The 72,089-nt window shown below is 38.6% G+C and overlaps 1 protein-coding gene across 1 annotated transcript; it reads right to left on the reverse strand.

Moving 5' to 3' along the window:
* Positions 1-4,598: 4,598 nt before the first annotated feature.
* SPTLC1 (serine palmitoyltransferase long chain base subunit 1) lies at positions 4,599-39,763 on the reverse strand. The gene is made up of 15 exons (XM_084505146.1): positions 39,630-39,763; positions 38,481-38,588; positions 30,204-30,298; positions 29,234-29,327; positions 28,755-28,827; positions 22,697-22,829; positions 20,902-21,031; positions 19,269-19,358; positions 16,634-16,741; positions 15,737-15,832; positions 15,349-15,445; positions 14,041-14,095; positions 9,778-9,895; positions 8,818-8,891; positions 4,599-8,328 (listed from the first exon to the last, which is right to left on the reverse strand). Exons 1-15 carry the CDS (start codon positions 39,693-39,695, stop codon positions 8,235-8,237), a joined length of 1,431 nt encoding a protein of 476 aa, XP_084361272.1. The 5' UTR covers positions 39,696-39,763; the 3' UTR covers positions 4,599-8,234.
* Between the last annotated feature and the right edge of the window lie 32,326 nt (positions 39,764-72,089).

Below are 72,089 nucleotides of genomic sequence, written 5' to 3' on the forward strand. Positions count from 1 at the left end.
CAAAGACAGATGTATTTCTATTTATTTTCACTTATCAGAAAGAGGGAGATATTTTCCTTTAACAATGAAAGCATTTTGTCTGCTGCAGAGCACTTTTCCTGATCTCCTCTACTATGGGATGGATAACAAATACATCAATGTAATAACATAAATAACATAAATAACATTAATTTGTACATAATTGAGATATATCAAGTGGATGCAGCATTGATGAACATAAATAACTGTAGCTGACCACATGTATTTATGCTGGCCACCAAGAATATTGCCATTGTAATGCCTCTCAGAAGGAAACATCAATGTAATCAGTCAACAGCCGAGAAAACGGTTTATTTTCTTGTTAAGCAAGGTATTTTGTATGACTTCATGTAGCCTCTCATATATTGTGTTTCTTGATTACTGCTCAGGAACACCACACAGCTTCATGTAGGTCCTGGAGAGCTCCCATACTGAAAACTCTACAAACAGGCAGAAAATTGCAAATAACATGAATACACTGTAAGACTGTTGTGAAATGCAGCCAGATACTCCTACACTGAGAAACTTAGAACTTACTCTTGTGAGAACTACAGTAATTATCTCATAACGTCAAGGTATTTTCACAAGAAAATTGGTGACAAGAGTACAGGACCTATGCCTGAATCTTTGGAGAAAACCTTAAACCCCTTTAACTTCTGGATTCTTTTGGTAAGTACATGAGCATATGAAATAATCCATTGGTCTGGAACTTGCTGTTCTAGGGTCACCTATAATGCAGATGTTTCACAGAGCCACAGAATTGTAGGGGTTGGAAGGGACCTCAAAAGATCATTGGGTCCAACCCCCCTGCCAAAGCAGGTTCCTTAGAGCAGGCTGCCCAGGTAGATGTCCAGATGGGCCTTGAATATCTCCAGAGAAGGAGACACCACAAACTCCCTGGGCAGCCTGTCCCAGTGCTCCATCACCCTCACTGTGAAGAAGTTCTTTCTCATGTTGGTGTGGAACTTCCTGTGCACCATCTCGTGGCCATTGCCCCTTGTCCTGTCCCCACAAACCACTGAAAAGAGTTTGGCCTGTCTCTTTTTGGTAGACAGAGGTTTGCTCTGTCTCCCACACCTCAGGTATTTATACACATTGAGGAGATCCCCTCTCAGTCTTCTTTTCTCCAGGCTGAACAGACCCAGGTGTCTCAGCCTTTCCTCATAGGGAAGATTCTCCAGGCCCCGTATCATCTTTGTGGCCCTCTGCTGGACTCTTTCCAGGAGATCCCTGTCTTTTTTTGTACCGGGGAGCCCAGAACTGGACACAGTACTCCAGGTGAGGCCTGACCAGGGCAGAGTAGAGGAGGAGGATCACCTCCCTTGACCTGCTGGCCACGCTCCTTTTAATGCACACCAGGATCCCATTGGCCCTCTTGGGATCCTCAGGATCCTCATTGAAAAGTGGGGGGAAGGGGAGAAGTTAAGCAAAGTTCTCTTTGCTATTAATGCCTGGTAAATGCAATAATGCTTTAAAACAGTAAACATATATTGTGATAAATGTATTGTAAAGAGTAAATAAGCAGGATTAATCAATGGCTTTTAAAGTTTATGTTCTATTGAAGTGGCTGACAGAGCAGCTAGAACTGAGTCTGTCTGCACAGTGAGATTCTACTGCTCTACTTGTCTCCTCAAATCCATCCCTACTGCCTTAATGGATGATAAACACACCAAGGTGTACATTAACAACCGAAGACTTCTGAAGCTACTCCTGTTTTCAGGAAGTAAAGGACAGTGCCAGTCCCTTCATTCTCTGAGTAAGATGTTAAATGATTTGGATAGCATGAAACTTGTAGAAAGCCCATCAACAGTCTCATAATGAACTACCGCAAAGGCAAAGTTTGCTGTTATTTTTTCTGTGATGACAAAAACTCCTTCAACAATGGGTTAACTACACATTTCTTGCCCCATTGGCTGCACAAAGAATATCTGTAGACAAAGCAGTACAATATTCTGAACCCTTTCTTTTTTAATGCTAAAGATTGAAATAGCCCAAACTTATTTGAACCTTGCCATTTAATACCAATTCTTAGCTCTACTCAAGAACGTTTACAGGTCCATTTTCTTTCTAGCCTAGCTGTTTTCAACATTTTTAGTCCAGCATAGCAAATGTATTCACAGAAAGATGTATAGATACATAATATATTCCCTTTGTCATCACACATTATACTCTGGTTCCACATCGCCAACAATATATATAATTTTATTCATTTTTCAGTTTCTGTAAGATTTCACAGTTGCAAATAATTTGGTGTGAGGTCAGTCACTTCCTGACACTAGGTCAGCCACAATAAGCCACTATCACACACATAGAATTCTTTCCTTATGAACGCAATTTCTGATATACAGCAATTTCCAGTATTCAGAATCAAGCATAACATTCTCCAAGGTGCATTGTTACTCCCTAGACTCAGGTGGACAAACAATGGGTGGGCAACAATTCTGGTGATAATTAACTTTTGAAACCCAGTAACATTATTAATGATAGGTAGGACCCTGCTGTTCATTTTTTTTTTTTTTCCATTGCAGCACTTAATATTCTTACATCTTCTACTACTCTTAACAAGCACTTAATGAGCTCTTTATGCTTCATGTATTACTGTAATTATTATTTCCATTTTAAACCTGTAGCTCCAACATACCTGATGCTGCAGCTGTGGTATCTTACCCATACTCAATTCTATGGTTTCAAAAAACAAATTACTAAGACAACAGAACTCTTTCTGTGCTTAAAAAATGTCCACTGCTAGCTGAGTAACTATATGGTTCTCCAGACTTCAACTTGCTCTTTAAACCTCAAGTAAAAATATATTGTAAATTGCACATCATTCACCAGCAGAATCCAGTGATAGTTGAGCACGACTAACATGACTGTAACTGAGTAATTCCCTTTTAATTGGAATCATCACCTAATAAATGCAATCCATTTTTAAACCCCATCATAATTAAAAACCCAATTTAAAGCAACCTTCTGCACATCCCTTGACTTACACCTGGCAACAGGAACATGTCTCTACTTTCAGGAAATGTGGACATAATCACTAAAACATGGTCTATTGTACACCAAACACCTCACTGCTTAAGTAATTTTTAAACAACTAAAAATGCATTTGGTTTTGGTGGCCATCCTGGAAAATGAGAAACTGGGAAGATGACTGGAAACCAAAGGTATGTGAAATGACAGAAGACTTGAGAAACAAGACAGCATTTTTTTTTTTTTTTTTTTTAACATGTTCACGGTTTTCACAAAGATCAAGCGTTTTTAACATCCATATTCTCAAGATAGCAATTTAGATATAAACAAAGTCTTAAAAATTTGCTTATTAGCAATAAGAAAAATAAGTATGTCTCAATAAAACAATCCTCATATACCTATTGGCTTAACTTTTTTCCTTTTTATACATGGATAGCTCAGTAGATACTGGCAACACTGGTTACTATTTACTAGTAATTCTTGATCAGGCATTGTAGCCTGTATCTGTTTTCTATTTAATGTTCATATTCACTATTTGCACAGAGGCAAAATTTCACTCAGTACAAACGTGTTAAAGACAAATGAAGTCAGATTATAAAAACATTATCCTGAACAAAATTTAAAAAAAAAGTTAATATTCAAACTTATAGCAATTGACTTTACAGAACAGCCATTTCATTTATCTTCTGTGAAATAAAAAATCCAAGCCAGTGAAAAATGATTACAGAAAGTCAAAGCAACTTCTCAGACTAGTATGAAGTGCTAGTCTTACTTCACCTTTTTTATTCTTTCATTAGCATCATTAACATGTACTTACTGTAGCACACTGAATTTAAATCACTTGCTTTTGTTAAACTTCATGCAGTTGGCGATCACCCAGCTCTCCAATCTGTCCAGGTCTCTCTGCAAGGCCTTACCACCCTCATCCGAGTCCACAGCGTGTTCTTTCCTCCCAGATCTTAAGTCTGCACAGCTATACTGTTTTCACTTTGGCTCTGCATCAAACGTATAATCTACTGGTTAACTATATTTCCAATGCTAATTAATGTTTTACTTCTGACTCCAGTACTTACTCACTGTAGCCAACACTGGCTTGCTCCCCTATTGGAAAATACAGCTCAGTTACCCCAAGAATATCCAAAGTGAAGTGATAATTCCTTTAATATCAGGGGTAAAGACAAACATTATCCATGTAACACAACAGGCAAAGCTTCAGTATTCTCTTCTGTAAAGGTCCTTCAGAGCTGGGCATATTTCAGCTGGACTTAAGGGTTTGCCGATACATCAGATATTTCATACACAGCTTTCATCACAGCTGAACTGTATCTGGGCCAATGTCTAGTTTCCTTAAGTACCTGCTACCTAAGAACTAAAAAGTGGTTGTGTATAGATCAGTCCTTCCCTGATAGGTACTTCCACCTTCCAGCAATCTACAGCTCAGCTGATTTATTGCGTATGTGACTTTTATTACGCTTACTCTGGAATGACCTAGCACACACGGGACAGGAAACGAACATCTGAACAATCCATCACCAGCAAGACAGACTAAGTCCATTATCTTATTAGCATGGAAACTGCCAAAGAACATAAAAACACAACAAGAAACATTATCCAGACACTTCCTTTTATTGGGACAATGAAACAGTTTAATGCACAAACGTTTTGTGTTAGTTGTAAATATTTCCTCTGTTTAAGCAGCATTTACAGCTCATGTACAGTTCTCAAGTCATCTCAAGATGCAAGACACTTTTGCGGTAGCAACTTCATAGATCAGTGAATGCCAACACTCCACAGCCCTGTTTAAAATAATAAAGTCCAGATGGAGTGACAGAAAGGAGACAGTACACCATTCTGTGCAGTGACTGGGATTATATTTCAAAAGTGGAAAAAAAATCAAAATTATCCAGCCATACCTCTACTTCCTTCTTAATACTTTCCTTATGCATTTCACCTCCTATCCAAAAATTACAATTACTATAATAAACAGAAAAAGGCATCTGTAGGTTTTCCTATAAAAAACAATGAACCTATACAAATAACAACCAACTATTTTTTAAATATGCATGAAAAACAGATCACTTGGTTAAAAAAAATCACAGATATGTTTCCTCAAGCAAAAATACCTTCAAAGTATAAATTCTTTCCAGCCTATCCCAGTTCCTTTATATTGCAAATAATTGCTTTCAACAGAACAATTTCAATAAATGACCACCTTATTAGTTATAATGCATTCCTTCTCAACTACCACATATATATATATATATTTTTTTTTTAAACTAAAGACAAGTAATATGAACCCCATTTATCATCCTGACGCTTCCACTCAGCTTAAACTCTGTTCCAAATACTTAGCAGGGTAAAATAAAAATCATTGAAAAGTTGACTTAAAATTAAGAATCCATATTTTTTTTTTCCCCCAATAGAAATGTTGATGTTCAGGGTCAGGCCCTTATGCTTTGGATTCACTTCACAGTATCCTGCTGAACAGGTTTCCAGCTAGCTTCTAAGACCCTAACCTCACTCCAGTGTCTGAAGAAATGGGTGAAGAAGTCCCACTTCATCTAAGCAAAATCACAAAGCAACTAAAACAGGCTTGGTCATACATTTATCAGCCTAGAGCATGGAGAATTTAAGCACCTTAGCAGGCTTCCACTCTGATTTTTGAATGTCATAAGTTTAACCAGAATTACCTGCTGTCTCCCTAACCCCAAACAACTTTTTTTCCCCAGCCATTGTTCCCTTCATCTGTTTGCCATATCAAACAGGGACATTTATCAGAAGAGTGAAAATGAAGAGGGCCAGAATTGCTTAAACTGACAAGGGATATCTCTCTCCACCAGCTACATTGCATAAGCCTGTTAATTTCTCCCAGAGTCCAAGTATATAACCTCTTAGTAAAAAGCACATTAATAACAATACTTCAACTGCTATTAACAATAAGATATTCGCTTTAGTGTAGTCTAAGTGCTGATTTCCTATATAGTTATTAAAAACTGTCATTTCCTATATAATTATTAAGCTGTCAAAGGCAGTTTAACCAATGCTCTAATGCCGAGTATGTGTTTGCTAAATGAATCAGTGATATCTTTTATCAATATACTTCAGCTTTTGCCTCATCAGAACAACTTAGTTATGGCTTTGAAATTGCCAGAAGTTCCACTCTGCTTCCTGCCAATTTAAGTGTTATCACTTCATTAAAAAAAATCATATATCTAAAGCGTATTGCTAGTTCTCAAGAGAACAACAAAAAAATTCCCCCTATTTCCAGACAACCTAATAGAAAATGCAAGCAGTACAGATTCTGCAATCTCCTATTTTAATGCTAATCATTTACATATTTACCTTTATAGATTTACCTTACACTCCAAAACAATTATGCTGCACTAGAATACAAGCACCTACGTTGTTCCCAGCCTGTAAGTCACAGGCTTGAGTTTATTTGAAAATTATATTTTGTATTATTAAACCAAAAATGGCTCAAAAGCTCAAAGTATAGTTGTAAGTTTTAATTTCCATCTCCCAAAATCTCTGAAGGCCCTGAGAAGGGTGATTGTTCTTGAGAAGGCACTTCAGTTCCAGCCTGTAAAATGCAAACCAGCTTCCATTCTCACATTTTTGTTTTTTTAAGTTGTTGGCTTTTACTCACCATGAGAGAAAAACATAAATGTCAATGTAATAATAATATTCTTTCACATTGAAATGAAGATTACTCTACATTACATTGATAATGATTTGAATATTTCTAGTGCCAGCAGCACCAGTGACAAAAGTGCCCAACCAAGTTTAGCATTTTCATCTAAATGTACAGAATTCAGTTCATTGCAAAGATGGAGTCACTATCAACTGAAAGAGACAAAGACTATAATTATCCAATGGAGAATATTCAACAAAATACAGTTGAATCATGCTAATTATGTGGTACAGAACAATTTGAATCAAATATACAGTGTTTTATTTAAACAATGATCTCTCTTTTAAAATAGTACTCTATTCCTTATAGCAGCAACCAAAAAGGCACATAAGTATAAAACAACCCAAACGCAGATCAGGCAGAACACAAAGTTGTTTTTTTAAACAGGCATTCTTAAAAAAATGCTGAAATACATAGCTGTAGTTTTATTTTATAAAAAGATACAGCTTACTATCATCCTTCCTTAAGAGTTTCCTCTGCTTCATGTTATGTTTCTATCCATTTGTGCTTACTGAAAATCCCAACAGCATAAATATCTAAATATTACTATTGAATTATGTGGGGATTCTATGTGCACATATTGATTGTATTTCAGTAGTACTTGTACCATCTACTCTCTTACTAGCTGTCAGTGTTCCCTTCTAACACATAGCAGCTGTTTAGAGATATAACTTAGCACACACCATTTTTGTGCTTCAAAGTTGTTTGAATAAGCTAGACTTCGGTGGCCATTTCAAAACTTTGGTTCATACTCCTTGTTGTTTATGCCTCCTCTTCAAGACTGGTGCAAAGTCTGACTGAACACGCTGCAGTTGATTTGTTATCAGTTTCACAACTTAGAAGTTTCAGTTTAGGTGTTTAAGCTAGTAACAAGAAAAATCTCACCCATAATATCAAAAATGCGTACATTAACATATGAAATACAGTAAGCAAACAAGTGTTTGATATGAATTTACCTTTTAGATAAATGAATATCTGGCCAGGCATTTTGAAAAACTGCTTCCAGAAATGGTTAGACAAAGATAAAAACAAATAAAAATTGAAGTTCCCGCTACAATTCAATATAAATGACTTAATACAGCACAAAATTGTCTTGATATGTTACTCTCTCATTTTCAGCAGTACTAGGAACTTCCATTTTGAAAAAAAGTAGATTTCTTAGAAATTTATTCGAAGCTCTTACATTCTGAGAAAAATACACCTTTTAGATGTTTGGGAAAAAAACTGAATGATCTCTCCGTCTGAAAACATTTAAGGGTTTGAAGGACTTTTTAAGATGAAACTTTAAAAAAGGCCTGCATGCGACAGTCACATTCCTTTATAAGAAATTCTACTAAATGGTAATTTTTGAGTTGTAAGTACATTGTGTCATTCACCATTTCTGAAATTCAGCATTCTATACCTCACTGCATTTTTAGCATTCTGGAACTATCTTGTTAGTCAGGCTTCAATGTCATCATCAGATGAAGTTGAGTATCTAAAGTGGAGTTCACTATACAGTGTAAAACATTTATCCTTATAATCTGAGGAAAGACGAATTCAAGACCACAGGTTAATTCAGTACAGACTGCGCAGCTTCCTTAATAAGTGATGCAGCTTTGTCCAGTTCTTGTTCTGTTTGTTCCACAGTTATCACTACTCGAATACTAGAAAAAGAATACCAAAACATACACAGTATACTTTAATCCTCGTCTTCAGTTTTAGGCTTTTCTTTTACTTATTTTAACTTATTAAAATTAGTATCCCCAGGGAAAAGATTATGAATTCAAATTCAAACAGACACAAGACACAAGATTAAATGAAAATAGACTACTTTCTACCATGTCCTCCATACATACAAGCAGCACAGTAATTTTATTATCTTTTTACTTTCAGATGTGCAGTTCATGGAAATCCTGTCTGGTAAAAAGGCAAAGATAGTGCCATGCTGATTGCTAAGATTCATGTAGTTTTGATATAGTTGTTATTTCAGGGTATTAGCATCCTGTAGCAGTCACTCGAAATTCATCCTCCCCCATTCTTCACACAATCAACTATTCTATCCAGACTATTAAACAAACCCCCCAGTATGGTATGAAAAGACATAAAAGCATCACATCCCACAAAATGAAATAATATATTGACTTTCTACTAACCTGGGTGAAGGAAGACATTTTTCTTCTTTCTCCAGATAGCGGGCCTGAGTTAATGCAATACCACTATTCATGCACTTCAGAAAGAAACAGGAGAAAACACAGAAGGTTGATTGTACATAACAAAACACAGCAGTCAATCTGGGAGCTTCTGATGGTGTATATCCTTTTGATCACTGACTACATAAAACTAACGTTTATGAGCTGGATGTCAGGATAACTAACCTTTTCCAAAGGAATTTTTGAAGATTGTGCAAAAAGCATTTTTAAGTTTAATACAGCATACACATATAAAACAGGAGAGGTTAGGCATAGCTTTTTTAGCTTTCCTTTACATATTATTAGATAAAATTGCTACATTAAATAGGCTATCCAAACAAATTTAAATATATTATCAAGCAAAATCAACTTCAGAGTTTGTCTGTTGTATAGTCTTGTTTACATGCCTCCTGAAATCTAGAATACCTTTATCAACCTCAATCTCTTTATACCAGAGAAAGAAAGCCAGTGTGAAGATAGAAAAAAAATTACTATATAATGAAATTACTATATAAAAATATGGGATTTTTCACACACAGAAAAAAAGCATGTTCGCTGACTCAAACAAGCAAAACTACAGAATGCTAGGTTAAAATAAATCAGCAGAACAAATGATAATATGGATTCCTTTGAATATTATAGATGTTTCCTAAGCAACTGTTTTATTTGAAAATTTTCTTTTCTGAAATTAAAAAGAAATATACATTTTTATCAAATGTTACAAACTTGAATATCTAATGTGAGAAAAGATTAGAAGATGGTGTTAACTAGGCCTATAGTCAGTGAAGAAACTGGGTTTCTTGCAGCTTTCCTGCAAGGCATTCCAACAAAAGTTACCCAACAAGTCACTCTACCTATTTGCTTTTCAACAGGAAAAATGAATGAAATGCAACGATATATTTTAATTGCTATGGGAACACTTACATAATCCACAACTCTCTTCAGTAACTTCACATCATTTTCTCGAGATCCACTGCTGTCTTCCAACTGTAAGTGCAATGCTGGAGAAAATGATTCTCCCACTACTTTCAAGCCAGAAATCCTAAAATGAATAATGACATCTTTAATGCACATACTAGTTGAACACAAGTTCTAGGCAGTATGTGTTCCTCTTTTTGAAGTGGAGAGCGAAAAGAAAGGGATATTTCATAAAAAAATACTACATTGCTTTGTATAAGGAATAGCTGTTCATTAGCAAAAGTAACCAAGTGAGTATATGCCCTAAGGAGTTTACTAAACGTAGTTATTTGTGTAACAATAGCTAGCCCCTCCATTTGCAAAGGATTTAAAAATTGTGAAAGTATCCTTCCAAAGACATAGGAGGACTGTTAGGGTTAGAGCATTTATTTTACTAATATAAACATGCTAGTGAACTCAAGTTTTTGTTATCAAAATAAAAAACAGCAAACCGTGCTACTCACTTACATGAGATGAAGAAACAAGTTTAATTTTTGGCACAGCATTTGATTTTTATTTATTTCCTTTAGAAAAGCTTTAAAACATCTTCTGCTACTTAGTCAGAAGCTCCTCTAAAAAGTAGTTATTTAAACAGAATTGTTCCTATGTCTGTATCTGGGGACAGCTGTTAATTAGTATCTTAGACTTTGACTTCTACAGTCCTGACATACCATATAATCATCCACAGAACTGAGTTACTTCCCTTCAAAAAAAACTATCCAGTTTAAGAGAAACACAGTATTAGCTTCTAATTACATACTAGACATCATTCTCCAATTGAAATAAACTGTCCCCCTAAAGAATAAGTGAGAAAAGATGACGAGGAAGCAAGCTTTTATCACCTCCATTCAAACTCTGCGCATTTGCCCATACAACATGCTTCGTATTAGCTCCATATTTACTCATAGAGGCTTGCTTATAAGTTTCAAACTTAAGTTTAACCCAAAAACTACTTCTATCAATTACAGCTGTAGAAAACTGAACTATTCAATTGATCCTATCCAATTTTTGAAGAAATCCAAGAGTTTAGCATAAGTACCTAATGAAGGTACTTTAACATTCATGTGAAGTATTTTTTTTTTTTCCTGAATCTATGGCAAATTAAACAAATATTTGAGAATCTAATTGCATGCACACTATAACTTTTCTGAAATCAGAGTTCAATTTTCCATAAAAATACTGGAAAAGTAAAGATTTCAAAAAAGAACAATTTCCACACACAAAAAGAAAGTCTCAGTTTGAAGTAACAAAGGAACAGAAGTAGTCTCCTGAACTCCAACACTCCTTTTAAGGCTAGTTCTGTATTAGTAAATTAAATATGTCTTGGACCATTTGCTGGCCCTGAGGCCAATGGGTAGGGAATGACTCACATACATACTTTTAAAAGTCTGAGTCTCCAACTCAGGGTGGCCACATCCCAACTGCCTATTGGGAATGTTTCCTGGCTCATACTAACTCCTGAACCGCATCCAGGAGTCATTTCAAAGAGGGCTGTTCAGCCTGGGCCAAATCCATGCCACAGACCATTCTAACAATATAACGGAAAAGACAAGCATGTTCCAGTGATCAGGGATGCCTCCTGACATTAATGCACTGGTATGTATGTAACCTCAGCAAGCTCTTCCAGAGGGCGTACCTCAAGACTCTCTGCAGCTCAGCCTAATGGCAAAACTGAATGGCAAGTCCAAGCTCTGCGCTGTAGGGAAGTCTCCATGAAAAGTCTGTCCTAGAGCTGAAAGCCAAACATTTCTGTCGGTTTTGCTAAGAGAAAACTTATATTGAGTCTCACTAAAAAAAAAGTCAAGTGTCTCCAGAAGGGGAAATCTTAAAAAAAAAAAAAAAAAAAAAAAAAAAAAAAGTCTGCTTTTACCCAGTAAAATCTTGCTTCATTGAAAAATTCTCAGCCAGCTCTAAGATACACCGTAAGTAATAAACTATTTAAGGTATACTAATTACTAATGTCACACTTTTTCAACAAGCAAAAAACTCTGTCCCCATTCCATCCCAACTCCCTGCAGAGCTTCATCATTTGTTAAGACTCTAGACATTTAAAAAAAAACATGACAGAAATCCGTATTATCTAAGATTACTTAGAAAGTAAGGATTATTTCTGCTGTATGTTAGCATCCCATCTCCTACAGCACTCTCTTATGCTATACAAAACACCATAGACAATAAGAAAGTAATTCAATGAGGGATTCAGAAGAGTTCTTACATTTCTTCCACTAACAAGTACTTGGCTTACACCCACAAGAAGCAAAACCAGTCATTCTTTTAGCTTACAATACTAATGATTTTCCTCCCATTGTCCATTCAAAGACCACCATTTTTTGGAACATTAACCATGCACTGGTCCTTATACAATGAGTCCAAAATTTTAAAGGCTAGTTACACTTTGGTTAAAAAAAGTTTGCTTTTAATTTACTATTATCATTCTATTTGTTCTGTTATGAGAAAGGAGAAGAGCTACACATTCTTTTTCTCTTTTGTTGCGTACAATTCTACTGTCCCTCTGTTAAACCAACAGTTAGCTCCACGCTGTCACAGGAAGAACACAAAGAACTGGAATCAAGCAGTAGCCATGGTTAGGCAGGGGAGATGAATGTATTTAATATAACAGCTTGACAACAAAGAAGCAGAATTCCTCTCTTAAAACTTTACCTCGCCTTTGAATTGTTGCACACTTTTTCTAGCATGGTTATTAAAAAAAATATGCAAGATCCTGCAAATATTAGGTCAAGTCTTCCCTCTGATATTGTTTTACACATTTATTGTTACCTGCTGAAGGGTTGTACAAGTACCTAGTATTATTAACTCCTACAAGTTCTTTCCTAGTATGACTGAGAACTAACTTCCTTCCTCAGCTATTTTTTTTTCTGAACCTCTCTATTACCCCACTATTTTTCATAATACAAAAGTCTTATTAGCAGACACTTTGGCATTTTGCCTACTTATTATTTTTGACTATACTACTATACTGATCACTTACAGAATTTAAGTGAAAAGGTAGAATAAAACACAGGATAAAAGTGTCAGCCGTGCTTAACCGCCACTGTTTTGCAGCAGATATTCACAAGTAAAAGGTTGATAAATTCTACTTGTGTGTCTTTTCTTTCTGTATTTTAAAAATATTTACAATTACCACCTCAGAATAACAGGTAGAGAAAAACACTACAGTTACTCTCCTTTTAGCTCAGTGACAACATTCTATTACTAGCAAAGAAGAGACGCTAATAGTTCTCGAGTGCCTGCAAAATATTTCAAGCATAAGAGCACCTGGGTATCTTTGACTTCAAAGCGTAAGTATTTTAGACCCACGTTGAAACAAAACACAGCAAGAAGACTACCGGGATTATTTTATTGCAGGATTATTGCAAAGAAGTTGAACGCAAGTGAAGTTCTAACATAAAACATGGGGTGGCCAGCAAACTGCTATCAGAATAGAGATGTACAACAGGCAACTTGTACAGAATAAATGACCAACACTAAAAATAAATTAATAAAACCAGGTAGTATAATTAATAACTGATTTTTTTTTACTGCGTTTTTCTTAATTTCTGTAATACGTAAAAGAAAATTTTAAGAAAATTAATGGTTAAATACTAAATAAAGCAATGACTCTGTACATCTTTTAAAACAGATCAGTCTTAAAGATAATTTTAAAGAGAATCCTTATTTTTCAGATAAATTCTAGCAGTTTTCTGTATCCCTCCCGAATAATCAACGCTTTGCTACTGTTTAGCATTCGAGTCTTATATGTAAGAACAATATTGTATTAAAGTTGATTGCAAGGCATTTTGAGTCATCTGAAAGTGTATCTGCTAAGCTACAACACAAACTACCATCATGACAAATTCTTTTACTTAAGTTGTTCCTTCAGTATGCTTCAAAACTTTGTACTATTGAGAGCTATCTCCTAAAGACTACAAGTCTTAGGGCTTGTAAATGTCTCCACAAGAAATAAAGTATAATCTCTTTTCAATACTTGTAAATGGATTTTAAGAACTTGGAATCTTGATTTTAGTATCGTAATAGAGCTGGAAAAGGAAGACTTTCTTCCTTTAATGGACATATAATTTAAGTGTAATAATCCCAGTCTAAGCATCTGTAAAATCAGAAAATTTTGGGCAAGGAAAGATCTTTAAAATTGGCATTATAAAGGCACAAATCAACAACACTGCTCCCTCTCACTGTATCACTACTCAAACCAAAAACAAATAATACACTTACCCCTGTAAAGCCTTGTGCATATGTTCACATTTAGCCCGGAGAGTCTGAAAAATGTCTAGACAAAAAAAAAAAAGTCTTGTTTCTCCTTTACATTTCTTTAAGTCAAATATTAAAAAATAGGGAAAGAAAATTAAAATACGATTTTTATTCTCTCTCTACATACACACACTATATATGTAATGTATATACGCATGCATAAAAGTACTAATTTTCTTCACTGCTCTTCATAATGTTACTTATTCCCATTTCTGCAAGGAAGTGGCAGGCTTTTAAGACCTAACAAATGCATCACTTCCCACTACCTCATTAATTCAGATGTACTGGTTCATGATCATATGAAAAGCGTGACACAAGACCTGGTAAATGGGACTGAAATGGTAGATCTAAATTATTTATAAATTTATCTATAAAATACCTACAGCCACGAAGACTCTACTCCTTATCCTTTCATCAACTCATTGTAGACTCTTAAACAGGAAATTTTGGCTCATGGATCTATAAACCTTGTTTCTTGTCCTTGCAAGAGGCTGATCATCTACTACAGCTAACTTTCTTTTTCTTGTTTTGTTTAACTTACAAAGATTAGGTGTGGACTACACAGACTACCAAGTGGTTTTTATTTGGAACAAAATAAATACATCTCTCTGCACATCTCCTCCAACCTATTTATGGTAACAAAAGGTTAAAAATAAACACAACAAGACTTGGCCAATTTTGTCTTCATCATATATCTCACCCCCCAAAAAAATCATTCTTAGCTTCTAGGAACAAGGGCAATTCTCCAAATGCCCCATACTTCGTGCTGCCACCATCACAGGTGTTCACATGTTCCTGCTGGAGATACTTGCTTGGATGCTCACTTGGAGGAGAAAAGAAATTATGGAGTAGAAATAGAAAGGAATGGGTTATTCCGTCCTGAGGAAATACATTCCAATCCCTTTCTCTGCAACATTCCCTTTCTCCATTTGTGTTAAAGGTATTTATGTACAAGGAAGAAGCCTATTGCAAGTCCATAAGGCAGAAAATAAACTTATTTGGTCATCAGTGATTATGATCTCTTTCCCTTCTGACCACAAAAACTCACTTATTTTTAGCTGGAAGAAGGAAAGACAAAGAAACACCAAAGATGTCAGAAAGAAAAGTAGGATGGGAAATAATATAAAGTAAAAACTATTCATATAAAATGAATTATTTGTAAAGTTGAGAGGACATACAAAAGTAAAAGGGTGAGAAATCAAACTAGGAAGTATGAGTTGTGAGTTTTGGGTGAAGAAAGATTCAAGAATAAGATTTTCTTGAATTAAATACCTGGATTATCTTCCATAATATTTAGAGCCTCAATAGCAGCAGCAGCTAACAAAGGAGGCAGAGATGCAGAAAAGCAATAGCCTTGACCAGACAATCGCTATGGAAAAAAAACAAAAAAACAAAAAACACTTTCGTTTACAACAGTATAGACAATGTTTTAAAAGTTAATTTACTCATACTTAAACAACCTGTTCTCCACACATATAGGTTCATGGAAGTATTGAAAAATAGATCTTCCATGCATCTACAATGTTTCATAGAACTAGAAAGCCCCTACATGGAATCAAATGTTGCATATCATAATACTCCCTGCAAATAGATACCAACTAGTAATTCATTTTTATGTAACTGATCTTGCCACATCATATAAAAACAAGACCTGACTTACCTGATGGTCAATAATAAAAGATCTGCCACAGCAAAATCCTCCAATAGAAGCCAGTGAATTTTCCATGTTTGCACTAATAAGATCTATATCATCAATCTGCAAATTAAATTAACGAGTTATTAAGAGAAGCCTTTAATTACATCAAGACTATATGTAAGATAAAACTATCAAGTATGCATCTTGTTTTGTATTATCATGAATACTAGAAAAGGTCCATCACACACAAAAATGAAGCTTCAATTGAAATAATATTAAAGAATCATAGAATGGTTTGGGTTATAAGGGACCTGAAAGATAACCTAGTTCCAACCCCCCTGCCATAGGACTCTAAAACTTAAGTTTTATATATCTATATATAATTTACACAGGATTATTCTTTTCTAGGCATGTGCAAAACATGAACAGGAAAACAAAAAGACTATACAAAAACCAGTGACAATTCCTCAAAGCATTCTGTGTGAGATTGTCCTTTAATAATGTTAAGTAGACCCACTGCAGTCAGTAAGAGTTAAAACTCAACTGAAAAAAATCTGGTTAAATCAGAGTTTAAATATTCAAAGGTGTATGCATGATATTTTTAAGTGTATGGAGCTGGAAAATAGTGCAACCATTATCTGACCATCCAAAAAAATTATAAAATTATAAAAATTGTAGGTTTTTTTTTTTTTTTTAATATTCCTCACTAAATAAAATATTAAAAAATTACTTCAAGTAAGCAGGAGCAGGGAAAAGTACAGAGACCTGAATGCTTTAAGACCTTAATAACTTGAAAAACACAAAAGTACGTTGATGATTTTGTCATCCACTAGTAAATATTTTAAAGGAATCAGTTGTGCAATTTGTTTCTGCACAAATCTTTTTCGTAACAAGAACAGCAGACAAAAATATGGCACTTACATTTATTCCAAAGTGTTCAGTAATTCCTCTCCCATGTTCTCCAAGGACTCCAAAGGAAAGGCTCTCTTCCAAAAATATTCTAACTTTGTATTTATACTTCAATTTTATCTAAAACAGTGCAAATGATATAAAATAAAGTTCACCCCAATCAGAATTTGGTCACAAAATGGGTGGGGGAGACAAGGTAAAGAAGGACAACTACAATAACTTGGATACTGCAAAAATGTCAGCTCTAGAGTTCTGTTCTATCATTAAAGACATTTAAAGTGCCTTCAAAATCGTTTCAACATTTAACATGAATCATAGAATATCCCGAGTTGGAAGGGACCCATAAGGATCATCAAGTCCAACTCCTGGCACCACACAGGTCTACCCAAAAGTTTAGACCATGTGACTAAGTGCACAGTCCAATCGCTTTTTAAATTCACACAGGCTTGGTGTGGTGATTACTTCACTGAGGAGCCTGTTCCAGTGTGCAACCACCCTCTCAATGAAGAACCTCTTCCTGATGTCCAGCCTAAACTTCCCCTGCATCAGCTTAACACTATTTCCGTGGGTCCTATCACTGGTGTTTACAGAGAACAGGTCACCTGCCTCTCCACTCCCCCTCGCAGGGAAGTTGTAGACCGTAATGAGGTCCCCCCCTCAGCCTCTTCTCCAGGCTGAATAGGCCCAGTGCCCTCAGCCGCTCCTCATACGTCTTCCTCTCTAGGCCCTTCACCATCTTCGTCATCCTCCTCTGGACACTCCCCAACAGTTTAATGTCCTATACTAATATACTAATGTTCCTATACTGTGGTGCCCAGAACTGCACACAGTACTCGAGGTGAGGTTGCACCAGCACAGAGTAGAGTGGGACAGTCATCTCCCTCGACCAACTAGCAATGCTGTGCTTGATGCACCCCAGGATACGGTTGGCCCTCCTGGCTGCCTGGGCACACTGCTGGCTCATATTCAACTTGCTGGCAACCACAACCCCCAGATCCCTCTCTGCAGGGCTTCCCTCCAGTGTCTCGTCACCCAGTCGATACGTATAGCCAGGGTTGCCCTGTCCCAGGTGCAGGACCCAGCACTTGCTCTTGTTAAACTTCATGCAGTTGGCGATCACCCAGCTCTCCAATCTGTCCAGATCTCTCTGCAAGGCCTTTCCACCCTCATGTGAGTCCACAACTCCTCCAAGTTTGGTGTCATCAGCAAATTTGCTCAGAACACCTTCTAGTCCTACATCCAAATAATTTACGAAAACATTGAAGAGGACTGGCCCTAAAATGGAGCCTTGAGGGACCACACTAGTGACCATCCACCAGCCAGACCTGGCCTCATTTACCACAACCCTTTGAGCCCTGCCCATCAGACAATTGCTCACCCATCATATGATGTTTTTATTAAGTTGTACACTGGACACTTTGTCCAGTAGGATCCTATGGGAAACTGTGTCAAAAGCTTTGCTGAAGGCCAAAAAGATCACATCAGCTGGTTTCCCTTGATCAACTAGACGGGTGATCTTGTCATAAAAGGAAATCAGGTTTGTTAGGCAGGACCTACCCCTCATGAACCCATGTTGGCTGGGACCAATGACCACATTGTCCCCCAAGTGCACTTCAGTAACTTCAAGGACCATCTTCTCCATGATTTTCCAGGCACTGACACAAGACTGACAGGCCTGTAGTTTCAAGGGCCTTCTTTCTTATGCTTCTTGAAAATTGGCACAACATTTGCTATCTTCCAGTCTACTGGGACCTCTCCATATTCCCAAGAACATTGAAAAATAATTGAGAAAGGTCCCATGATTACATCAGCCAGCTCTTTAAGCACCCTGGGATGAATCCCATCCGGACCCATGCACTTGTATGGATCCAGGCAGAGCAACAAATCCTGCACACATTCAGGGCTGGGTGCAAGTTTGTCATTCCCACCGTCATGGTCCTCCAGCTCAGGGTACCCTGGGTCCCAAAGCCCATCATCAGTGTTGAAGATAAAGGTGAAGAAGGCATTAAACGTCTCCGCTTTGCTTATGTCATTCATTGTCTGTGAGGAGACCTTCCCCATTAAGTAGCAGACCTATGTTTTCTTTGGTTCTCCTTTTTCTGTTTACATATATAAAAAAAAACTTTTTTGTTGTCTCCCACAGACACGGCCAGCTTCAACTCTAGTTGGGCTTTGGCCACAAGAATTTTCTCCCTACAAACACAAACAGCATCCCTGTATTCCTTCCTCATTGCCTGACCCTCCTTCCAGCAGCCATATACTTTGTTTTGCCTAAATTCCTGTAGAAGATCCCTGGTCAGCCAGGCTGGCCTTCTGCCCTGCCTGCCTGACTTCCGATGTTTTGGAATTGCCTGATCCTGTGCTTTTAGGAGGCAGTGCTTAAAGACTGACCAGCACTGATGGATGCCAATGCCTTCAAAAGCCGTTTCCTGACTAGTTCCCTGAGCAGCCTGAAGTCTGCTTTCCCCATACCCAGGGCTGAAGTTTTGGTGGCAGTTTTCTTTGATTTGGAATCCACATTTCACAAACATTTCAGAAAGCAAGAAGGTAAAAAGTATGCTGGGGTCGTCAATGTTGGCATAACAATACAATATTACTATTTCATTAGTCACAGATATTCATATCCAGAGTTTAAAAGGCTACTTACTAATTCTGGAAGAGGGCAAACATCTCCTGTATTCATATACAATCCTTCCACCACAATAAACCTTCGAGTCACACGGGCCTTGCGAGGATTCTTCGGAGAAAGATATGGTTTTAGTTTGTATCAATAATTACTAGCAAGGGAAAATCTGACATTTTTTTGGTAGGAAAGGAAGGTAATGGAAAGGAAAATAAAGTCACCTTTTCAAGTAACCTTCTACTTTAAATTAAACTTAGCATTTATCATTTGCAACAAAAGCTGAAATGCCTCATTGGACTATTTTTTATTTATTTTGTAATATTTTTGAAGCTTTTAACTCATACACAAGATTTTAAAATGCCCTGTTTTGTAGCAAACCATAATCAATCCATTATGCACAAAATCAAATCTTCATGCATAAAATGCAAACCATACAACTACAGAACTAGTTCTGCAAATCTTGGTCTCTATTATACTCAGGCCAGCTAGATATGTTTCCTCATTAGTGTATTTAGAAGGCTTTTCAGCAACTGGTTTTTGCACCCGCATTCTCAAGGCGAGCACAATCCTCTTGTGTCTTTACAGAGCACAATCCAGGAGTATTCATAACATTCAAGTCAGTCTCTTAGCTTGATCTCTGGATGATATAGGCTGTAAGAACATCTTGCACTGGTTAGTTTAAACTTCAATCACTTGAGTGTTGTTGTTTTAAAATACCATTCGCCTGTTATTTGCTTTAATAGCCTTGATCAGAAGATATCATTAAGATTTAAGTCATACTTCTTTCTCTTTTCAGTTCTTGTAAAACGATTCAGAGAACAATCTATTCAACTTTTCTGAGTTGTAGGCACCAAAATGAGGCACAGTTCACTCAAAAAGTTGGACCAGCTCTAGTGGTAAGATCCACTCCTTCCTTGTCAGTATGTCTTGACTAAACACATATGGTCTACATTAAACTCTTGGCCACCAACTTTATGTTCACGCTCGGCTAACTACATTAAGAAACTTTAACCATGTAGCTAAATCAAAGCACTCTGCTCTAACAAACCAAATGTGTTACACAAACATATTACATCATTACTTCGTCAACCACAGCCATAAACTCACCTAAAGATTATCTGACAAAATACATTTTCCATAAAGGTAAGGGAAAAAGTTGACTAGTATATTATCTACAAATTCGCTATTCATCAGATCCATTCCTGACTTAAGACTGATGTTAAATTGATACATAATAATAATCCAGTTTATCTACTTGACTTTTTCTAAGTAGCACAAAATCAGCTTTATTCCAACTGTAACTTCCCAGCATTCTGTGAATGAGGTACATGATGTTGATGATTCATGTAATTCTTTTGAGTGGATCGTCTGCACTTGCTGATCCTGATTTCAGTGGCTTCTTTTGAGCATCCTTTCGTACTATGTGGCTCCACCACCAATGCTTGTGAACTCACTTCCAATCATTACACTGATAAATGCCATAATAATGTCAATCTTAATTATACAAGCAACATTAAATGCTCAGTTGAGATTTACAGAAACCAAATCATGGCCTGTAAGTATTGGGCCAAATCAGTTACATAATACTGTAAAAAAAAAAAAAAAATGTTGGCATGGAGTGGACACAATGTACAAGTATTTTTTCAAGGAACTGTACCTTTTGATCTTCAATCTCCTGCTCCTTCAAGAGTCGTTCAAGGTCAGCCATATCATTATGCTTAAATAACTTGATGTTACTACGAGATGCTTGTAAACCCTTCTGAATAGCAAAGCAGGCAGCTTCATCTCTGTAAGTACAGCAAGGTCTTCTAAGTTTACACTTGTTTTAACTCAAAAAATTGTTTTAATTCAAAGAAGGAAGGTGACAATTAGGACTGTTCTGGTCAGGGCAGATGTCTGTACTTAGGTATACTAAAACAAGATTTATCAAAGAATCATAAATTTTAATTACACTTTGAACACTCATTTCTAAAGTTTTGCAACTTTCTTGCTGACTACAACCATTAAAAGCAAGCTAACATTTTTTATTTTAACTGTACACTGGTTCTTTTGTCTGTACATGACAGCAATTCATTTCAGCACTGCATTCCATGGACTAGGTACAACACCCCAGTAATCATCCCCGAAGCACTCATTCCATTCACTCTGAATCTTAGAAGAAAAACATGAAGATGTGCGTATAACATTTATAGTGGTGTTCTGAGGATCTAAAACCTGCTTTTTAATATAGCTTGGAAATCACTATCTTAGAGGCTATTCACCATTTCTAAGTGCTGGAAAAGCAAATCTCTGGGTATGATGGAGTATGTCATTTCACACCTGAATAAATCCAGTAATCTTTCAAAAGTGGCAACTAAATCAAGCCTTCTGCACATGATTAAACCAATAGCTTCAAACAAGTTGCTTTTAAATAAGGTGAGAAGATCTTTTCTCACTAAGAAGCTGAAACAGTACAAATAACTTAACTACAGGTTTACACCAACGCTTTGAATAGTATCTGATTCTGGTCATTCATCTCAGAAAAAGCTGACCCAGAAAACCAAAAATAAAGGATAACTGAAGTGGTATAAAAGAAGGCATATAGGCTACAAACCTTACGCTTCAAAAGAGAAGTGACTTAAGAAGAATTACAGACAAATCCAAAAGTATATCAACAGTACAGAAGTGTCTGCTTGTTCCCTAAAGATCAAATGCATCAATTGAAACTACTAGGTGTTATACTCAAATACAATTACTCATAAAATGTTCAATTTAAACCATGAAATTACATGTAATAGGAGTACTTTTACTATTACAGATTTAGACAGGTACAAAAAGAATAGGAAAAATAAACAAAAAACATCAGCTACTTCTGAATCCAAATCCTTCTCTTTGGTTCATAAAGTTTTGAATACTGCTATATTCTTTCTCCTGTTTCTTTACTCTTTCAGATACAAATCATGACTGGCTACTCTCAGGGACTGGATAGTGGGCCTGCTGAATCTGTGGTTTGACCCTGTATAGATGTTCTTTTGTTACATTAATATATACAACAACCTTTAACCAACTAATCCACTGCAAATATGCATGGCAGAACAACTGCCTTACTACCAGTGTAAAAAGCCAGCAGTAAACAGGGGAACAGCAAATATGACAGTCCATTTTCTTAGGAAAAAGTCTAGATATCAGACTTAGTCCTTGCATAAACAAGTACATCATCTTTCTTTGTTTGGATGGTGTTTTTTTGTGTTAAGCTGAGTGTCCAGGTCTGCTTTTCCTTGATAAAAACAATAGCTTATTTGTCATGGAATATTTTGCAAATAAAGAACATTTGAGATATGTACAATAAAATAATTGATACAAAACAGCATTGTTTTATAAACCATTAAATGAATTTGACTTACAATAATAAAAGAAAAACTGAAAGGAAAATTCTTAAATCTGCAATTTTCCAAAGAGAAAGCAGTACTTACACAAACACTATGTCCCCTCTTTTTGAATATGCAGGAATAGCACTGGCAATTGTTGCAAAACCATATGAGTATATAATAGCTTCCTCTGTCCTCATGAATTTTGCTAGTCGGTCTTCTAATTCTAGGTGCACATCTGTTTGAGAGAAAAATTATGAAGTTGAAAGCAGTTAAACTGACTTGAGATCAGGAAGACTAATTAAACTAAGACTAACTTGCTAAGAGCAACCTAATTAATTAAGTAAATGTTCATTTTTAGGAAGAGTGTTAAAACAATAACCTCCTAAAAAACAAGCTACAATTAATACAGCCTTACTTAAACTGACAAGTAACCCAATATTAATCAGAAACTTTCATAGATTAGAAAAATATTTAAGTAATGTCTTTCTCTTGTACACTTATGCAGTGGAAATTAAGATCTGCTTGTGATTAGAGCACAAGTAAATGATGCAGGGTTCCTGGCCTGTAACTAGGGAGCAACATTACTTCAATCAGACAATACTTAGCAATGTAATTTATAGCAATTAAAGAGATCCTTTTGGCAGACTGTCAGTTCTTCCAAGACGACGTTTCCACTGCACATAGCACAGCCATAATTACAACGGAAAACTGTTCTTGTCAGGCTGCAATCACATACCACCTCCTGAATGCAATTCAGCCTATTTAAAAGGTCACCATCTCCATGCCAGAGATTACTCATCCTTCAGACAAACTGACAACTCTACACACACGCATTTCCCAAACCAATTTGGTCAAAATGATCTGCGTTTGCAACAAAATACCACTAAATGAAGAGATTAAGAGCAATACAACACAGTCAGGGAATTGTTGCTTCAGAACCAGCCAGAATCTAAAAGGTGCATTAAGTATTGTGCCTAAGCAAAATAACCTGTACTGGGCAAACAGTTATTTTAATTGTGCAACACTCTTGTCACTACACGCTTCTGCTAGCAAATGTCATTCAAATAATCACATCCTTTATCAGCTGAAAATAACACAGAATGGAAGGACAAATAGAGATTCTCAGGATGTGACTTGAAAGATCACCCTTTGCCAAAGGTTACCTTCTTGCAATTATTCAGAATTCATTGAACGTAAATTCAAATGAACCAATATAAAAAAAATAAATAAAATTAACCAAACCTAAAAGACTATTGGAGATATCAACATTGACATTTCTGGCCAGATATTAACAGCAAAGGTATAGCAAGAAAGCGTTTTGTAAAAACACTTACTTTGTTATAGGAAATATATCTAGACTAACCTTTCCTCAAAATGGCATGTCCACCTGATTTGTACATGCATAGAGTAAAAGCAGAAAATATGTTTTCAAAGACATCTGGGGGTCTTGGTCAACAGCAGGCTCAACTTGAGACAGTAGTGTGCCCTGGCAGGCAAAACTGCATTTTGGGGTGAATTAAACACAACATAGCCATCTGGCTGAAAGAGCTCATTCTCTTCCTATATTTAGCATCGGTGTGGCCTCACTGTGAATATTGCGTGCAGTTCTGGGCTTTACAACTTAAAAAGATGTTAAGATACTTGAAAGCATCTAAATGAGGGCAACAAAGCTGGTAAAAGGGCTGGAAGGCACGTCCTGTGAGGAGACTCTGAGGACACACTCGGGATGTCTGGTCTGGAGAAGAGGAGGCCAAGAGGTGACCTCATGGCTCTCTGCAACTCCCCAAGGAGGGGAAGGGCAGAGGGAGGTGCTGGCCTCTGATCCCTGTGAACCACTGACATAGCACGTGGGAACGGGAGAAAACTGCACCAGAAGAGGTTCAGACTGCACAGCAGAAAAAATTTCTCTACCATGAGGGTGGTCACACACTAGAACAGGTTTTCTACTAAGGTGGTTGATGTCCTATGCCTCTCAGTGTTCAAAACTTAACTTGGACTTAATGATCTGAGGGGGAGCGGAGGGGCAGGCGCTGAGCTCTGCTCTCTGGGGACAGCGACAGGACCCGAGGGAACAGCATGGAGCTGGGACAGGGGAGGGTTCAGGCTGGGGGTTAGGGAAAGGGTCTGCACACAGAGGGTGGTGCAGTTATCTAACCTACTTTCTTGACAGATATCTTAGGAAGTCTTTTCTTCAGAATCTTTGCATCTTTTTCTGTATTTTCACATGGACTTCAGAACAAATGAAACAATCTGCAGCAAGGCTGCAAAACAGAATGGAGGAACCTCATTTCAAGTACTAAAAAACAACTCCAGAACAATATTTTTTGGATCCGGGAAACTACAGGCCAGTCAGTCTCACCTCTGTCCCTGGAAAGGTGTTGGAACAGCTTGTTCTGGATGCCATCTCCAAGCAATTGGAAGAGAAGAAGGTTATGAGGAGTAGTCAGCATGGATTCCCAAGTTGAAGCCATGCTCGACCAACCTCATTGCCTTCTACGATGGCATCACCAGCTGGGTAGATGAGGGGAGAGCAGTGGATGTCATCTACCTTTACTTTAGCAAGGCTTTCGATACTGTCTCCCATGACATCCTGATAGCAAAGCTGAGAGTGTGGGATAGAGGAGTGGACAGTAAGGTGGGCTGAGAACACACTGACTGGCCGAGCTCAGAGGGCAGTGATCAGCAGCACCGAGTCTGGCTGGAGACCTGTGACTAGAGGTGTTCCCCAGGGGTTGGTGCTGGGTCCGGTCTTGTTCAACATCTTCCCTGACGACACACCTGGGGTGCTGTGTCCAGTTCTGGGCTCCCCAGTACAAAAGACAGGGATCTCCTGGAAAGATCCAGTGAAGGGCCACAAAGATGATACGGTGCCTGGAGCATCTTCCCTATGAAGAAAGGCTGAGACACCTGGGTCTGTTCAGCCTGGAGAAAAGAAGACTGAGAGGGGATCTCATCAATGTGTATAAATACCTGAGGTGCAGGAGACAGAGGGATTTGGCCAACCTCTTTTCAGTGGTTTGTGGGGACAGGACAAGGAGCAATGGCCACGAGATGGCGCACAGAAAGTTCCACACCAACATGCGAAAAAGCTTCTTCACAGTGAGGGTGACGGAGCACTGGAACACGCTGCCCAGGCAGTTTGTGGAGTCACCTTCTCTGGAGATATTCAAGGCCCATCTGGACGCCTACCTGGGCAGCCTGCTCTAAGGAACATGCTTTGGCAGGGGGGTTGGACCCAATGATCTTTCGACTGGACCCGATGATCTTCCAACCCCTTCAATTCTGTGATTCTTCTGGCCAACAAGCATCGAAAAAGGAGGCTGGCCTTGTGGCAAATAAAACGTGATATAAACAACATTCAGCCCAAAACGTTTTTTTTTTTTTTTTTAAGCCTCACCAGTCAAAAATAAAGACTAAGGGGAAACAAGGACTGAACCAGCTGTTGATATCCAACAGGGAAAAATGTTTTGCTTGAGCATAAAAGACCACCCACTTTCTCTAACCAATAAATTGAAAGAGATGAAGAGGCCACCACAGATAAAAATGAAAACTTTCAAGCTTTTCATAGAGCTTTACTCAGCAAGAGCAAACATTACACTGAGGGAAAGCTTAGTAAAAACAGTGGGCAAAAGAAGTACTGTCAGCAATAATCAGATAGTGAATACAATCAGTTTCACGTTAAGGAAAGAAAAATTTACAAGCCTAGTAAATTTTGCCAAGGGCAGAACATTTAAGTTTATAGAAAGCAAGAACCATGAGTCAGAGCAAGATATACCATACACAAAGTTGATACATCATCAAGCTTACAGCTCTATTAGTTAACATTTTACTAACATTCTACTATGATAAAAACAGAGTATTACTTGACCCTCCATTCTTCATTGCAATTATTTCCTTTACATCACTTGGATTAACCTACATTACATAAAATTTGCAAACACTACCTAGATTATATCTGTAGAGACAAAGATACGGCTGGAACATCTTTCTGCATACTTACGAAACGTTAAAAAAGCTACTACAGTCTTAAAGTGCTGTGAAGGACCAGTTTAGAATGGATCTAGCATGTGCTCACATGCAAGCCAAGAGCAGAAGCACTGAGATCCAAAACCCACATCTCCTTTTATATATTTTATCTGGTGGCCTTTCCTGATCTTCCCAGTTCTGAAGGGTGCTGAAATTATGCCAGGCAATCAACAAGAGCCTTAAAAAAAAAACAAAAACAGAACACACCACCACCCCTCACACACTTGTATCTCACCTGTCTGAACAGAATATTGCCATGCAGGTTCAGTCCTGTATGAATATACTAACACTTCAAGGTTATCACAGGATAAAGGCATGGCTGCATTTTTCGTGTATGCAGCATAAAACAGCAATTTCTTAATAGGAACTCATTAAACGTATAAAATCCCTGCAAACAGGCAGAGAGAATAAAGAGGTCTCTAACACTGATAAGAAATACCAACCCCTAGAAGGAGATAATTCTGAGTGAGAACAATTAATAATCACTGTAGCAGTAAGAGTAAGCTATGTCGTTCTGGACACAACATAACTCATTTACCAACAGCACAGCACACAGAACATCCTGAGGCATACAACAGTACTCAAGCAAGAAACGTTTCAATCAGAAATTCAAAAGCCTACAATACTTAGAATGTTTAAACTCAAGAAGAAATGGGAAGCCTTTTGGGGATCCAAGAAGAATAGCAGCCTTGTCTCAATTTTGAAGCCAATTCTAACCTTTTCTTTCACAGAAAAGGTAATGTAGTGTAACATCATTTATTCACTAGTGATGTCATGCAGCAATACCATGGATTACATGCCCTGTTTTGTAAAATAGGGCATTTATCAAAAAAATGCAGAAGCTAATGACCAGTAATTCAGATAAACACTAATGGTGTACAGCTTGGATCTTAGGATTACAGCTATAAAGAGGGCAGGAAAAAAGCCAAACAATCTCTCAATTAACCAAGAAAATCAACTTTTAACTAGTCTATTCTGAAAACTTACTACAAAGAAGCACTAAATTAAAAACTTCACAACTCTTGATATTAACCTGAACTCAAAAGTGCAGAAACATTAGCCCACGAATTTCCTTGAGCTTTTCACTGTTTTTGAAACCTTATATGAATTCCGACAGATCAATGCTTCGCTGTGGTTACTAAAGTAACTCAGCTTCATAAAAGATCACTGATAATTAGCAGGCTGCCTTCTCTAGAAACGAATTACATACCTAGAATGCTGAACATTCTGTAAGATTGCTGTCAAAGACTCAACTTTGTTCTGATATATAAACATATAACAAATCAAAACAGGTACAGCAACTACATGATCAATTAAAGGTCTAGCTTGATTAATGAAAAAGTCGGTCATGAATTCAACTCAAGGCTAAAGGAAGCCAACTCTACAAAGTCATTTGAGTACAAACACTGTCAATCCCATCACCTCTGGGAAGAGACAAAAAAGTTCACAAGACAATACACTGATGTTTTCAGCCTGCAACTGCACAGTTATTCAGCCTGCAACTGCACAGTTATTCATTTATTACTCTTTGGCTTCCACACGGTATTTCATAATACAAATGCCTGTAAAGAACTATTTCCAGAGGCTGATATTTAACAACTTGCTTCTTCTTACCAAATTAAGAAAACACTCAGTAACACCCTCTCACATCATAAAAACTCTCAATTACAACATTAAAATCACGAGTAAAGGAAAACTTCATTCTTACTACAGCACTAGATACACTTAACAATGAAAAATTAGAAACGAAAACAGATACCAGACTGCCCTCTTGCGGTCTACTTAAAAACATATTTGTAAACTACACTGAAATTCACCACGCTGGATAAATTTCTGATTTATTTATTTTCACGTCTATTGTGGTGACCTAAGTTAAAACAGACAATATTTAACTTTGTAACTCTCCTCCAACACCATCATTAGAAAGTAAGAAAGAATAAGAAAATTTATAAAATGAGTAAGAAGCAAAACTACCAACAATAAGTGCTACTAATCCTTACCAGTTACAGTAAACACTGTGTGAAAGCGTAACTGTTCTACACAGTAATAATTTGCTTCTTACATACAGGACTGCTTTGGTGAACTTACATCAGTCTGAAAACTATTAAAGGTAGATTAAGTAAAAAATACTGACCAAAAGTACCATAGAATCCTCTAGGTCCACAAGTACCAACTCCATATTTCTTCAGAGATGCTTGGGCTGCGCTCTTTAACACAGAAGAATTATGTGAAACATATATTCCTACAAAAGCTGACTAATTCTATACAGTTCACACTGCAAAGTCATCATGCAACATGACCAGCTTTACAGTAAGTTTAATAATGTACTGACTTTTGTATTGAACAAGTGGTAAAAGTGACATTCATTGTATTCTACTGATTGAGGACATTATATTCTAACTTGATAATTGGTTAGCCATAAGTGTGTGCAAAGGTAAAATTTTAGTAAAAAAGCAAACTTAATAAATCTTATAATTGTGTGCTATTTATTTTCCTTACTACTTCAGCAGCATATTTCCTTGACAAAGCTTGTGCTTTCTGAAGTAATTCTTAGTTTCAAGGTAACACACAATAGGAATAGTCACACAATATATGGTAACTGAAAGAACTCACCTTAACTTTCTCATTATCCAAAAGTCCGAGAAAATTGAACGATGCAAAGTTTATACATTCTTTGCCATTAACGGTGATTTTATGGGTGGGAGGACTGAGAAATAAATTAGAGACATATTCTTATGAATGAACATTCAGCATTTACATGCAAACAGTAGATGTTTTGTTTTTTTCCTATAATAAAAGACAGTCTGCATTTTCAAGATTCCCTCTTTCCATTTCTTTACCACCCAATGAGTCGAAGTTTAGTTTCGAGGCATGTTAATACTACCAATATTAACAAATTCAGTATCCTCCTGGGAATTATGCTTAGGCACATGGAAAATAAGGAGGTGACTGGTGACAGCCAACATGGCTTCACCAAGGGCAGATCATGCCTGACAAATCTGGTGGCCTCCTCCCATGGGATTACAGCATTGGTGGATAAGGGAAGAGCAACTGACATCATCTGTCTGTGCAAAGCATTGAACACTGTCCCATGTGACAGTGCTCTCAAAACACCTTTGCCGTCAAGCACCCCCCACTTCTGTTTGTCCAAATCTACCACATTAAAAACAACTTTGCATGAAGTGCCAAGTACCTAGCCACAGTTTCTTTTTAAGTGTTTTGTAATTGCTTTCTTCTCTCTGCACCACTTAATCAAAAGTTGGTAAACATTAATATTTGGGAAAAATACAATACTACAAAAAAAATACAGACCCAGAATGAAGATAAAACTATCCCCTCAATATTAAAAACAAAAATAAAATCTTACATTAAAACACTCAAAATGAGAAAGACTTTTTTTTAATAAAATAATCTTCGTAAGATCGCAAAAGTAAGACCACCTCTTCGGTGGTAAATTCTGTTCTGTCATCTAAAAATTAATTTATATAAGCTTCTAGGAATATAGAAATTCTTTGTTAGATATATGCTTAACAATATGGACATCAAGTTGATATGAGGAAACATTTATTTTGATTAGACTTACCCTGAAACAACATTGTAGTTAAGAGCTGGGTGATCTTTTGGTACAGGTGGAACAAGCGGCTCTGGCTGCCATTCTTCAATCAACTCTTCTTTTTCCTGAAGAATGGGAAAAAAGTATTACTTAAAAAGGATTTCCATTAGAAAAGTCATTGTACTCTAATAAGCACTTTCAACTGTTTATATGAGAAATGACATATTCTGCATATCAGCTTCCTGAGACAGTTGAGATTGGTATTAGTGTGTTTAACTATGAGTCTCTGAATTCTTCAAGGAGAAAGGCACGTAAAGAAAGATACCCCAATTGTGTCTGTACATAAAAAAAGATCTCACGATATCATAGTAAAAAGAACAGATACTAACTTGATGTCTTTGCCATATTTTAATCAATACTATTTCTCTCAATCTATTATTTATGCAAGTCTTCCTCTAGTGGGTAACTGAACACAAATTATATAATAATTGAATATAAATTGCCTCACTTCACATTCTCAAGTCTTCAACTGAGCTGTTTAAGCAACTGTGGCATTAAGATGCTAAGCAAAACAATACAAACATAAGCAGGACACAATAGATAATATAAAATGCCAAATGATCAAGAAATGGCAGCAACTGCTAAACTGCATATCCCCCACCTAACCATGGAAGAATACGCAATGCACACTCATTTTCAAAGTGCTTTAAGCAACACAGAAAGTCTCAGTTAAATGACTTTCTGAAGGACATGCTCTGGACCAGCATGACAACTGCATTAGAATAGTTGGTCAAATCTGTAACTATTAAGGCATAACACCAAAACTGTTCTTTGTACCAACAAAGCAGAACTTTTCAAGAGGATTATTTACTAGTATAACAGCAGGTACCATACCTGTTAACAAATTAATTTTGACTACAACGGTGCTACATTTCCATTATTTCAAAATGCAGTACAATATTTAAGGCTACTTATGTTAATACCTAAAATACGAGAGCTGTAATTGATTCTTAAAAGAACAGCTCAATAGTATTATTCTCTATTTTAATTCTTTATCAAATACACATTTCCAAGTCTTCAAAGTAAAAGAAAAAATTAAGACAGTAAAAATCAAAAGGAAACTATATGAAACAGTTTATGTTTACTCTCCTGTATTTTCATCACTTTCTTTTTAACTAAATGAGTAACTTGGCTTCTAGACATTAATAATGCATAATCTTGTTTATAGTTACTTCTAGAATATAAATGAATAACCCACGAGATCTACAAAGGTCTACTGCAAAGCACAAATGGAAATTTCAATGGCCCTGTATTTCAGAATAGATACCTTTTTTATATGAGCATAGTAGCCCGTATTTCTAATATTTTGCAGATGTCGTTTAAATACCTTTTTGTTTTACTTTTTCATGTTAGATTTCTTACTGGAATTTTACCCATGAGGCACATGCTTTAAAGGAAGTAAAATGCCATTAACACATGTGACACAGTTAAATCTATTCAGTATTTTGATGTGGGTACACATATCAGAAAAAGCGCTCCGTTTCTTTAGTGACTGCAGGAGAGATCACCTGAGCCCCGCACACAGTTCCTGTACATCTACTGAAATGCTGCTTCATATATTAAGGAAAGAGCTAAGCATTAATCTTGGGTTTACTCATCTGCCTTGTACTTGCGCCATTCACACACGTCAAACACCAGATTTAATGCTTCAACTAAAAAAAATCCAAACAACAAAGCAGCAGAGACAGACGATTAATAAATCAAACTGTCCATCGATACTACTGACAACTATTTTGTAGCTCATTGTAAACCTCACACTCAAAAAGATTCAGCAAATACCTTCAGAACCCTATGGTAGAAGATTACCAGATGATATACCGTATAAAGATTAACATGTATCATAGTACCAAAATGGTGGAAAAGTAGTACCTAAATTAAGGTTAACTTCTGAGTGAAACAACAATCCTAACTCTGTATGCTAAGCTCTGCTGATCCAAAACAGAGATTGGCATTCTGATCTTGGATCAAAACATAGTAACATGAATCTCTATACCATATTGCTATTAAAAAAAAATCCAAAATGTAATTTAACACTAGATGTACTGACCCACAGTGCTGTAAGCCCATAGCTGGTACAGTACATTCCTCTCCCAGGCATAAATACCTTCCTGTTCCTTTTGTTAGTAGAGGCAGTCTTGAAAGAGGACAATAGCATCCTTCACAAAATGATCCAGCGTGAAAACTAGCAAAAGCAACATGGGTATAAAGCTAAGGTGAAGGCCACAACAAAGTAGTCCCAACACAGACTTGCTGATGCTACTGCAAAACCATACTGTATGAAACAAAGCAACATTGACTATATGACGTTAAAACTGTTACTGCTCATCTTGTCACAACACTCCCTGACAAGGAGTCCCTCCACAGCTCTCCCGTATGCCCCCTTCAAGTACTGGAAGGCGGCTACAAGGTCTGCCCACAGCCTTCCCTGCCCAGGCTGAACACCCCAACTCCTTCAGCCTGTTGTCATAGGAGAGGTCCTCCAGCCCTTTGATTATCTTCATGGCCCTCCTCTGGACTCATTCTAATAGGTCCATGACATTCTTGTGTTTCTTACGACCTTTTGTATTCTTACAGTGCTGCCTCATGTTCAGTTTTTCATCCACCAACATCCTCAGTTCCTACTCAGAACTGCTTTCAATCCTCTCATCACGCAGCATGCTTGGGATTGCCCCAGCCCATATGCAGGACCTAGCACTTGGCCTTGTTGAACCTCATGCGGTTTGCACAGACCCACCTCTTAAGCCTGTCCAGGTCCCTCTGGATGGCATCCTTTCCCTCCAGCATGCTGGCCACACCACACAGCTTGATGTCATCAGCAAATGTGCTGAGGGTGCACTCCATCCTACTGCCCAGGTCACCAACAAAGACACTAAACAGCGCCGGCCCCAGTACTAACCCCTACAAACACCACTCATCACTGATCTCCACCTGGACGCTGAGCCACAACTCTTTGGGTGTGACCACCCAGATAATTCCTTACCCACTGAGTGGTCCATCCATCAAATCCACATCTCACCAGTTTAGAGGCAAGGATATCATGAGGGACAGTATCAAATGCTTTGCACAAGTCCAGGTAGATGATGTCAGTTGCTCTTCCCCTACCCACCCATGCTGTAACCCCATAGTAGAAGGCCACCAGATTTGTCAGGCACAACCTGCCCTTACTGAAGCCATGTTGACTGTCACCAGTCACCTCCTTATTTTCCATGTGCCTTAGCCTAGTTTCCAGGAGGATCTGCTCCATGATCTTGCCAAGCACAGAGGTGAGACTGACTGGCCTGCAGTTCCCTGGGTCTTTTTTTTTTTCCCTCGTTAAAAATGGGGGTAATGCTTCCCCTCTTCCAGTCAGTGCTAGCTTTACCACACTACCACAACTTCTCAACTATGATGGACAGCATCTTAGCAACCTCATCTGCAAGTTCCCTTAGGGCCCTTGGATATACACGCACAAGAGAAGACTAATCCTCATTCTCCACAACAGCACTTCACTAACTCCATCTCCCATTCATTCTCCTCACCCATTGCATTATATCATTTTGCTTTCTGATAGACGTAGGAACAAACATCTGCATCTTCGTATCTCATGTCTTCTGTTTTCACATATACTTAGTACAGGTGTAAGTTTACCAAAAGTTTCTGTGGTAAAAGTTATTTTATTATGGTGGGAGATTGGAGATGTCTGTGACTGAAATGAGTACCAGTTTCAACATAAAAAAGGGATCCATGCTGCAGATAGGCCAGTCCATACCTCTTCCTTCTTCCATTCACCACCTATCTCAGTACACCAGCCTTTCCACGAATCACAACCATTGCCTTTTGACCAAAAAGGCAGCCAAATGAGGCTTTCAAACAGTGACCCCACATTCAGAACTTCTATCTTGCACCTTCTAAATTCACACTAAATTTCGGATCAATATAAACATTTATTTTCAAGCATATGGAGAAACCAAACTTTAACTCACACAGTAACATCCTCAATATACACTTAATTCACTTATTTCTCTTCAGTTCACTGTACTTGAAAACACTCATTTGATGAAAAAAAAGAAAAGAAAGTTTCCAATTTCTCCTCTCTCTGGCTGTAACAGTAGTGAACTCATCTCTCAGCTCCTCCTCTTTCCCCTTTGTAGGTATTTTTAATTTATATAACTGTATACATTTTATGTTAAGATTTAAATGCTAAAATAATTTTTTATGAATATTGTATGGGGAAATATAAACATGTTTTTATTTTATGCTATATAAAATAAACAATTATATAATATTTATATAAACATTTAAATATTAGATATACATACATATAAATATATAAAATGTTTTGGGTTGATTTGGTGGCGGTGTTGGTGGGTTTTTACTTTTAAACACCAGGTATCTTGCGTAAAAGAAATACTTTGGTGTAAAGACATCCAACTCATATTATATTTAAACAAGTTATTTTTTGGAATTACTTGTGCTAGTAGAGAGCTGTCTTGAAACAGCATAATTCATGCATCTGTGTCAACATGCAAAAATTAACTTTCTTATTTGCAGTCATACCAGCCCACAAGTAATTCTTGATTTTGTTGGTATTTACAGAATCACACCATAAATTGGTAAATGCCTTTAGCCAAGATTCTCTGTAGGTAAAAAGAACTGGAAACCTTTACCAGAAGCTGCTGCATCTGTTCTTCTTTATTCAACACCACCCGGTCAATTCCTGAACTCTCTACGTACAAGAGACAGCTTTCACAGCCTACAGTATTTCCTGGCCATGCATCCAACATGCTTCTCTGAAAGAAGCTTTCCAGTCTCCTGACTAATATTGTTCTAATAAAACTGTTCTCATGCTACTGCTGTAATGAAAGTTCTTTAACTAGAGGAAAAAGGCTATTCCTCACATACACAAGCAGGCTCTTGGTAGAACTTGAGTAGAACTTAGTAGACTGAGAAGCTCAGTATCATTTACCGTAGAGCAAAAAGCATGTGGAGGGCTTCTTTTTGTACAAATGGCTGTTGGCTGGCAAGCAAGCTGGTAGCTAAATGATGGAATGCAATCTCCTTCAGCCCACTGCAGTCCCTCAATGGCACTTTGCTGTTTTTCGATATATTTTATTTTGGATGAAAAGCCCACAAGAATCTGTATGTCCAGCACCACGTCTGGCCATAGATTTATTTATTTGTACCTCCTGAGATCCCAAACTATCTAGAAGTTACAGTCAGAGAATTTCTCCAGCTCTCTAGTTGATGATTCATGAGTTTTATTACTGTTGTATAGAACCAATAGGAATACCTGCAAGCACTGTTGTGAAAGGTTGGCAGTCAGTCAGTCTGAAAGCTGATTCCTTTACTAGGTTTCAGGGTACTATTGCTACACACCTGCCTAAACCCAGAAGACACCTTTGGATGGATTTCTTCACTGTTTTAGAAGCATGACTCCTAAGTTCACTAGGTTGCAAAATACATCTACTTCTGGTTCCCCAGGACAGACTGGTCCTGACAGATCATGCTAGATGGCTGCATAATAGTGGTATTCTTTGGTAATATTTATTATGTGGAACCAGCTCTCCTCTGGCAGCATCCTCAGCAGTAAGCCACAGCAAAGCACCAAGAATCATTACATAACTGGCTGACATATAGGTAGCTCAGCTCACACAGTGGAGCTCAGTGCAGTGCCTGCACTGCAGGTTGCACTTTGGGTGCCTGCACCCAAACAGCCAAGCCACTCTACCTGGTGTGGCAGAGGCTGGACACTGCTGCATGAATCAAACCAGAGGGCAAATTAGCACTTGCCTTGCTGCGCAGCTGGCATGTTACTGCATGTAGTGCAACACACACAGAAACCTGCTCATTCCACACTGTATGAAACAAAGCAATGCCAACTATATGAGGATTTTTAGTGAAGATTAAGGTGTTTTTTTTTTTTTTTTTTCTTTTTCTTTCCTTCTCCCAGCTATTCCCCTGCTTAAAATAAGAGCTATTTTCACAGCTACATTATACAACCTGAACTTACCATCAGACCAAAAAGCACTGCCCTATACTATTCTTTTTGCCATGAAAATCACAGAAGGGTTAAGACTGAAAGGGACCTCTGGAAGTCACCTGGTCCAATCTCTTGCTTAAGCAGACACACCCTGTGCAGGTTGCCCAGGAAATACCAGATACAGGTAAGAAAAAACTAGAAGTGTTGATCTCTAACATCAAGTCAAACCCTTTGCAGTAATGCAGCTCTGAAGACTGCAAGTTTTCTTCTAGGCTTAAATGTGTTGCAATTTTGAAGTAACGTATCCAGCATAAGTACACTGCAATTTTTGATGATTTTAGTGTTTTGTTTGTTTTTTTTCCCTAGCATTTACATTCCTTTCTACCTCTCAAGATCAGGAAAGTTTGTATGAATCTCATGAGAAGCACCACAACAAGAGCTTATGTTGCCTCTGTTCTTCAGAAAACCTGCTACCTGTTGTCTTGCCAGTGACCATCATTCTTTTCATCCTTCAAAAGCAGGAGTTACTAAGTATGAGCCATTTCAAAGTGTTTGCCCCGCCTGACCCCCTCCTCAATCCCTGCTCCCATGAAGTTACAGCAAACTGCAACGTGCCTTCTCTCAGTTGCTCACTGCTCCCATTTAAAAAGATACAGCATAGTTTTTCCCCACCACATACCGCTGTTCCAGATCTATCTCAGCACTTTCTTAACACCTCAGCTTCAGCAAAATGGGCTGTCAGTGAATGAAGGATATGACCTGCAACTGACTGATAACAAGTACCCATGTGTAATTCCTACACTGTTAAGGAGAAGATGTGTTTCAGCTTTTTCACATCACCGATTGTACAAGAGGAGCAAAGAGCCCTTTCCAACATAAACTGCAGGGAGAATGAATCTTCCAAAAAAAAGTTACCCTCTAAAATACCAAAGATCAAAACCATTTAATGCAGGAAAATTCTACTGAATGAACTATCACAACTTCTGAATGGACAATCAGAAATTACTTTAAAGTTGCAGCATGTCTTCCTACATGATCTGAGCACTCAATACTCGACCATGCTGGACTCCCCTTCATACTCACTCTTTAGTCTTAACACATAAAGCCAACAAAGACAATCAGTTCAAGTCCTCCCATGCACAGAACTGACCTGGCCTTTCTTGACTCCTGCTCAATTCATTTCTCACTTCCAATATTACTTATACCTACACGCTGAAGAGTTCCTTAGAATACTCTAAGCTTAATAAATACTCCCACAAAGCAGACACGTCCTGCAATTTTGCTCATGTCCACAGTCCTTGCATCCTGTTCACTTGATCCTGAAGGACACTACTCTTCAAAGCTCACACGTAATGTATATCCTTTGGAAGAATAAGATCAAAACCCCTGCAAGCACATGATACAGACAGCAGTGAGGAGGGAAAAACACCCAAGAATCAGTTTCATAAACCTTATTCTCTACCACTACGGAATTTCCATAATCTGTACTACTCATGAAGAATACCAGTCTAAGCTTGCTGGTTATACAGGACTTAAGACCATTAAGACCAACCCCTCACACTTACAAGCTGGTTTTAACACTGCAATACATTGCCATAATGCATCTTTAACTGAGAAAAACAAATGAGTCCTTACCCACCTCAGTGTTTTCACATTCAGAGAGCTCATCCAGTCATTCTTTGAATATAACCAGCAAGCTCAACTGCAGACCATGCCTTGGACAAACTAGTCCAGGGATATCTCCAAAACAAATTCCTCTCACTCCTGATCGACTCCACCTCCAAGTCAGGAAGAAACTCCTGCCTATACAAAGGAACTATGTTTTTCTTTGAGAAAAATATATTGTAAAAAGGAATTAATCGCCATTACACTACAACGTTCTCTGGAACTCACCTAACACTGTCAACTCTAAAGAGTTATGACTCGCAAATGCCACATGTACAGACTATTTTACTAATCCTTGTACTCTTATAGTGTTTTAATACAGTGTCCATTTCTAAAACAAAGCCATCCATAGAGTAGAGGTAATGCCAGCTTTTCCTAGCTCATCATGGTCGCATCAATCTGTTTTGTTTGATTTTTAGTATTTCTTAGACTATCAAACCTGATGCTTATTTTAAAGGCAAGAACTGAAGTTTTTAAGCAATTTATTGCTCAAAAGTAAGCTTATCCTTTGAAATCCTAAGGAAAACTTGGATTATTTATGATTTTGCAGCTGAGTGGTTCAAAGCCAAATGCATCAGTAGCCATCAACTGTTTCTCTAAAGCAAAATATTTTTCTGCCTTACCTTAGGTGTTAGATCAGATCGCTCTTGAAGTTTATATGTCTTGGAGAAAATAAGTCTGATTATCCACAGAATTAGAATTCCTTCCAAAATAAGATGGTAAGCAGGAGCCTGAAAATAAAGCACAAAAATAAGTCTAAACAGAGTTCTGTTTGAATCAGTTTCACATTTTGTCAATTTATACTCCACCACTTACAGTCTTAGAAAATCGAAGCTGATCATCAGCTGAGAACGTATTTTCACTAAAACTTACGTTTCTATGAAAGCGTACTGCTTCACAACTACTAAATGTAGCTGTTAACTCCAGCACAAATGGACTTACTCTCTATCATTACTCTTTAATGGCACAGTCTAAACTGATAAGCAGTCCCAGTTCCACACATGCACATCAACCAAACGCTGAGAGTAAAGGCACTGCAGATACTCCCCCTCAGGGCTACACCAGTGTTTGTGCGAGCAGAAGAATTTCACAATGGACAGTTCCCAAGAGCTCTGTTTCGTCTACACATGCCAACTCCAACCCTAGGTTCTTATAACTCAAAGCTTACCAGTAGCAACAGCTACTGCTGTATTCAAGGAGACCTAACAGGGCCGACAGCACCCATTTTAGAGTTAGCTTCCTTGGATGCTGGGAGGGAGGAATGTCCGCTGTCTCTAGCAGCAGAGCCCGTTTAAAGTCCTTGTGGAGTTACAGCATCGCTACTTGCCACCTAGTTTACACGACAGGTTTGATCGCTCCATTTCAGCAAGGCCACAGTCCACGCCGTGGGTGCCTACTGCTTTTGTAAGACTCAAAGAGCACACACTTCAGCGCACAGCACCTCCAACCAGCAGGAAAGCTCCCAAGCACCGACCATTTCTGGTGGAAAAGCTCCCACTTCAGGTGGGCTCTGACCTGCAAATAAAGCGAAACGACGCACCCAGCGCCCGTGAACGGAAGGAAACCAAGCAGAAGGACGGCGCGCTGTGTCGCATCCACGCCACAGAAATCAAGCCCTATACATAAATATATATATTTATACATTTATAGACTATATATATACATACACATGTATATACATATACACACACACATATATATCACATATATTTTTATCAGAGCCCACCGCGGATCGCGCACGCAGCCGAGGCAGACCCCGCCGCGCCCCACACCTCGTAGAAGGCCTGCACCATCTCCACCAGCACCCACTGCTGACCCACGCCCACCGCCGCCGACATGGCCGCCGCCGCCGCCGCCGCCCGGCCGCTTCCGCTCCGGCCGCCCTACACCGCCGCGAGAAGGGCGGGGACGCGGCGCGGCGCGGCGCGGGGGCGGGGCTATGGGGAGGGGGCGGGGCCTGGCAGAGGGGGCGGGGTTAAGGCGCGGGGGGCGGTCACTGGTGGCGTCCCCCAGGGCTCGGTGCTGGGGCCGGTCCCTCTGTAATACCCTCATCCATGACCAAGCTACGCGCGTGTGTCGATCTGCTCGAGGGTAGGAAAGCTCTGCAGGAGGATCTGGATAGGCTGCACCGATGGGCTGAGGTCAACTGCATGAAGTTCAACAAGGCCAAGTGCCGGGTCCTGCACCTGGGGTGCAATAACCCCAAGCAGAGCTACAGGCTGGGAGAGGAATGGTTGGAAAGCTGCCAGGCAGAGAAGGACCTGGGAGTGATGGTGGATAGTCGGCTGGATATGAGCCAGCAGTGTGCTCAGGTGGCCAAGAAGGCCAACAGCATCCTGGCTTGTATCAGGAACGGTGTGACCAGCAGGGCTAGGGAGGTGATCGTCCCCCTGTACTCAGCTCTGGTGAGGCCGCACCTCGAGTACTGTGCTCAGTTTTGGGCCCCTCGCTACAAGAAGGACATCGAGGTGCTTGAGCGGGTGCAAAGAAGGGCGACGAAGCTGGTGAGGGGCCTGGAGAACAAGTCCTACGAGGAGCGGCTGAGGGAGCTGGGCTTGTTCAGCCTGGAGAAGAGGAGGCTCAGGGGCGACCTTATCGCTCTTTTTAGGTACCTCAAGGGAGGCTGTAGTGAGGTGGGGGTTGGCCTGTTCTCCCACGTGCCTGGTGACAGGACGAGGGGGAATGGGTTTAAGTTGCGCCAGGGGAGTTTTAGGCTAGATGTTAGGAAGAACTTCTTCACTGAAAGGGTTGTGAGGCACTGGAACAGGCTGCCCAGGGAAGTGGTGGAGTCACCATCCCTGGAAGTCTTTAAAAGACGTTTAGATGTAGAGCTTAGTGATATGGTTTAGTGGAGGACTGGTTAGTGTTAGGTCAGAGGTTGGACTCGGTGATCTTGGAGGTCTCTTCCAACCTAGATGATTCTGTGATTCTGTGAAGCACTAAATGAAGAGGTTTTAGAACAGAGAAGTGTTAAAATCATCAGACTTTATTGTGATGGCCAATTAATAGTTTTTCTTCTCCCCCAGTTTCTGAACTTAATGATACACTTCTGAAACTCCAGGCTTTACACAGTCTAGAGGAAAATGTGGTTTGAGACCATCTCCAGAGTCAATACAGAGACAATAAATGCCCCTTTATTATTTTAGCTGCATGAAGATTATTCTGTTCACTGTTCAGTGCTTCTGTGGCCATTGCAACATGCTGGAGAGGAGTCTTGGGCTCTTGGGAGATGGCTGCTACTACCAGCCTGAAAGAAAGTGTCCGGTATGCATCCCAGTCCCAAGCTGCCCCCCAAGGAGTGGGCCACATTAATCGTCTTGGTGGGCTGCGGATTAAGTCTCCACCCTGCTCTCAACATCAGGTTCTGACTTGCAAAATGTTTACAATACGTGTATGATTGGGAGACTAAAAAAAAAATCATTTTGTCAGACACTGAGTGAGTTGTTTCCAGCTTGAAATACAGTGAAGTAAATAACATGCCAACCAGTGATTCTTCTGGCAGTGAATTCTGAGTTCCTGGTCTGGATTATTTTAAGGCTGGGTCTCTTGTAGTAATGAGCCTACTCCTATGTGAGAAACAAAGTTGTGTTTTTGCAGTAGAGGATTACTTTTCTGTACTCCAAGGTGTGGTCATAATAAGGAGAAATGCTAAGTAGATAAGTGGACAGTAGAAGGCCTCGCTGTTCCAAAATAAGGTAGAAGCTTGAGAAAAAACAGGATGAGCGGTGTGAGAACAGTAAAACAAAGATCACAAGTTCTCAAAACATAAGAAAGGAGAAAATAAAGGATTGAAAAAAAAAAAAAGAAAAAGAAAAAATGTACAAATATGGTATGGAGGAGCATTGAGTAGCTTGTGAACCTGTAGTACTCAGTCAATGAGGAAACAGGGGAGGTGATCAGGCATCAGGTAATAGGGAATAAAAGATTATGATTTGTTTACCAAAATGCGCTCCTGATTGACAGGACGCCCGCCATTGCAACCACAAATAAAATAGCTTCACAGAAAATCCTGTGTGAAGAAAATTATTTGAGATTTTTCTCACATCCTATTGTTCAGTATTTTCATTGTTCCAACACAAGGCAACTGCTACTAATTGCTTAAGGCTGCTATACTTCTGAGAGCAAAGAAGAGGGGGAAGTGAAGGAAGAAATCCTTTGCGGTGGCAGTTTATGGCCTGGAAGGAAGGGGAGAGGGAAAAGACTTGAGTCTGTCTCTGAATTTATAGTCCCAACAAAGCCTATTGATAGTGCCTGTAGGAAATTCCTGCTACTGAAGAGTCAAGTTTTGTCTTTCCCCATATCCTCCAGTTGCACAGTATTCCTAAACTGTTCTTCTTCTAGACCTTCCTCTCCAATCATTTCCGACACCCTGCTCTGAACTCCTAGTTCAAGTTCCCCAGGTCAGCACTTGTGTTCCAGCTGTTCCAGTATTTTCTTTTCAGGTCACTCCAGAGGCAGAGAAATGGGACTTAAGATGGCTATCAGGAATTTTATTTTTCATAAATATCACTGAGGTGGACAGTGCAAGCTATCTCCTGCCTTCTTTGCCCCATTCATTCTTCCTCTGGCTCGTCCACTATTATTCTGTCAAATCTGAGACAGAGAGTAGGGGCTGGAAGTGGAAATGAGGGAATGATGTCCGCTGTCCTTCTGCACTCTTGGGTCGCATTCCTGGCTGCTATTGACCTCGTACATTACCAACAAGGAACAGGGGATAATGGCAGTAGGGAGTGTCACATAACTGTGCCTGCTGGCACCTACTTGTATTGCTGCTGTCTTGGAGATGTGCACATAGAGGGGCTGGTGGGAAGAGGGATGTGGGAAACTGGTAGGAGTCAGTCCCGAGTACCATTCACTTCTTCCCTGCCTCCTCCAATCGCACGCACCCAGAGGATGATGACAGGAGATTAGGGGCATAAGGAAGGCTTTGCAGCCATTCTTACACATCCTGTGTGACAAAACATTAGCTTATATTATTGTGTCCTTGGTGTGCCTAGTTGTAACTTCCTGACTCTGTGGCTACCCTCAAAAAATAGTCACAGAGACTTTTCTTACAGCACTGGGAAAGCAATCCTGTATTGGCAAGGGGAATAGCAGGATAGCACTAGTAAGTCTTTTGTTGTTATCTTGAAACCTGATCTCAACCAAGATGATGTTGGCAGCAAACAGAAAATATCCCAAGTCAGTTGGGAGCTTAGTCTTAAACCCCAAAAATATGTCCCAACTCCTAGTGGGAAGGAGAAAGATGTTGCAAGAGAGTTCTGTGTAAATGCCAAGAAGAACTTGAATATCAAGTTCCATAATTTACCTGATATGCAAGGAAATAATTGTTCACAAGGCAAGCAGAGCTCAAGATAAATTTCGTATTATCTCAAGCCATGTGCCACTGCATGTTGGAAATGTGCCTAATCCTAGTTCTACAGTGAATTAGCTCTGGATTAACTTCACCAGCAGAAAGCTGTTTTAGATCTGCCTGGGAAACATCTGGAGACCACAAGCTTTGACACAACTTTGTGTGGGAGTAAGGACACCTCCTGGTGCATTCTAGCTGTCCTGAGCTGTCACAGCACCCTGAACAACTGCAGTGACAAAGTGACAGAAAGTGGAAATGCCATACAACGAGGACCAAATGTGACCTCAACTGCTAGGAGCTAATGACTACTGTAATTATCCAGAGTGACCACAGTCTTCTTTTTAAGGCATTTTCAGCCAAATGCAGACCTTTGGAGCAAAAAACTAACTTCTCACGAAGATGGATGTAGACATGGCACTATGCCTCCTGCTTATGCTTCAATTCGGTGCCCAGGTGGGCTTGGCAGCACGAGGCTTAGCATTTGTTTGCCATGAGTGGCAGAGTTGTGTCTTAAAAAGGAAATGACAGCAGATAGGCCCAACCCTGTGATGACTGAAGAAAACTTATATGAGGAACTTGTAAGAGCATCTCAGCCAAGCTGCTAGGATCACTAACAGCATAGACACAGTTTAAATGGGAATATTTGCCTTACAGAGAGCCAGCTACACATGTGCAGTGTTGCAATGTTGCTGTTGCTAAGCCAGATTTTCTGTCTTGTGTGGTTAAATCCCACACCTCTCTGATTCAAGGCTTCAGATATATTCAGGTTGGGGATTTGCAAGCCAGAACTTCCTCCTGGACTGATCCCCTGCAGAGGGAAAGAGATGGATATCTCACCTGTTCCTCTACCCCACCTCAATATGCAGCTAAGTCTACCTTTTACTACGAAAGATTAGTCCAAGCAACATTCTTTTACTTATTTTAGAAACAGAAGTACTATACTAGATAGGACAACTTGGAATTTGTGCTCTTCACTTCTTTTTGTCCCACCTTTTTCTCACAGTGAATTGTCTGTCTGCTGTTTCTCACAGTATGTTTGGATGAGAAACATGGCAGACATGATGGGCAAACTTGTACCCAAAGTCTTTCTAATGTCCCCAGGGGTCAATACTGGGTCCAGTCCTATTTATGATCTTCATTAAAGATCTGGATGGTAGAGTGCACCCTCAGTATATTCATAGATGATGCAGAACTGGGGGAGAGTGGCTGACTCACCAGAGGGCTGCAATGCCATCCAGAGGGACCTTGACAGGCTGGAGGGGTAGGCCAACAAGAATCTCATTAAGTTCAACAAGAAGAAGTGTGGAGTCCTGCAGCTAGGGAGTAATAGCTCCAGGCACCAGGACATGCTGGAGGCCACCCAGCTGGAAGGCTGGTCTGCAGAAAAGGACATAAGGGTCCTGGTAGACGTCAGGTTGAACAGGAATCAACAATGTGCCCTTACAGCTAGGAAGGTTAATGGTATTCTTGGCTGCACTAGACAAAGTATCACCAACAGGTCAAGAGAGGTGATCCTTCCCCTCTACACAGCATTGGTGACACCAGAACTCAAGTACTGGAGCCAGTTCTAGGCTTCCCAGTACAAGAGGGACATGAAACTACTGGAGCAAGTTCAGAGGAGGAGTACTGAGATTATTAGAGGACTGGAGCACCTGTCATACAAGGACAGGGTGAGAGAGATGGGCATGTTTAGCCCGGAACAGAGAAGACTGAGGGGAGATCTCATCAATACATATAAATATCTGAAGGGAGGGTGTCAAGAGGACGGAACCAGTCTTATTCCAGTTGTGCCCAGGATGAGAGGCAACAGGCACAAACTGAAGCACAGGATGTCAATCTGAATATGAGAGGGCATTTTCTTTACTGTAAGGGTGACAGAGCACTGGGACAGGTTGCCTAGAGATGTTGTGGAGTATTCTTCTCTGGAGATACTCAAAATCCACCTGGATGCCATCCTGTGCAATGTGTTCTAGGTGATTGATCCTGCTTGGCAGGGGTGTTGGACTACATGATCTTCAGAGGTCCCTTCCAACCTCAACCATTCTGTGATTCTGTCACATCTTGGAAAGAGTCCAGTGGAGGGCCACCAGGATGACCAAGGTACTGGATCACATCTCCTGAAAGGAGAGGTTGTGAGGGCTTGGACTGGAAAAGAGAAGGCTCAGGCAGACCTTATCAGTGCCTATTAATACCTGAAGGGAAGGTGCAGAGAGGACAGAGCCAGGCTCTTTTCAGTGGTGCCTAGTGACAGGACAAGAGGCAATGGACACAAACTGGAATATAGGAAGTTCCATCTGAACATCAGGGAGCCCTTACTGAGAGGGTTGACAGAGCACTGGCATGAGTTGTCCAGAGAGGTGATGGATTCTCCCTCCTAGAGGAGCTTCAAAAGCTACCTGGGCATGGTCCTGGACAACCTGCTCTGCATGTCCCTGCTTGAGCAGGGGGGTTGACAAGATGGCCTCCAGAGGTCTCTTCCAGCATCAGCCATTCTGTGACTGTGATTCTGTAATGGATTTAGAACAGGCTGATCCCATGAACTCTGAATCACTTTGTGAAGAAGTCGGGAAATAAAAATACAATTGGCATAAGTTCAAGCCATTGATAGGGGAGACAAGATAAGCCCAAGAGGTTTGGCTCTGAAGCCTCATGTTCCACACCTCCTTCAACTATCATCCTGTAGGCCTAATGTCTCGAGAATGAAAATAGAAGAGAAGCAAAAGGAAGTTAACTCTGCGTCAGTTCAGCTCATTTACCTGAAGATTTGGACTCCAGACTAAAATGTCTAAGAAACTTTCTTATCAGTAATGTTTTCTACACTTTTTGTCATGTAAGTTTTAAAGGAGGATTTTGTGTTCTGTTCTCTTCCTGGAACTGAATATTTCTGATGCCAGCTACATAAAAAGCGGTCTTCTAATGCAGCATGAATAGCTTTTAACCTCTGTGTGGTTACACAGAGGTCACACTGGTTTGTACAAATGCCTCTGCTTTTACAGTACAGTTATCCAATAGCTGTCATCCATAAAAACGGAGTCTGTAATGAGCACTTTTACTGCAACAAGCAGTGAAACTATGATTTACAGGTTATTCTGATGCCCAGAGCCCTAGACATTGCAATGCTCAGAAGCACAGAAATGTGATTTATGCAGCCTTCATTTTGCATAGTTGCAGCTAGATGGATCAAAAAAAGGACTCATTAAAAAGTATGTGAGCATAAATCTGCCAGTCTGAGGTTTTAGGAATATACATATGCTTAGAGTACTAGATGGAGGTGAGAATATGTTTTTTCTAGTCAGATATTAGGATATTTTCAAGTAAGATAGTTCAATCCATTTTAATAAAAATGTGTCAGCAAGTACTGTGGATTTCATTTGCCTGCAAAGAATAGGTAGATAAGGAGGCAATTACACAGTCATGGGATCATAGATAGGTATCTAACTTGAGTTTCAGTTTTCAGAAAGTTCTTAAGTAAAGTTTGTGAAAGTCTGTGCTGGATTGTGACTGTAAGTGTTCCCAAAAATTTGATGTTTAGAGCGTGGTCTAGATTCAGTGAACCTTATGGGAATGGTGCCTATGGGATGTGAAGACTTTTTGTTGTTGTTGTTTTTGTTTAGAATAAAATGACAATATTGTCCTTGTGGCACAAAGAAATGCAAAAGATACTTACCTTCCAGCAGCAGCCTTAATGAATTGGCTCTAGATTTGGTACCATAAATCCAGTTCCAGGTCTTAAATTTAAGTGCATGTTAAATCCATCCAGGTAGCAGATCATTTTCAAAGATTAACAACAGATTTATCCTTCTCCTTCTTCTGTAGTTAATTGTCAACCAAACTTTCCGATGAAAAATAGAAAGGAACTGTTATATTTTTTCAGGCCTCTGATATTGCAGAACTCAGATCAAAACCAGGGTGAAGTTGTGCTCTGTTAAATCACTGTTTTTCTTGGCCTGGGGGAAAAAAAAGGAAAGACAGCAATTAATTGCAGATTTCAGTAAAGGTGTCTTGATTGTAGTGCACATCTCTCAATTTCTGGTAGCTTCTTACATTCACTTAATATCATGGGGCATTAAAGTATTTTATTATCAAGTGCTGTCTTAACATCCTCAGATTGATAGAACTGAATGTTCAATTCAAGTTTTAAACATGATAGAAATCTTCACAATTTCCAGGAATTTTTGAGGGCAGACTGAGCCATCTGTGAGAACATAATCTTTGTTTTTCCTCCTAACCGACTGTTTCCTTACTGATGTCTGCAGAACACTTCGTACTCTCAGTAACTGCTTTGTGCTGATTCTAGTAAGCATTGTAGTAAGCAGGAATGCACTCATTGACTTTGTGACACCTTCTACAGATGGTTTGGTTTGGTTTGGTTCAGCTTGTTTGGGTGTTTCTGCATTTTAATGATAGTAGTGTGCTCTACAGCGTGACTGTAAATCTCTTACTAGCATACTTGAATTTAGAAATTTCAGATGGAGTTATCAGAGTAGGGAGAAGCTTGAAAAGTTATGGGAACTGCAGCATGTTAATGCATGGTTTTCACCATGGAGGAGTTTGTTTCCTTGAAGATACAGTTTTAAGATCGCATATAAAAGAAGCAACTCGGTTTCAGCCAGAAAAATGCAAAGCAGTCGTTTGCCAACTCGTGTTTCTTGCCAATGTACTGAAGTTCAGAAAGGCACTGTATTGTTTACAGATCCATGTAACACATACCAGCACACAAGCTGAAATTCTTTGTGGTTATAGGTAAAACGTGTGTGAATGTGTTGGCAGAGCTAGTCAAGTCCTACAGGCAACACCTTGCATATGTTTGCTACCCAGAGAGTTGCAACATAACTGCTCTGAATTCAGAACAGATGTGGTTAAAACATTTTTTGAATTGATACATTAGTCTTTCAAGCTCTGAAATTCTTACCTGGCTTTTAGTCCCTATGAGTTTACCTGAGTGAGGCCTGAGTGAAAACATAGTTCCCTCTTCAACTGCTGTTTCATAGCCAATTAGTGGAGTACAAACTGTGTGTTCTCCATTATTAAGCGTCCATAGTCTCCCCAGATGTGTCACAAAAATAAGTAATTGTGAGCAATTGACATCTAAAAGATAAAATAAACAGAATATAATGATAATACCAAGAAATAAATTGAGTGAGAACCTCTCCACAGATCTTTCCCACACAGACTAAGTGTTGAAATATGTCTTTCAGAGGGCAATAAATGGTAGGGTCAAGTAAGGAACTGAGGAAACAAAGAGTTCCTTGTTAATGGGGTCAATGTTGGCATTATAAGACAGATTCTGATCTTCCTCACACCTCTGAAAATCTAAGTGAAAGTCTGTAGGAATCAAAGATATGAGTAACTTGCTTCTGAAGCTTTTCAGAATTTCCCAGTGCACTCTTCAGCAACTGAGGAATCACCAACTGCATGAAATATAGTAAAAGCAAGGCCGGGTTCTGTACCTGGCACAGGGCAACCCAGGCTATACATACAGACTGGGGGATGAGAATCTGGGTAATAGCCCAGTGGAAAAAGATGGCTTCTGGTTGAGGGCAAGTCACATATGAGACAGCAGTGTGCCCTGGCAGCCAAAAAAAGCCAACCATTTCCTGGGGTGCATCAGGCACAGCACTGTCAAGGGAAGGGGTTGTCGTGCTCAGCTCTGTGCTGGTGTGTCCTCACCTTGAGTGCCAAGTGCAGTTTGGGGCAGTACTGTCTAAAGAGGACATCAGACTATCAGAGACTCTCCAAAGGAGGACTACAAAGACGGTGAAAGGAAGATGGAGGGGAAGATGTATGAGGAGCGGCTGAGGTCCCTTGGTTTTTTCAGCCCCGAGCAGAGCAAGCCGAGGGGAGGCCTCATGGCGGCCTGCAGCTCCCTCACGAGGGGAGCGGAGGGGCAGGCGCTGAGCTCTGCTCTCTGGAGACAGCGACAGGACCCAAGGGAACTGCATAGAGCTGGGACAGGGCAGGGTCAGGCTGGGGGTTAGGGAAAGGTTCTGCACCCAGAGGGTGGTCAGGCACTGGGACAGGCTCCCCAGGGCGGTGGTCATGGCACCGAGCCTGACGGAGTTCAAGATGCGCTTGGACGACATTCTCATCCATCATATGGTCTGATTTTTGGGTGGTCTTGTGTGGAGCCAGGAGTTGGACCTGGTAGTAGTAGTAGTTCAATGGTAGCATAGCTTCTGTATGAGGTTGGCATTGGAAGACAAGCCTGCTGCATGTGGTTGTGAATGTCAGATGCTGAATTCACTGCACAGTTGCAAGTGAAAAAACTAGCACAACTTAGTTTGTGCTCCCTCTCAACGTTTTCTCTTAATTATTCCTGATTATCCTAATAGATTTTCCTTTCCCTCAAGAGAAAAGGAAATGACTGCAATTTGCAGTTATAATGGTAGGATATTTAAAAATATAAATTCCCATTTATACCATTGTTTCACTTAGAATTCATATTAAAAATAGGACAGCTGATATTTTAAATAGTCTTCTGAGAAATGCGTTATATTGATGTTTCTCTAGACTTTGTTGTTTTGTTGTTGTTTTTGTTTCAGAAAACAAGCAAACAAGCAACCTAGTTTTCAATTGCTGCTTTTCTTAGTGACTTTTATTTCTATACACTCTGGGGTTACATTCTTACGAATTTAAAATATGACACTAGCCTTAATTAACATGTAAGATGACAAAACATCTTAAATCAATTGTTCTTTGCTTAAACAGCAAATGTAACAACTCTTCAAATATTCTTATTTATTTTTCCAGAAGACAGGAAACAAAAAACATGTTCACTGTCTGGGTGGTTATCAAACAAAGAAGTATGAGATGAGAGCTTTCTTTCCCCTGCTAGTACCCATAACAGAGATAGATGTAATTGCAAATGTTTGATTCTTGTGGGGAGGGGCTTAGCTAGAGGAAAGTGACAAATGCTTAATTCTTGAAAAAGATATTTTTTGCTAAATTTCTGTGAGAAAAAACAAAAACAAACAAAAAATACAAAAAAATACAAAAAAAAAAAAAAAAAAAAGCTTTAACAGTTTTGACAGTTGCTATCAAAATCAGTAAGTAAATTAATCCATACACTATGCTGGTAGGTTTGTTGTACTTTTCAGTTTTCAAATCTGAGTACCTTCTGTACCTGGGAGGTAAAAAATCCTGATTCCTTGAGTCATGTCTGTATTTATGTAGAAAAGAAAAGGAAATTGTTAGGTACGTTCTGCTGCTTTTTCCTTCAGAAGTTCCTTGAATATCTGTGTTCATTTTGGGGATGCTGTAATGTTACCTGTGTTTCCTTCTGCTCCAAGCACAGCTGGTGAAACAACACTCATATACTGTTAAATTGCCTAACAGTCTTATCGTGAAAGCAGTGGTTTGTGCAGCAGGAGTCTTTACAGTCAAACCATATTTCAAGGCTTTTTGTGTATGGATCACATCAGGAAATGAGCGAGACAATAAGAATTTGGAATTGTGGTACCAGCATTCCCAGACACATTTCTTTATTCCATATGGAGAAACAAATGTGTAAAAACCATTTGCAAAACTGTAATATATTTTCCAAGTGATTTTTCTGTTAAATATTTTAACCAAAATTGGACATGTGTGGCTAGCTACAAAAATAAGGTCTTTTTTTCCCCCTTAACCACACTTCTCTTGCTTCATACAGTAACTTGTGCAAAACATCTGTACCAGATCGTTGTCCCTAGGAATCTGCAAAAGTACACTGCAGGGTCTGAAAGAAATCATTACTGGCTAAATCCTGATCCCCCTCCACCAAGGCAATTCTTCGTGAGTAGTGTAAGTAACTCCACTGAAGTAGCTCTGACAGCTAACAGTGGCAGTTTCCTGTAACTGACTTAGGAGGATTACTTCTGCTTCCCCTGAATTAGAAAGAGCTGTACAGTTCTAATGCCTAAAGCTGTAAAATTATGCTGTTTTGAAACGCTCAGAAATGAATTCTGCTACCCTAAGAAATGCTGGTTCATCGAATGAGACATCAAATTCAGAACCTCACAATATTTTACTGACTTCCTGGTCTATATCTAGCCTACAAGAACCAGGATCTGAGAATGGATATTTAGGTGCTCAATTATGGAAGGTAAGTAATGTGTTAGAGAGGAAATGCATTTAAATGCCAGTCATGAAATACCAATGGAGTGTCTTTCATAGATTGGCTCATTATTTCTATGGGAAATTGACAAAGTTAACTAAAAAGCATCATCCTTAACTAAAAAGCATCATCCTTAACTAAAAAGCATCATCCTAATTTTCTTTGTTTGAAAGCATGAAATGAAAACTGCATTGAGATTCACAATTTTTTGACATTTCTTCTTAATCCTGTATTATTGCATTTAAGTACACATAGAGGCAACATATTTTGCATTTTCATGGACCCTTGTGGAACACAAAATACTATGCTGTTCAGCAGATGAAAACGGTTCATGTAATTTTGCAAGTTAACTTTTTTTCGAAATGTGAAGTGATGGACATAGGGAGACATCTGCTGCCAGTGAGAAGCAATGCACTGAAGCCACAATGCCAGAACTTACGCAACAGTGTCGTAGGAAAGTAAAAATAACAGCGGTGGCTATGCATATCTTATAAGTTTATACCAGAGTCCATGAAAGATTGGGGGTGGGGGTAGACGGAAAGTTCCTCCCTCCCTCCCTCCCTCCCTCCCTCCCTCCCTCCCTCCCTCTCTTCCTCCCTTCCTCCCTTTTCAATTTCCCTTTTATGTGTGTGATAGGGAAGACAAGCAAGAAGGCATGATGAGGTAGCTGGAAAACGCGATCTTATTTCTTCATTAATTTATCTCAGAGCTGTAAAAAGGGCTTGCTCAACCACATGCTTCAGCAACTGGCTGAAGTGAGTTTTGTTTTTCAGTACAGCGGTTCCTAAAAGTCCTGCAAGGCCTTTCATTCAGCCAAGCAAGGCTCAAGTCTAGCACTGGATGAAGCTTACATGGAATAACTGTGCCCTGGTCATCAGCAGTAGGATCATAAATTTTCCTGTTTGAGTCTGACCTAGTACTGGTCCTGTCACAACTACATTTTTTAAATATATGTGAGTTAATAGCAGTCTTGAGCCAGTCCCAGCAAATATACCAATGGGTAAAATTAGCAATAATACTGGAAAACTTTTCTTAAATCTATTCAGTGAGGAAAGGAATAAATAAATTGCCAGAGACATTTTAGACCAGGTGCACACTGATATTTCTCTGGAAAACCTATCCACTGTTTATTCCTGGTACCTCCTCTGTAGTTATCTAATCTTCAGGTGACACAGTTACATTGGTTTTACATGTGGAAAATCTGTACCGTGGTTTCTGTCATTCTGGCAACTGCTGAAACATCTTTCAGAAATAATTTATCTTTTTTTTTTTTTTTTTTTTTTTTTTTTGAGATGTTTACTCATCACAGTTGCTAAAAATTCCATTTTCTATCAGTCAAAGTAGTCCTATTAATAAGGGCATTTAACCTAAAAGTCAAGAGGCAAACGAGATACTGTAAAGAGAAACGGAAGACATTAAAGATAATTGTGCTTCTCTCATCTGCCCTAGGGATTTTTCAAATACCTTTTAGCTTCCTAATGTCAACAAATGCTCAGCATATTCACTATCACAATTGTAACATGATACCAGTGCTCCAAACTCCATGCAGCTGGCTGTTTATATATATATTTGTTTGGATTTTGTTTTGTTGCTGTTTAAAAAAAAAAAAAAAAAAAGCAAAAAGCAAACACACCCCTCCACTTCCCTCCAACCCCTAGTGAAAAAACAACAACAAAAATTGCAGGAGAAGGGTCAGACCCACACCCCTTGCTAGATGATGATCTTCTTAGATTGCTGCTCTGATTACACACATTTCCTGTAAAAGTATGATGAGTCATTAGTGACAGAAAGAGGCTGCATACATCACAACATAGGCCTACCATAAACACTGTACATGGAGCTGAACCTTAATATTGTCTAATAATTGAATTGGATTCAATTATTCATGCAGCTGTGCTTGAGCAGCAGCATGCTCTGACACCCACAGAGGGAACACCACCAGCTATATGATGTTTGTCTGGCTAAGTCTGAATGAATTTACCATTTTTGGGCCAAAACTAAATTAACTTTCCACACATGAAAGAAAAGAAAAGGGGGGAAGGGAACTGAAGAGGAGAGAAAGGGGGGGGGGGGGGGGGCGAGACTTTTTCTCCCTGGGGAATGGATGAGATTCCAAATAACATGGCCAATGTCAGCCACTGTTTTAAACCTAGAAAGAGCTCAAATATAGTGGGGATATGTGCTGAGTGACAACATGCAGGCAATGGAAAAGGGAGTCTTCTCCACGTGATTTCTGAGGGGTTGCAAGGTACTGTACAGGAAAGACTCACCACTCATCACTGCTTCAGAAAGCTTTCACACTAAGGTTGCGGGGAAACAATGCGTTGAACTGGGAGTTTGATGTGTAAAGAATAATTCATTCATTGATCCAAGTCATAGCAGTTGGCTCAGAAACAATCATTAGTTGTTTAACACATCAAAATATATAAACTAAAGGGGTATCTTGGCCTTCATTGATATTTTTTCTTGTTGTTTTTATTGCTTTTACTTATTTCAGAAGCTTGGAGGAATTCTTTGATATTTTCCCCTTCTGCACTGTTGATCCACATTCTAGTCAAATAATTGTTAAAAAAAAAAAAAAAAAAAGTGAGGAGAAGTGGGGAAAAAAATTCCAGTTGCCAAATTTCAGTTTTGGTAATGAGTGGGGGCCAGAATGAAAAGCAGGCTGTTAATAAATATCAGGCCCAGTTTTCAGAGTCTGACAGTCAAAGCAGTCCTCCATTCAGATAAAGCATGAAATGTGCTTTATATTTTCTTATGAGATGGTAAACATGAATGTCCCAAAGCCATGAACGTCCCAAAGCCATGAATGTCCCAAAGCCATCGTCTTTTATCCTTGATCAAACTGATGGCTATATTATTAAGGTCAAGAGCAATTTTTCAGTAATACTTCAGAAAGTAATAAGAACTTTCTGAGGGAAGATCAAGCCAGAAAGGACTAAATGCTAACACCATAATCTCACTGGAAAAAATATCATTCCTGTGTCTGACCTACTACCCTACATTCCTCCTGTGGCTAGTAATTCATTCCTTACTGTCCTGCTGTGAGGCGTGTTTTCTTACCCACAAGACCTTCCCACCCTTTTCCAGTATGTACTCTGCCTTTTGATTATCACTCTTCACCCTCCCAGTATTCATATGCATCTCTTAAGACATCTTGCTCCATGGATAAAAGCTTAGTTTGCATATCTGTGTTCAAGCATACTAATTACTTTTCTCTGTGACCTCTTGCAAAACATTAGCTAAAGATGTTTTGAGCAACTTCTGCAATTAGTCATGCAGAGACATTGCTTTGCCTCTATTTTCTCTAGTCTTTTAGAGCTGCTGTAACTGTGTCTGATCCATCATTTCCCAAAAGCATTGGAGAGTATCCATATTAATCTCATAGCTATTCAAAACTCCAACTGTGAAGCGGTGATTAAAAATATCTTAACTTTGGACTGGCTTGGTTAGGGCCAGGCTTGTATGGTTATGCACATCTTTCAAGACTATGTACATTCTTTTAAATTACATAATTCAAAAGGGACAGTGTGAAATAGTAATATCACATTATCAGAGGGTAGAAGTGCTTAAAAAGTGATACTGTGTGATTTGTGACTGAGCTAGATCTTTGCCTTACGAGTGCAGAGTATGAGATATTCTTGTACACTTGCTGTGTGTATGTACACAAATCAGCCAAGCTTAGGATGCAGTTGCATCTGTTTTCTTATAGTGTCGACTGTCCCAGGTTGTCCAATTGGAAAATTCAGTGGATTCATCTGAACTATCTGTTTATTTTATAGTACTGACTCTGTAAGAAATAATCTTCATTTTTCCTGAAATCATGTTGGTTGGATGGGACTCTGAGCAACCTGATTTAGTGGACAGTGTCCCTGCCCATGGCAGAGATACTGAAATCAGATGATCCTTAAGGTTCCTTCTAACCCAAGGGGTTCTATGATTCTAATGTACCTAAAAATATTTCAGCTGTCTCAGAAATGGAATTGATGATGCTGCCAGTCATTACATATTGTAAAAAAAATATATATATACAGATATAGATATAGATATAGAATTTAACATCAGTCTTAATGAAAATATTTCTGGATTTAAGTTGAGTTGTAGTCCTTTGATTTTGCAGCATGATACTGAGCTGAACTAGATTTGAGTTTGGTATGTCTGTGGTGGTTTTACCGTGCTGGGCAGCTAAACCCCACAACCGCTCTCTCACTCCCCCTCCTTTAGATGAGATATTGTTTTAATGCTTTAATGCTATAGAATAAGATTATTAGTAGAAATATCAACAAAAGTGTGTGTAGTATCTGTCTAATGTATACCTGGGACAGAACAACAGTGTGTCCTGTTCTCACAGAAATTAATGTCTTGCTTTCTCATGGACTAGTTTCCTGTAGCAAAATGCAGCAAGGAGCTTCATATAAATTAAAGGGAGGGGTAAAAATAAATAAATAAATAAAAAACACAATAACAAAAGACACCTACAAAAAAACACCACCATTGACTCTTCTAAATGTCTCAGTAGATCATCCTCTGCCCAGTGCCAGCATAGAACATTTTTTCTGGTTAGGCAGTTGCAGCGCTGTGACTTTGTGACTGATGTTTTGCAGACCAATCTGTCCATCTCCCAGCCTGTCAATTACATTCAACTGTTGTCATGTTGCTCCCTTTTATTGCTAGCTGTTTGGGGCAAGGATCAGCTGGTTTTTAGACAGGGATGTTGCCTAGTTACAGTGTAAGAAGAGTCAATGCAAAACCAGGAGCTCTTGTGTGCTACTGCAGTAGCAAAAACATAGCAAGGGGAAAGTGCAAAAGGATTAGCTATTTATAGGTGTTTTGACCACCCCGAAGGCACACAGGTTATGCAGCTGTGTGCGTTTGCACTTCTGAATTAGTATCTGGCTTGAAAATCCAATTCACCTTTCTCTGCAGTGACAGAAAAGAGAGCTTCCAAAAAGCTCTTCCCTCGTTTGATGGCTGGCCATTAAGACAGCATATTCTAAGGTGCTGTTTGTTGTGAAGGGCAATCTCATTTTGTGTGCTAGCCCAGTCCTTTTCCACTCTTTTTAACCTTTATTTTTCTAAACATCAAATAAGATATCCACCAAATATCACACAAGTACATTGGTATACGGAGAACTCTAAACGTTGTCCTCTAAGTCATAATTACTGTCGTAAGATGAAGTTTTATCCTGCTAGTATGCTGGAAGCTATGGCAGAACAGGTCATCATCACCTTCCTCTCTGCTTTCAGTTGAAAATGCACAGACAGCTGCTGCTGAACTTCTGCATATTGGAATGGCCAATTTTGGGTAGCCTTCATGTTCTGGGCAGGGAGCAGCAGTTAATTCCTCAACCCATGTATGTATTTTAACCATCAGTAGGGAGTCGTAGTCAATTTAGTATTATGGTTTAATCTAGCAGTGTTTGCTGCTACACATCCATTTACATGTGAATTAATAAAATGAGGAATTAAGTAGCTGAAAAGCTAGAAAGGGTTGTGCTACTCACCCTAATCTAAACAGAATTGTGATTTTGGGAGCTAATAATAAGGTTCACAAGGCTCTGAAGTGAAATCATTAGGCTCTGCAATTGTGCAATATTTCTTCCTGATCTTTCTTGATGTCTCTCTTGAAAACTTATGCAAGGAGAGATGTAACTGGAAAGTTATTAAAATGATCTAATGACATTGCTATCTTCTATTTCGATAGTTACTTCCCAGCTTAAAGGGAAAGAAGTGTTACTGACAAGTAACGACATGCATGTGCATTGAGAGTTGATATTCCAGTCTTACAAGCTTTCAAGCCTGCTGATTTGAACCTGATAGAACCCTGCACAGTTCACACCAGCAGTAAATTAGCTCATTTTTGTTAATTTTATTTTTCTGACTACCTGCCCTACCTCAAATATATATTAAGTCTATGTCACAAGGGATCAATTATGTACCACCAGGGAAAGGAAGCAGAACAGCCAGATCTAAACAGAATTACATACTGTCAGTTTCAGTTGCTCTTTTTTTTTTTTTTTTTTTTGCCAATAATTATTTTTTCTCTACTTATCCACTCTTGCAAAACAGTGATGAACCGACTTCATTACTTCGGGATTTACTAAGGCTTTTTTTTCTGTATAATTGGAGTTGTAAATTTTTGCCACTAGAGAGCAGATTTGCACTATAAAGTGTAGTGTGCTTACAGAGAAATGTCTAAGGACTGAGCATACAGCATCCTGCAAATAATACCTTTCAAATGCAATCACCTGGTAATGTACATGTATGCCTGTTTTCTTTCTTGGTCACAAACGGTTTTTAAACTCTTCCTGATTTTTATAAATTACTTCTTTTGGAGACTGTAATGGCTGAATATTTTGTATGTTTCAGGACTCTGGTGGAACTTTAAAATTCTTTTCATACTAATCTCAAATTCAGGAAAGAACTGAATATTCAACAGAGAGAAGCTTAATCCTGTTTTGAATATACTATCCTGGTAAATGTTGTTTGAATAAATGAAAGTGATCAGCTCAAATTAGTTTATGTCTGACTCTTATATTTTTTTTTCAGTCTATTAAATGAACCTTTCTTTACTTGAACATTACATTAAGCCATATTTAGAAGTAACCTCATGGCTGTTGAAAACCCCTCATGGCTGTTGAGGCATTCTGATATCTGTATAGTGAGGGTGTGATTTTATAATATATTTTCAAGCTTGTGGAATATCTGAAAGGCCAAAGAATTTGCAAATCCAGAAAACGGAAGCTCGGAGACACTGTTTATTGTCTGAATACCCAGCAAAATACAGTATTTGGTGTTGAATCCTCTGTCTATTAGAATCAGTAGTTGGCATAATACTTTGATTAATATCGTGGTAAATCCAGATGTTATTGTTGGACAAATACGGTTTCACCTATTGAATCCCTTAACAGAGGAGAAATAATAGATATCAGAAGTGGCATTCAGGGTGTTCTTGCTTCACTAGCTCATGGGTAGAAAAATGCTGCTGGATAAGTTCACAAACTGACATGGTCAACGTAACGACCAAGCTTTATGACTACCCATGACACATCCCTTTCACTGTTTTAAACATGCAGTATATACTTTTCCTTGTGCAATTTGTTAAATGTGTTAGGAGCACAGTTTGTAATATCCTATGACTAAACACTGCAGAATATTTTTTCATGTGCTTAAAGAACTTCAACAGTGAAATTTTCTTCTATTCCAGTCTCGTCATTGGGTTCTGTCAACTGAACACCCATACCTCTGAAAGAGACAGTATTATATATCTGAAGATTTAAAAAAATAAAAATAAAAAAAAAAAGATCGGTTTCAGAGGCACAGAACATTTTAAATATCTCATGATCTCAGATAGCATTACATCATGGATTCTAAGAAGCACACAGAGAGTCTAGCCCATTCTGGAATTGTGTAGCTGTCTCTGAGGTGTCTATGAGTTGTCTGTGAGGTGTGGCTTGAATACTGAAAGCTAATCATTTTTCAGGTTTAAATTCTGTGAGTTATGCTGATTGACAGAAAAACTCATATCACTTAATCTCTTTAAACTCATAAAATGGTTGAACATATTCTTGTACATTCTTACTCATACTTTTTCTGTGTTTTGGTTGAGGATCTTGTGAGAAGCATCAAATTGTATTGGGGTGGTATGCGTAAAATGTGACTGTGAAAAAGAATTGAAATGCACATCCTAGGAAACCTCCAACTATAAGAACTTATGTAACTCAAATATTCTGACATGCTGTTGCACCAAATCTGTCTTCCCAACCATACTCCTGATATTTTTGCTTTTGTGATATCCAGTTGCTAGTGGAGAACAAGATGACCAGGAACAGAAGGCATGTCTCTCTACTGCCAAGAAAGAGGCTACTTGTTGGCTGCTGTACAATAAATAGAAATTATATCAATGCTGTTTAAATATCATGGCTTACATGATGTAATAGCATTTTAAGCAGGGTTGAAGGTAATGATGAGTAACAGAGCAGAGTGGAGAGATCCAATCCTCTTCAGCAGTTCAGAAGGAAAGTAAAAAAGAGTCATCAGATGTGGCTCAGTCTTGTCATATGGCATGCAATGAGATGATGTGTCATTTGTTTTCTTCCTCAACCACCAAACAATACGTCTGCTTTATCATTCCATGTGGTTTGTTTCCCTAGTTGTCCTTTGTAAAACAACCATTAAGTTTAAATAGTCTAGGTGGTGTCACTGTCCTTTATTTAGCAATTCTTCTGCCTGTGACTTGGCCCTGATTATTCCATAACCAGCACTGGCCTCCCACAGCAATAACCCTTTTTGTTGTCAGCTAAGGCTCAGTGAGGAGAGAGCTGACCTCTTCAAAAGCTGCCAAGAACTGAACTAGCATGGAAGCTCAGGTGATAGTTGGTCATATTCCTGTTTATTATGTCATATTCCTGTTTATCTATGTCTAATTTGTCCATGTGAGGACTCTCAACTGAATTTAGATGGTGTGTTTTAAGATATTACTACGCTGGTTACTTGCCATGTGTAAGTCCTTACTACAAGGACGGTAGTATAAGTGTCTGATAGTTTACATCAATTTTGTGCCAAATCTGATCAGCTGGTCATAAGTGTAACCAACTCATCAAAAGTCAGCTGATGCCCTGAAATACTCAGTATAAAGTATGTTTAGTGTAAGCCAAAATGGTTCTTTAACAAATTAACTGTTGTTTGTGCTCCAATAAAATCATATCTATGGTGCTGAGTAGGCAGTACATAACCAGGCTTAATTACAGTTACTGCATGTGCAACTACCATTTCCTGCCCACTTTAACATTAGTCAGAAGCAAGTGGGGCTGAGAGGGAGAGCATTGCCTGTTTAGGGGTTTTATAACTGGAATTCTATTTATGGCCACCAACACAGTGGGAAATTCTGATTTCTCATATTACAACAGAAAAAAAAGGAAGCAAAGCATAACTTCCTCATGTCTTACTACCCATCTCAGTTTTTTAATGCTTGTTACATTACAGAAGCTAATATGCTAAGCTTTATGATTTATTTCTGGTAACACAATATAGCAAATTTGTTAAGGCTGCTAGAAGTCAGAACGTATTTTTAACCATTTGGTGGAGAAATGTCAGCCTAAATTAATTGACTGTTGAAAGGTATTAATTTACACAATTTGGACAAAGTTAGGTTTGCTATGTGCTGTAACACTAAGTACTGAAATGTGATTCATGGGAAGTGAACTGACCTGTGTAGTCAACTCTGAAGGAAGGTGCAGCTCTTATTGCTGTTTCTTCTACACCATTTGCCATTTCTTTCTGTCCTCCTTAGACCAGCTTTTGTTCCAAGATGAGCTTAGAATGGAAATGCTGAATTCAGACGCCCACAGATTTTGGAAAAATAGATCTGCAACTAGTCTGAAGTTTCTGCTCATTACTGGAAAGTGTGATTTTTTTTTCCTGTAGTGTCAACTCTTGGTATTCCAACATGATCTCTGTGATTCATGGCAAAATAGTAGGGGATATTTTAAGCTTCTGAATGTTAATCAAGAGCTATCATTCAGTGACTTAGTTCCAGCTGAACAGCCTGAAAGAATTTCTGATTCTTTCTAACATCCCTGGTGTGCTTGTATGCTATAAATTTCTAGGAATTTGTCATACATCGACTTTGCTCTTGTCTTTTAGGACATATGGTGGCAGAGTGTGAAACGGTATATTATAAGCCTCCAGATAAAAGCATTTAAAGAAAGGTAACTCTGATCTTCTTCATGGATTAATGGCCTTTAAGTGTATCTTCAAACTGTTACTGATACTTACACAAACCGAGACATCTTGCAGTGTCTCTACTCTTAAAATGCCAAACAGCAAACATATTGGCAATAAAATATATTAACATAAAATATATTGGAATATGTTATCCATGGAGAAAAGATGACCAAATTTAATAAGAATGGTTCCATTTTAGTTGATGTGATTTTTCTGCATAAATCATAAAGCAGAACCATTCACAGTAGGCTGTCAGCTGGATTTGTTTCTTAGAACAGGAAGGTGACCAGCTGAAAATTCAGTAAGGAGCCCAGCCTTTCTCCCAGCCTTCCTCTAATGGCCTTTAGCTCTCATGGAAGACACAAGTTGTTGTAGCGCAAGTACATTGTTATAGAATTTATTGCACATTGTTTTGTTTAAATTTATTTATTTTACTTTATGTTGGATAGAAGAGGGTCTGTCATGCATGTGATGCTGCTTTTACTTCCTGTACAGCAATTCGAGCATTGGCCTGGAACTCAGGAGGCAGAGGTCTGATTCCCAGCACAGCTGTAGTCTTGCATCTCATTCTCATTTCCCTCTCAGAGACGTGGAGATAATTTTACTTCTCATGGAAGACATGTCATATGACTGTAAGGAACTCATGAGCTAAAGCAGCATCAAAGACAGTTAACATTGCCTACATGATTTAAATATCTGCACATAAGAGCTAGAGGAAGAAGAAAGGTAATTAATTCTCGCTTTACTTCATAGATGTTTAAGGACATCGAAATAAGTGTCCCATCTGAAGCATGAGAAGAAAATTCCCCACAGATGATACATATTTTTTGCAAACTTTCTTAGTATTGAAAGCACGAAAAAGTAGCTGAAACAATTTTATTTGACATACCATTATGTTTTTACACTATTCATCAAAGATTAACAGCGGGCTTTCTAAACAATATTTCTAAAACATTTCCATCCCAGGACAAATTCAAATGAAGCTCAATAGGTAATGTTATCTGCCATTACTGGCAGTCATATTATTAGCACAATTATTGGGTTATAATTTTTTTTACGAATTGAATGATTTACACTTATGTGGTGTTAATGATTCATAATGATAATTAATTTGCACAAACCTGGGCAAAATGAGAGAAACCCTTATTTTCTTAGGATTGAGCTCACTTGTATTAGACATCTCAATAGTTCTTATATCTCAGAGAATCCATGCCTAAATTCTTTAGACCTTTGGGATTATTTATTTATTTATTTATTTTGGAGTGGTGGTGGTTGTGGTTATAAATGCCAAATAAATTATTCATAATCATGTTTTAATGTTAAATCAGGCTGTGAAAACCTTCTGAAGGACAGAGTGAGCTTGAGCCTTGACATGCATCAGATAAATTAAGAACTGGTTAGAGTTTTGTTTGTCATCCTGTTTTTTAGTAGATTGTCGGCTATTACAGAAAAGAGAAAAACAGTAAGATCATCCTTCTATCCTCCAATTTATTCCTTGGAGAAACTACCAAAAGTATGGTCTACTTCATTGTTAATCTGGAAGAATTGCTCCTTTCTGGGATGCAAAATACGTGTGTTTTGCTTGGCAGCCTTCCACCCTTTGTTAGTTTTGAAAGGATACTTGGCTGAAATTGAATCTTGTCTTGCAACAGCATTTAATTAGCCTCTGTCCCTTTGAGATTCGGATTAAAAACTGTGGATGTTGTCTATCTTGGTTTTCACAAGTAATTGATACACAGAGCTGACAAAGTGCTCTATCAGAATACTGCTGAATTCTGGCAGAAATCTGTGAGAAGCTCATAATTCCTAGCAAGTCTGCAAGGTCAACAGCTGGTAAAACAAATATAACCATCTCACTCTTGAACATCTTTTGTTCAGCTTGTGCTGATGAGTCAAGCTCTTTTCCAGAATGAAGTCAGGATTATTAGCTAAACCACACATGTCCTTTCCCACCAAGCAATGGTATTGGAAGTACTGCTTAACACACAGTCCACAACCTAAAATACTGTAAAGAACAAGGCTGTCTATCTATCCCTTATATATCCTAGCCAAACCACATGAAATGCTGGGTTAAATGCAACATAAAGTTATTCCTCCAAACTGTCAGTATGATGTTATAGCCCTGTCTCAGCATTTTTAATGGTGAAATAATTCCTTAAATTGTAACTTAGCTATAGAAAGTGACATAGATGGCCTAGAAATTACAGTGGAAGGGAGGAGGAAAGAGGAGTGATGCAACTACTCATCTTACCCAGGTTTCACCTTCTTTTTTGTTTGTTTGTTTTGCTTTGTCAATCTCCAAGATGTTTATGTTAAGCGAAACACTAGTCATTTTAGTGGCCAGTGTGAAAACCTGACTCTGCTGACTTCAGGCTTTGTCTTCTCCAAAAGCACTGAGGAGCTATTCTTAGAATATGGTATAAGAAACTGTTGGTGCTCAACTTTATTCAGCTTTACTGCTCACTTTTTATTTACATTCTGTGCATGCATTGTTTACATGTAAGATCACAGGAAAATAGTGCATACAAATGGCAAATGCTGATATTTTCAAAGCGACTACAGTCTAGAGGTACAAACTGTACAACTAGGAGGTTTTTTTGTTTATTTGCTTGCTTGCTTTACAGAGGCAACTATATAATTTCTTTGCAATTCAACACAGCAGTTCAAAACATCTACAGGAAAGTTAAACACGTTTACTACCTTTACTTCCATTCATGCATCATTTACTTACTAGGTTTGTGTTTTTTTTTCCCCACCCCTCTGTTATAACAGAATTGTTATATTCATAGTCAATTCAGATATTTCAGATTGATTCACTCCTTTTTAAAAACTTACTATGCACAGCTTTGATGGGTTGAATGTTTTCTTCTTTACTCTTTCAACTTGTACCAAATACAAGCACTTGCAGCATTCTGTTTTCACATTGCTCTTTTTTTTTTTTTTTTTTTGTCCAATTCTCACACAAAAATACAGAAAGTCTAGCTGCAAATTTTAAACCAAATTTTTAGATCTTTGATTCAAAACTATTTCTAGTTTGTTAGAACATGTGTCCCATGGCTCCCCAAAATACTAGATAATAAATCCTTTCCACTGCTGAACATCGACGCGCTGGGTGGATGAGGGAAAGGCTGTGGATGTGGTCTACCTTGACTTCAGCAAGGCTTTTGACACCGTCTCCCACAGCATTCTCCTCAAGAAACTGGCTGCTCTTGGCTTGGACTGGCGCACGTTTCGTTGGGTTAGAAACTGGCTGGATAGCCAGGCCCAAAGAGTCATGGTGAATGGAGTCAAATCCAGTTGGAGGCCAGTCACTGGTGGTGTCCCCCAGGGCTCAGTGCTGGGGCCGGTCCTCTTTAATATCTTCATCGATGATCTGGACGAGGGCATTGAGTGCACCCTCAGTAAGTTCGCAGATGACTCCAAGTTAGGTGCATGTGTCAATCTGCTTGAGGGTAGGAAAGCTCTGCAGGAGGATCTGGATAGGCTGCACCGATGGGCTGAGGTCAACTGCATGAAGTTCAACAAGGCCAAGTGCCGGGTCCTGCACCTGGGGCGCAATAACCCCAAGCAGAGCTACAGGCTGGGAGAGGAATGGTTGGAGAGCTGCCAGGCAGAGAAGGACCTGGGAGTGATGGTGGATAGTCGGCTGAATATGAGCCAGCAGTGTGCTCAGGTGGCCAAGAAGGCCAACAGCATCCTGGCTTGTATCAGGAACGGTGTGACCAGCAGGGCTAGGGAGGTGATCGTCCCCCTGTACTCAGCTCTGGTGAGGCCGCACCTCGAGTACTGTGCTCAGTTTTGGGCCCCTCGCTGCAAGAAGGACATCGAGGTGCTCAAGAGAGTCCAGAGAAGGGCAACGAAGGTGGTGAGGGGTCTGGAGAACAAGTCCTATGAGGAGCGGCTGAGGGAGCTGGGCTTGTTCAGCCTGGTGAAAAGGAGGCTCGGGGGCGACCTTATCGCTCTCTACAGGTCCCTTAAAGGAGGCTGTAATGAGGTGGAGGTTGGCCTGTTCTCCCACGTGCCTGGTGACAGGACGAGGGGGAATGGGCTTAAGTTGAGCCAGGGGAGTTTTGGATGGATGTTAGGAAGAACTTCTTTACTGAAAGGGTTGTTAGACATTGGAACAGGCTGCCCAGGGAAGTGGTGGAGTTACCATACCTGGAAGTCTTTAAAAGACATTTAGATGTAGAGCTTAGGGATATGGTTTAGTGGGGACTGTTAGTGTTAGGTCAGAGGTTGGACTCGATGATCTTGAGGTCTCTTCCAACCTAGAAATTCTGTGATTCTGTGATTTCACAAGATGTAGTCCAATTATGTAAAGGGCTTGTGTTTTCCAATTTAATAACATGCTAACAAATAACTTCAGAATCTATTTTCCGTAGTGGTGTCCCATATTCAGTCTTTCACATTAGTAAAAACAATGTGAGCTGTGTGCTTCTACTCCTATGTCTTTATAGGTCTTGAAAAATTTCAGTATACATTCAGTATGAAACTCTAATATGCAGGAAATTATGCATAAATATTGTAGAATGTCATGTCTTTGAACCTAGATCTGTAACATGGTGTGTAAGCACTGCAGCCATTATCCAGTGTTCACATGGAATATTTTCTCCTCTATGTTAATAGTTTGAACAGTGAAAGAGTAGAGTCTCTCTTCCAATAGTATCTTAAGTTCTGCTCCTCATCCCCCCAGCAATACTGTTAATAATCTATTTATTTTCAGAAAAATATAATATTTTCCTGCCAGATCACTATGTTCACAAAAGAGAAAGTAGTGATAATTTGGGTTGTCTTATCTGAAATTTTGAAATGTTTATGTCAGAAACTAGTTACATTTCCTGAAGGACGTCTAAAGTCATCTCTAAAATTACCAGTTAATTTAAGTTATCTTAGAAAACATACTACATGGATTCCCAATGCCCTTCATTACTCTCAGGATGACTCCACAAAAGATGCAACTAAACTTACCCTCCAGTTTTCTTAAACAACACATTCAATTACCTGAGGATCTTTGCCTATGTTAGAACTACAGGAATTGAGTTATTTTCTCTATTATATAGATATGCTAATTACAAGTTCTATTTAAATGAATATTAACATTTATTTTGACCATCACAGAAAACCATGAGCAATCTTAAAAGTTGCTGTGATCTTGAACGTCACTTTTTAATAAACTTTTATTGACTTACAATATACTGCTGCTGACTTGGAGTCAGACATCATGCCTACTTCCTGCTTCTAGAGAGATATTTTTCTTAAATAATTAATAATTACATTGTTTTAATTGAATGATGAAATAAATAACAGAAATAAATAATAGGATGCATAATTAATAATTTAGAATAATTAATACTAGGGTGGCAAGAAGAAAGAAAGAAAACAAACAAACAAACAAAAAACAGAAAACACAAACAAAAACAGAAATCCCATAAAACAGTATCCCAGATCACAGAAGGGGCAGATAAGATTCTACAGCAGCTTGTGGTGACTGTTGAGCTATTTGGATGCTAATCCAAACTCAATTATTCTACATTTTCTCATGTCCCACCAATACTGGATTCTGTCCCTGCAACTCTTTCCTTCTTCAAGTGTGACATGAGTAATTTTGGTCCAAGGTAAAGATCCTGTGTTTGTCAATCCACTTGAAAAAAGAAGTCTTTAATCTATTTGTGAGTAATAGTATCTTTTGGAGAGCATATTAGCTCGCTGTTCTACTCTGAATAATTTTTTCTTTCTGCACCTTGGGGCAGCAGAATAGTTAACTGCACACATAATTCTAAGCATAAATCCTTTTCTGCATCTGAAATCTGCTTCATCAAACAGTACCTTGCAAAATCTGTGCATGGTGAAATAATGAAATAATGCCTGCCTCTTATGCAACCTTGAAGCATAAAAATTGTCAATCTCCCCCACAAATGGTTGCTTCTAATCTAATCCTATCTAAGGGAAAGTTTTGTAGGGCAGAATAATATCCTTTATTCAACCAGCTGTTGGTAGCTGAGGGGAAGAAGACCCACAAGCTTTTAACTAGCATATTATTTTTTTGCATGTTATGTATTTTCCTCCAGTACATAAAGTACAGTTGACAATGATCAAATTTCAACTGTTTTTTAGTCTGAATGGTATTTTTTACACAAAATTACAAGGATTGCCAGAAAGACTTTTAAAACTGAACATTGCAAAAAATCCTTGAATTAGGAAAGTCTTCCAACTTTTGTCATTACTAATCTTTGCTATGATTGTGTATTTAGCTTTCTAAAAACAAAACAAAAAAAAAAAAAAAAAAAAAAAAAAAAACCATAATTTCTTAAACAATAATTGGTTAAGGGAATACTTTTATGCTTAGTGTTCTGTAGGGACAGATATAGATCCCCTGTTATGCTATGGAAGTTTCTTTTTCCAGAAACTTGAGAGTTTATTTTGCTTTGTACATGTGCCAGTGAAATGGAAGCCTTACCAAAGTTTCATAGTTAAATGTTTAAGATGTACACCCAAATGTGGTGTACCCATTTTTTAAGAGGTACTGCTGAAATGCTCAGCTTCCTATTGATGTCAACTCCCAACTGTCCTGAAGGGCAGGACTCATTCAGAATCTACCAGGATCAGGGTGTTTTGGTCTGGTCATGAAGCTGCTCATAACACTAAATGTTATGTGCAGGGCACATAAGGTACGTAAGGAATCCCTCCTTCCTGAATTCATTTGTGGCAAGTGAGTTTTTGGCAGGAACTTGAGTCTCCTTTGTTCTGCCTGTGCACCATGCTGCTCGGGAAACAACTGTGGTGATCTTAGGAAGTATCAGCCTAAAAACATCAAAGAGCATGCAACACCACTGATTTTCTGTGTACTGCTGTATGGGATGGGGATGATAAATCTTACACCGAAACTGGTGCAACCTGTAATTTTACTGGCAAGTATGAGCTAGTGATTTACATTAATGGGTCTCAACTGGATCTCAGTTTCTAATAAATAGAATGAAGTCTTTGTCCAGTGCTTGTGAATTGTACTGGGATCTGTTTCAGATAATATATATATATACATATCACATTATAGATAATATATAATACAGATAATATATATAATATTCATATATTATATAATGTTTTGATTCATATAAATTTATATAATTTATATATTTTATATTATTTATATAGAGTATATAATTTATATTAATTTAAATATATTATATTTATATATTAAATAAATATATAATATAGATAATATATAATATTATACAGATTATATATATAATAGATATTTTATATATATATATATATAATATATAATCTGAAACAGATACCAGTACAATTCACAAGCATTGGACAAAGACTTCATTTTATATATATATTCATATATATATTATATATTATATATTATATATTATATATTATATATTATATATGTATATAACACCAGATTCTTACAGCCCCAGCTAAGTTTTCTCATGTTAGATGTAGTTCCCAGGAATCACATAAGGCAGTGTTCTACTATAGAAGAAAATCATATAACAGTGTATGGGGGGAAAAATTGCTTCCTACCTTTCTCAAGCAGATGTATGCATCTTTGATTAGTCTGATCAACAATCAGCTGCAGCTGTAGCATGGTTAAACACTCCAGTCAAGTAGTATATTTGATCTCTCTCCTCTATTTTTGGGTAGGGTGTTAGTCCAATTTGTGAGTCAGTAGAATACTGATGACTGAATGGGATTTAAATTAGAAATATCCAATTAAGACTGTATATTTATAAAAATCAAAAAAAAAAAATAATTGCAAAATATCTGAACAAAACTGGAGTTGCGTTCCTAACCCAAAGGAATCCAAAGTTATCTTCTTAGTAACTGCTTCCAAAAAACAAAGGGCTGATGAATTTTATTTCTGAGGAGTGAGGGGGTAGGTAAAGGAGGAGAACCTTTTTATTGGCATACACCTTGCTGTAGACCCAATATTATAATTTTGCTATTCCCATGAAAGTTCCTTGTGGGGGCTGTGGATGAAGAAAAGCAGCATGTGACCAAATCCTGGGCAGATAAATATCAATGTATGCTATTCTCTGGGCTGCCACAAAGTGTGAGAAAAATAATAATAATAATAATAATTTTCAGTTTCTTCGTAATGACAAATCTCAAACCGCTTTCCTTCTCTCTGGACCAAATATCTCTAACTACTTTGGTTCTGAGTTGTTTACACAGTAAGCTAAGACTGTGCTAAATGAATTGTATCATAAATGAAAGCAAATATTTACCATTTAAAAAAGCAAAACTTTTTTTTTTTTTTTTTTTTTTAAACATATGCTTGCCTTCTTAGAACATATCTCAAGTCTTAAATTGCAGTTACTTGGAAATAAGTTGTAGATTAAAATGACTGTCTGAAATGGCCTGTTCAGCCTGGAGAAGAGGAGGCTGAGGGGAGACCTCATCACAGTCTACAACTTCCTCGTAAGGGGTTGTCAAGAGGCAGGAGACCTTTTCTCCATTAACACTAGTGACAGGACCCGCGGGAACGGGGTTAAGCTGAGGCAGGGGAAATTTAGGCTGGACGTCAGGAGGGGGTTCTTCACAGAGAGGGTGGTTGCACACTGGAACAGGCTCCCCAGGGAAGTGGTCACTGCACCGAGCCTGTCTGAATTTAAGAAGAGATTGGACTGTGAACTTAGGCACATGGTCTGAACTTTTGGGTAGACCTGTGCGGTGTCGAGAGTTGGACTTGATGATCCTTAAGGGTCCCTTCCAACTCAGGATATTCTATGATTCTATGATTCTATGTCAAAAAGCCAGTTCTAGAGTGAAGTTATCAGCTAAGAAATAGAAAAGCCAAGTATACTTCACAGTGGTAGAAATATTGCAGTTCATTTCTGACACAAGAGGCTAAAGACTTGTAACTTGAACCACATGAGAAGTTTAAGAAAGCTGAGAGAAATCAGCAGCCTGGAGCACTTTGCTGCCCCTTGTGGACAAGGGATCTTTTACTGGAAAGATAGCTCCTGACTGCAATCTGCTGGAAGAGTGCTTGGACCTCGTGCTGCATTACTGATACTGTTAAACCTCAGGAGACAAGGGAGGGGTCAGTTAAGCTGTTTCTGGTTGACTTCCTCATACAAGATTTTTTCATCAAATTTTTGTTGTTGTTTGTGTGGGGATTTTTGTTTAGTTTTTGTTTGCTTGCTTTGCTTTTGTATCAGAGAAATGAGTTTGAAATTTGACTTGAAGTCTTTCCCATCCTAGATGGTCACATGCACTTTCCCAGGCACATCTTACCCTGTAAGAGCACACAGCAACCTCTTTTTTTCCAACAGCTCACGCTTCTCACCGCCTTTGCTCATCCCTGGTGACAGTTTTACTGCCAATTACTGTTACTTGTTGCTGCCTGACTTCTTGCTGTGTGGTACACTGCTTCCATCTATTTGCTGCTTCCTAATGGAAGTGCTGTAAAAGTCACTTGGAATGAAGCACCAAAGATAAACAGCTGGGATGGAAATTGGAAGGTGAATGTAGATCGGGAAAGCAACTCCGGAATAGGTAATGGTTATAAAGCTCCTATTTGAAAGTTTTTTGTTTTGTTTTGTTTTTTCTTTGTTTGCATTTTTTTTTCTTACTTCTATCATTAATATTTCATGTTTGGAGAAAACACATTTGTTTCATCAAGTTCATTCACCCTTCTCCCATCACATGGATTCAAGAGAGCCCTGTCTTAACTTTTCTGTCTAATTTCTGGCAAAAGAGTCCCTGATTTAGGTAGCATGTGAGTAATAGAAGCACAGCAAGCCTGTGATGTTACCCAAGAATTTGATTAAGCCTTTATGGCACATAAAGAATCATAGTTCTCTCTTAAGTTCAGGCAAGTCACCTAGCCAGACATCCCATAACACACCCCTAATCTCAGTGGGACACCTAGGCAAAGCTTTGAATATGGATAGTAGTTGACTACCTGAATTGCACAACCATTTCTATTTGTATACAGATTTTCAAAACCATCTAGTAACTGTATATATACCAAATGCACTTGAATTTCAGTTTCTCATGTTTAGTAATATGTACCCGTTAACGTGACTCATGTTATTCATTGTCTTTATAAAAGTAGCAGTTGTCAGTCAAATGCTAAATATCTAGCAGACACATTTTTAGAGGTAATTTTATTCTACTAAAATGCCACCCTACAAGTAAATTTTAAAATAATCCTTTCTGTTTAGGAGCAACTTACTCCAAGCACATGGTTTGTGTTATGCTAGGGAGTTCACTGTGGCTGCCAAATTTAATAAGATTCAGTGTAATATTATTTTAACCAATGGAGTTGAAAACCCCAAATTATAATGTCAGTTGGAAACACTCATTGGAAAAAAGGAGGGGGAAAAAAAAGGGGGAAAAAAAAGAAAAAAGAAAAAAAAAAAAAAAAGTCTTGCTTTCCACAGGATTTAGATAAGCATAAGGAAACTGCAAATCAACAGTATCCATGAATTTATATATGAATTGTAAAGTCTGTTTGTTTCTTTCTTTCTTCATTTTCCCCCAAAGTACTACTGAAAACACCTAAACTATGAAAGCTTCAACTGGCTCAGATTTAGAGACTCAGCCAACTGTGCTTTTTAAGCCTTGATTTGTTACTAGTGACATTTCATTGCAGCTAGTAGTTGGCTGTTTACCAGTGGGCTCAAGGCTTGACATTCACTGATGAAAGTTGGCTTGCATTTCCCTACAGAGCTCCCACTTCCTTTCTCCAAGTCATTTCTAAGCAATGTGTGGGGACACTCTCTCATTGATAATATCCAGCATTTGTTTTTTTCTATCCAAATCTATAGTGGCTTCAATATAGATTACTTTTTAAAGAAAAATAAAAAGTACAAAGAAACATCTCTGTGTATCTTTTTTAAAATCAAAGGCCATATAACACTGAAATGGACCTCTTTCTAACATCCCTTTCAGTTGTTTCAGCCTGTGGAATTTACACAAAGAAACATTATTTTCTAAATTATTGCCATTAGGTAAACTATAATTATTAGAATTTTAGTAATGAAGTTTATTTAACTCTATTATAATTTGGAAGATGTCTTTTTTTTTTTTTTTTTTTTT

This window comes from Aythya ferina, assembly GCF_964211825.1.
Source record: "Aythya ferina genome assembly, chromosome: Z".
In the NCBI taxonomy this organism is placed as follows: Eukaryota; Metazoa; Chordata; class Aves; order Anseriformes; family Anatidae; genus Aythya; species Aythya ferina.

Bases quoted from the DNA above. Each gene is read 5' to 3' on its own strand.
- SPTLC1 (XM_084505146.1), bottom strand. From the start codon at position 39,695: ATGTCGGCGGCGGTGGGCGTGGGTCAGCAGTGGGTGCTGGTGGAGATG. The intron at 19,359-20,901 runs GTACAGTTCCTT...CTTTCTCCGAAG, and splicing joins AGGAGATTGAAGATCAAAAG to AATCCTCGCAAGGCCCGTGT. The intron at 15,446-15,736 runs GTAAGTCAGGTC...TTTTTTCCATAG, and splicing joins CTTTTATTATTGACCATCAG to CGATTGTCTGGTCAAGGCTA.